Here is a 72,089-nt window from a genome sequence, read left to right as displayed (position 1 = left end):
GAATATAGTGGCACAAACTTGGCTCACTGCAAACTCCGCCCCCAGGTTCAAGCAATTCTCTGCCTCAGCCTCTCAAGTAGTTGGCATTACAGGTGCCCGCTGCCATGCCCAGGTGATTTTTGTATTTTTAGTAGAGATGGGGTTTCACCATCTTCACTAGGCTGGTCTTGAACTTCTGACCTCATGATTCACCCGCCTTGGCCTCCCAAAGTGCTGGGATTACAGGTGTGAGCCAATGCACTGGGCCAATTTGAATGTGTTTCTAAAAGAAAAATAAGGTCAGGTGCAGTGACTTATGCCTGTAATCCCAGAACTTTGGGAGGACGAGAAAGGTGGATCAGCTGAGGTTGGGAGTTCGAGACCAGCCTGACCAATGTGGAGAAACCCCATCTCTACTAAAAATACAAAATAAGTCGGGCGTGGTGGTGCATGCCTGTAATCGCTATTCAGGAGGCTGAGGCAGAAGAATCACTTGAACTTAGGAGGCGGAGGTTGTGGTGAGCCGAGATCGTACCATTGCACTCCGGCCTGGGCAGCAAGAGTGAGACTCCGTCTCAAAAAAAAAAAAAAAAGGAAGAGAAACTCAAAAAATTGGACCCAATGTATTAACATTCAAATCCAGAAATATATTGCAAACCTATAGATACACACACACACACACACACAAAATAGCTTACTGGAAAAAAATTAAACACAGTTTTGTTTAAAAAAAAATTGTCTTAATCAGTTTCTTTTTAATTAGCATTTGACATCACATTAGTCAACTGCTATTCCTCAGAAGTATGACAAGTCGGGTGAAAATCAAGTCGAAGGCAAAGATATGAAATAGTTTTGACTATTGCGCAGTTTTAAGCGTTGTCTGGCTATTGGGCAATTCAGAACTGCATCCTGAAATCATCTTCTCAGCAGGTAGATTCATAAGTGATTAGAAGGCCTTTCTCACTAAGTAATTATTAATGATCCAGTGTCAGCCCAGAGATGCATACCTCATGGAATTCCAGAGAGGTTGGTCTTGGTGCTATTTTTAGTAGTGACTTAGATGATGGGAGAGAATGTGGTTATTAAATTCAGTGATGACATCAAACCAGGTGTGGTACATTCCACTTTGGAAAACTGGATAGAAGCGCAAATGATCTTGATAAGTTGGAGAAGTGGGCGGACATAAACAGATTGAGGTTCTGTAGTGTCATTCACATGGGAAGAAAAACAAACCACACAGCTGCAGGGTTCATTCTGTGATGTCACACAGAAAACGCTCTGGAGATCATGGACAATACAAGTTTTAGGGTTCATGCTTGAGCTTTAAAAGCACGTTTGATTTAGTAGAAGAAAAACAGGTGGTCTTTCCTTAATGCTCAGTACCGGCTATATAGGCTGTCCTAGAATGCTCTGTGACATCTTTAAGTTTGCATTTTAAAGTGGAATATGGAGAATGTGAGGGTGTTTAAGAAAAAATCAGCTTTTTAAATTGGTTACATGTTGAAGAAATAGTCCTTAGAGAAACAACTAAAATCATAAAGCTATTTGGCCTAGAGAAGATTGTGAAAAGGACTTACCCATTTTCAACCTCAGGAATAAGACAGTGGAAGAATATCAGTTTCATATTAGATTTAAAATTTTTAAATCTAATTTGAAATTTTCTTCTGATTTTTCTTTTAAAAAAGGTGTAGAAGGCTGGGCATGGTGGTTCACGCCTGTAATCCCAGCACTTTGGGAGGCCGAGGTGGGTGGATCACAAAGTCAGGAGTTCAAATCCCATCTCTACTAAAAATGCAAAAATTAACCAGGCGTGGTGGTGAGAGCCTGTAGTCCCAGCTGCTTGGGAGGCTGCAGCAGGAGAATTGCTCGAACTCAGGAGGTGGATGTCGCAGTGAGCCCGAGATCGCATCACTGTACTCCAGCCTGGATGACAGAGCAAGACTCCGTCATCCCCCACCAAAAAACAAAACAAAACAAAACAAAAAAAAACACTGTAGAAAACCAGATATCCCTCACTGAAAACTTCAAAAATTGGGCTTCAGTTGGGAATAGCTTTATGTGTAGACAGAAGACTAAACTACATGGGAGAGTAAAATCAAAACCAAAATCTCTGTGTATCCTGTTTATCTGGTTTGTCTCCCTTCTACCTGACAAAGAAAGCAGGGGAGGGAAGGAAGAGGAAGAACCATCGAGGGTTTCAGGACCCTCACTTCCTTAATCAGACTCTCGACAGCTCAAGCCCCATCACTCACTCTTGCTTCCCAGGTCTAAGTGCTGCATTGCTTGGATTCTTGGCTGTTTTGTTTCAGGGATGGTCACTTTGCAGGTAATATTGAGCTCTGAAAAACACACGCACACACACACACCCCAAGCCCTTCAGCAGCTCTAAGGTGGGATGCAGCCTGATTCCCCTGAGATTTCACTTTTGCTCATTCCCATCACTGGGCTTTTGCTCAAACCTTGGGCTCTGGTCTGAAACGCACAATATATCCTTTCATCACCCTCCTAAGAACTCCCTACTTTTCCAGGCTGGATACAGTTCCACCTCTTATGGAGCTTGTCTGACCTCTCCTAGTCATGGCAATTTCTCCTTCTTAGGAACTCAGAGCATTTGTTTACTAGTCATTCACTTGATACATAGTCACACTCAGCCTTGTGACATCTCAGGTAATGTTGAATCACCACTTAACATTTACGATGTGTCTACACTATACTATCACCTAGGCCAGGAGCTCTTTAGAGTGAGGATTATGTGTTAAACTGTTTTGTTTTTACAGCACCTAACTCAGCAAGTGATGTACTCTGCTCATGGTAGGGACTAGATTATTTCTTGCTTGATGAATGAATGAATGAATGATTAAGGAGAATGTTTAGAGTAAATTCGATCTGGAAACGTCACCCTCTACCTTGGAAAACTGTTTCTAAGGAGAGACTACTTCATGAGAAAATAAAATCCGATTCAGGGAAAAACCACATTTCATAAATTTTTGGTGGGAAAAGTAGATGTCAACATTATAAAATCCAATAAAACAATCACAATGTCTGTTTATATATAGGAAATATTAAATTATACAATTCCTCACAGGAAAAGAATACCAAATACGGCAAGTTCTCACTTATAAGTGGGAACTAAACAGTGGATACTCATGGACACGGGGGACTATTAAAGGTGGGAGGGAGAATGGGGGGAGAGGGTAGAAAATCTATTGGGAACTATGGTCAGTATCTGGGTGAGAGGATCCATCATACCCAAACCTCAGCATCACACAATATACCCATGTAACAAACCAGTACATACTTCTGAATCTAAAATAAAAGTTAAAATTGAAAAAACAATGATTAATACTTGGCTTCTCATCAACAAAAATGGAAGCAAAAATTTTTGTCTATCAAGAATTCTATGTCCAGGTAACTCTCCTGCAAGCTGTAATAGTCACAGCTTTACCAATAAACCAATGGCATTTCAAAAATTTGTTATACATCATAATATATACTTTGTTTTCTTTTTTGGAAACAAAATCTTGCTCTGTTACCTAGGCTGGAGTGCAGTGGCTCCATCTCAGCTCACTGCAACCTCTGCCTCTTGGGTTCAAGCAATTCTCATGCCCCAGCCTCTGGAGTAGCTGGGATTACAGGTGTGTGCCCCCACGCCTGGCTAATTGTTGTATTTTTTGGTGGAGAAGGGGTTTCTCCATATTGGCCAGGCTGGTCTCAAACTTCTGACCTCAGGTGATCCACCTACTTCAGCCTCCCCAAATGGAGGCATTACAGGGGTGAAGCACCACACTCAGCCATATATACAGTTTTTATTTGTTAATTTAAAAAAGCAAATATAAAGAAAGAAGAAATTAAGAAACTTTCAAATTAACAAAAGCAGAAATTTTATCTCTAGTAGATCTGCCCTAACCACTAAAGGGAGTCTTTCAGGCCAAAATTACACAAGCTAGTAACATAAATCCATATGAAGAAATAAAGATCATCAATAAAGGTAACTACATAGAAAAATATAAATGACAGTATTAATGAATTTTTGCTTGTAATTCTCATTTGTTTAAAAAAACTGCATTAAGAAAAAATTATAAAGCTGTTATTGACTGGGTTTATAGCATATACAGCTGTACTTTATAATAATTGGCAATAATAGTAAAAGAAATTTAAATCAATAAAATAAATTGGTAATTTCCTAAAATGGTAGATTATAAAAAAATATACAATTGTTGATATGTTTATCTAAGTAGAACACTTATTAGCATATGCAATATAAAAGCAAAAAAAAAACCCCATCGTATGTGTTTGATTTAAGATGATTTAGTCTAATAAAATTTGAACACTTCTTTTTTATTATTTTAAGATTAATATTTTATGTTCATTCTGCCCGGCTCACTATGACTGGTCTTTCTATTAAGACCCCAACAAAGTGTCAGAGGTGATGGCCATTTTTTAAATGTATCCAGCCATATCTTAGATTTTGAGTTTAAGATACAGGTTTTACAGAGATAAATATCCCATGATAGTTGCTAATCTATTGTAGATTGGGTTGCATTTGAACCTATGACCTGGAGCCTACAAGCATCATATCCATAGCACCTTCTCAAAGACCTCAACATGAAGCATGGCTAATGTAAGCAGTGTTCAGTTGCTTGTTATATAAATCCTGCAGTTAAATGTTTGTTTGAAAAATGCTAAGGCAGCATTATGATGTAGATTGGTTGAGGAGGTTGTTTGACAGCTCAATAAGACCTGTTGCTTGCTTGAGCTGCACTTGGAGTAATTTCCCAGGAACCTCTTGCCCACAGTAGCAACACAATGTCCCCCAAATTTTCAAAATAATTCAGGGTGTCCAAAGATCTTGTAAATGCAAGTGGGGTTAGTTGGGGTGGAGAAATGAATTTTGGCATAAACTATGAATTTGAGAATCAACCAAAAAATAATTTCCTTTCATTAATCCTCCTGTCAACCTAAGGTAAAGATTATTTTTAAATGAGGAAACTAAAACAGGCAGGCACTCAACTAGTAAGCATGCTAGTTGGGTCCTGATGAGTATTAAGACTGCTGATGGCAGAGCTGGGGTCTCTGGGTCTCTGAAGCCAGTTTCTCAGTCATGACCCTATTCTACCTGCATGCCTAAAATAACATTTGTGCAGTGTCTAGCACAGCACCTAGAACATACTATCAATCTCCCAACTAGTTGTTCCTTATACTCTTTGGGATAAACTAGCTCATCGCATATCCTGGGCAGGCAGGATACCCTGCACTGGAAGCAGCTGCACAGAGGCAGGAACCCGAATGGAAGTGTCTCAAAGCAGGTATCTGGATCAGCAGAACAGAGGCTCCCATGCCAGGGGCCTATCTCCTATCTATCTGTTTGCCCAGTACCTCTGCTATTGGCCTAGACACAGTGAGTGCTCCCCAGCTGTTTGGTGAATAAATTGAACGAAAGAACAAGATGGTTAAAGAAACAGGAGCAGAAGCAACATCCTGAAAATCCAAGCAGCTGTCATTATAGCAATTACAAACCGAAGTCACAAAACTTTCTTTTCAAGCCAGTCTTCATTCTCTGAGTGCCTTATCCTGATATATTCTCTTCCCCCGCCATACCCCCACCACCCCCTCACTCTCAGCTTTGGGCCAAGGTTTGTGAACTCTAAATACCTCAACCAGATGTAATTCATTACTAAAATTGCAAAGTACTCTTTCATTCTATTTTCATTGCACATTTGTCAGCAGGTCAGAGTGCAACATGCACAGCGTTAAGTGCTCAAAGATTGTGACCGATGTTAGTCATTCTTCCCATTCATCCACCAGGAGTGTTCTTAGCGGACGAGAGAAACCACAGGCCAGGAAGAGGCAATGGGAGAAGTCCATCAAGTGCTCTCGAAAGGCCCTATTCCTGGGCCTGGTTCCACCTCGAACCTGTTTTTCCGGTGTCTCTGTGGCAAGGCTGTCATTTCCTGGCCCTGGATTGAAGTGAGAAGAGAGGAAGAAGTAGATGACGTAGGTGTCTTTTTCCAGGAAAAAAGATGTATGGATGTGATTCATAACTTTAATTTATTCTTTAACTTGCAGAAATGTAAAAAGTCTATGGAGCATTTTGTGGCCTTCTGATGAGAACAAGTTCACACTGCTTAGAGCTGGCCAGCACCCCAGAAAGAGCTCCTAATCTCATCTGGAGAGACTTAAGGGAAATTTCTTTGAAGAACTATGCATAAGAGAATCCTGAAAGGTGAAAAGAAATTTTCCAGTGGATATGTCAGAGGGATGGTGATGGCAGACACCCTCGTGGAACCCAAGACAATTTAATGAGAGTGGTATGAAGCATTTGTACTTATTAACAGTGCTCCTATGCACTCTCACAAGTGTCCCAGATTGATGGATAACCTGCATGGTCTTCCTGGTGATTAGAAGCCATTATGAATACAAATATAAATAAAACCTGACCAGGGTCCTCAAAGAGCTCCTAGAAATGGAAAAGACAAGGACTGGGTGTGGTGGCTCACATCTGTACTCCCAGCACTTTGGGAAGCTGAGACAGGAAGATTGCTTGACCCCGGAAGGTCAAGGCTGCAGCGAGTTGTGATCACACCACGGCCGCACTCAGGTCTGGGCAACTGAGAGATACCTTGTCTCAAAAAAAGAAAAGAAAAAAAAATGGAAAGGCAGACAGACACAGAAAGACCTAATTGTAATATATATCAAAAGATGATATGCTCTGTAAGAATGAGTAAACATTTCCAAACAGTATGACATTTAAGCAGGGCTTTGAAGGACAAGTGGGAGTTGAACAGGAATGCCAGACCATTTGGGGATGAATGGTCATGTCATGTTGTAGAAAGGCTCGCATCCGAGGAGGTTGAAGGAGAGAGAACCTCACGGCTCCGGTACAGTTGAAACTGAAAAGTTAGCCTTGAAGACAAATCGTCAAGGGCCTTGAATAGCCAAAATTCTTCAACTTTGGGCAATCAGCTGAATATATGGAGTTGATAATGTCAGCAATGAGGATTCCTGAAAGATTTCTAATCAGGAGATGGGATTCAATCTCCCTTTTGAACAGATAACTCCAGCTTCTCTGGAGGATGAATAGAGGGAGGAGATAATGGCTGCACTTCAGATGGAATGGAATTTGGCACTACAGATATCAGAGCCTGATTGCTGTCTTCTATGAAGCTTGATGAGTATGATGCTTCAGGGTCCAGAAATGAAGAAAAGAGTACTCTGATCTACGAATGAGGGTAAGCAAGAAATGGAAGAATATTTACAATTCTAGGAAGATGTGTGGACCAAAAAATACAAGGGAATAGGAGGAGATGTTGTAAAAGGTTTGATGAGTTTACTACCCCAAAGGTTATGGCAATGTTTACACACTATAAATTTTACAACAAATCATGAGACCAAATGAACCCACGGAAAGGTTTGTGACAGAGCCAGAACTGCTAATGAAGGACCTTTTGCCTTCACTGACAGGGATGAAATCATTTATAACCGTGCTGGTGTATTCCAGACCAAGTCAGTGAAAAAATCTGACAAATTGGATATTTGGAATTTATTTCAATAAAGTTGCCTGCTGACAGTTTTAATAATTAAAATACATAGGCCAGAAGCCACAGGGAGAAATGAGAAAAACCCGTTTGTCTCCTTGGCTCTCTTATCTTTTCTTTTTTTGGAAAGAAACTAACAATGAAATTTTTGAAAAGAACATACATCCAACTCAATAAGCCACATTAAACCTAATGATCAATGGATAGCAGATAAAGAAACCAGATCATCCTGACATACAATTGTCAATAGAGAAGTTTAAAAAAATAATGTTCAATAGAAAAGCCATATTTGCCCCATCTTGGCTATTTGAAAAGGAGATTCTGTGCAGATTAGGAGCTTGTGGGCTACATGAATCCATTAATTAAAGTGGAAACTTCCCCATATTTGTATCATGAAAGATCCACTTTTTTTTTAAACAAAGTCTTACTCTGTTGTGATTTACGTTCACTGCAGTCTCAACCTCCCCAGCTCAACTGATCTCAGCCTCCCAAATAGCTGAGACTATACACGTTAGCCACCACTGTGCCCAGCTAGTTTTTTGTAATTTTTATAGAGATGGGGTTCCACTCTGTTGCCCAGGCTGGTCTTGAACTTTCGCACTCAGGCGATTCACCTGCCTCGACCTCCCAAAGTGTTGAGATTACAGGCATGAGCCACCACTCCCAACCAGGTTTTACTTTTATTAGGAGTTTTCTCCCTGTAATTCTCATCCTTGAGGAATTTCTTCCACTAAACAAGCAGTATTTAAATAACCAATCATTTATTTTCTTATTGTGTTATTAATCACACCTAGCCCTTCCTGCCAATCAGAGTTTTTGATCATTAGGAGAGAATCTCTGTTACCACAACAAGTTGATATGATTTTAGCCAAGAGCAAAGGAACTTGACATTTTATTTAGCCTCTAGGGACTTATCACAAGTAAATGTAATGGTTTCTGTTAGCCTTTTGAAATATTGAAAATAACTCAACGAGCTATTACAATGTTCAAGGACCCTGAGGGATGTAGAATCCGCAGATGGGAAACTTTTGCACCAGAGAATAGAGAAGATTCTATTAAAAATAAGCAACTCATGTTCACATTATATTTCCCCAGCTCCTATCAATTCATTCTTACATATATACCATTCAACAAGAATTTACTGAGCATCAACTAGTCATGTATTAAATACTGAAATCAGCATTAGGGATACATAAATAAAAGTCCTTGCCCTCAAAAGGCCCACAGTCTACTCACAGAACTAGAGAAGAAAGCTGTAAGTAAACCCAAGACAAGCTATTAACAGCTTGATTGCACATGGCAATTTGGCTCTATGGCTGCAGAGCATTGTGTCCTAACTATGCTTTGGAGAGCCTGGAAAGGCTTCTGGAGAAATTAACAACTGAGTGGAGATGTCAGGATGGAGAAAGAGCCAGCAGTTGAACAAATGTGATTGATCTTCCCAGGAAACAAGAACAGTATGTACAAAGGCATAAGTCATGAGAGAGAATGACTGGGATGTTCAGAAACAGCTAGCAATTCAGCAGGAGAAATAGCATAGTGTAGTGGTTAAACACACAGGCTTTGATGCCAGATCACCAGGAAGGGTCTCTAGGCTTCACCACTTAAAAACTGGAGCCTTCCCACAAGTTACCTAAGCTCTCTAAGCCTCTGTTTCCACATCTATAAGATGGAGATTATAACAGCATCTACCTGGAGTAATCAAGAGAGTTGAATTGCACTTTTTATTTGTTTTTTAGTTTTTATATTTCTTTATTTTGAGTCGGAGTCTTGCTCTGTCACCCAGGCTGGAGTGCAGTGGTGTGCACTGCAACCTCAGCCTCCCAGATTCAGGTGATTCTCCTACCTCAGTCTCCCGAGTAGCTGGAATTACAGGCGACCACCATCATGCCTGGCTAATTTTTGGATTTTTAGTAGAGACGGGGTTTCACCATGTTGGCCAGGCTGGTCTCGAGCTCCTAACCTCAGGCCATCCACCCGCCTCAGCCTCCCAAAGTGTTCAGATTACACATGTGAGCCACCACGACCAGCCAGATTGCACTCTTTAAAGCATATAGCCCTGTGTTTGGTAGTTAGTAATTAGTGTTTATACATGCTGGCTCTCTATTGCTTTTTTTTTTTTTTGGAGACAGAGTCTTGCTCTGTTGCCAGGTGCCAGGCTGGAGTGCAGTGGCACAATCTTGGCTCACTGCAACCTCCACCTCCCGGGTTCAAGCAATTCTCCTGCCTCAGCCTCCCAAGTAGCTGGGACTACAGGCGCACACCACCACACCCAGCTAATTTTTGAATTTTTATTAGAGACAGGGTTTCACCATGTTGGCCAGAATGGTCTTGATCTCTTGACCTGGTGATTCTCCTGCCTCAGCCTCCCAAGTAGCTGGGACTACAGGCGCACACCACCACACCCAGCTAATTTTTGAATTTTTATTAGAGACAGGGTTTCACCATGTTGGCCAGAATGGTCTTGATCTCTTGACCTGGTGATCCACCTGCCTCGGCCTCCCAAAGTGCTGGGATTACAGGCTTGAGCCACTGCACCTGGCCTCTCTATTGCTCTTTAGGAAACATGCTCCTTGTGTGAGAATAAAATTGGACATATTGGCAGGGACCAGGGCATGAAGGATTTTTCTGCCACGCTAAGAAGGTGGCATCACTATCTGCGGATCCTTGAATAATTTTAAGCTCTGGAATAGGGAGCAACATGATAGCATTTGTAAGTTAGAAAGAACACTTTGGCTATAGCATGTAGAATGGTTTGGATAAATGGGAACTGGAGGTGTAGGGCTAACTAGGAAACTATCGAAATGTTGGGCCAGGCACGATGGCTCACACCTGTAATCCCAGCACTCTGGGAGGCTGAGGCAGGAGGATCTCTTGAGGCCGGGAGTTCCAGACCAACTTGGGAAATACAGTGAGATCCAGTCTCTACAAAAAATTAAAAGGAAGAAAAAAAACTTTAAAGACCAGCCTGGCCAACATGGTGAAACCCTGTCTCTACTAAAAATACAAAAATTAGCTGGGTTTGGTGGCAGGCTTCTGTAATCCCAGCTACTCGGGAGGCTGAGGCAGGAGACTCGCTTGAACCAGCAGGCAGAGGTTGAAGTGAGCCAAAATCCCACCACTGCGCTCCAGCCTGGGTGACAAGAGCAAAACTCCACCTCAAAAAAAAAAAAAAAAAAAATTAGCCAGGGATGGTGGCATGTACACCTATAGTCCTAGATACTCAAGAGGCTAAACAAGGAAGATCACTTGATCCCAGCCAGGGTTTCGAGGCTTCAGTGAGCTATGGTCATGCCACTGCACTTCAGACTGAGCAACAGAGTAAGACCTTGTCTCTAAAATAAAAAATTAAAAATGTTTTTTAAAGCTTAACATCACTAAGTGATAGTTATAACTGTGATTGCCAAAGACGAATCTGCTAAGGGGAGAACTGTTTTATGCACTCACACCAGGTCTACAATACTCTGAAAATTTCTCTTCCTGAAGTGTTTGTCTTTCTCCTAAGAGCAACAAAGCATATTTTAAATTAGCATAGCAACCAATGTGGGAACTTTATTGTCAGCTCAACACAGGGCAATGTGTAGAAAGTCCTTTCTAAAGACACCTGTAAAAAGCCTCTTTTGCCTTCAACGTGATGACTTAACTAATGGATAAATAAACCCTCTTTGAAATGCAGAAGTGGCTTAGAAGGAGCCTCCAGGAAGTCGTATTTGATATGCACACACATCTTGAAAAATAGTTTCCTTCTCCCAGTGCTGCCTTGGGGATCCGTGAAAGACAATTCTTCAAGCCAGGTGAGAACACCAGCAGAGCGATGTCTTCACAGCTCAGCCTCTAGCCCCCAGCAGCTGGGCTTTCATTACGGTACATATTGACATCAGGCTAACTGCAAGACTGCCAAGGGAGGTGGGGTACTTGAGAGCTGTAGGCCAGAAAATGGGGACTGCCAAAGCTAGGGACTCTTAAAGGGTGATGCTAATGGAATTCTGCTCTGCCAGGAATATAACTTCACCATCGGTCCTTCCCTTCCTCTAAAAAAGCGTACTATGAACACATAATTGTGCTGCATAGAAAGGGAAAACTGAATAGCTTTAAATAAAAGCTCCTAGCCAGGGGGTGGAGAAATGAGAAAATATTTAGAGAGGGAAGAAGAGGTCCCTTAGAGCCAAGAGCAGAGTGCCATATTTTAAGGTAGTGTGTTTTGCCCAAAAGGTTTCTTCACAGTTTGTTAACAGCTGAGGCTCTTTCCCATATTAAAGACCACCCAGATGTGATAACTTGGTGGTGGACTCATCTTCTTGGCATTTATAATGGCAGCTGCCTAGAGCCCAGGGAGTTAGAAGCAACCCACAGAGCAATTTCAGTCAAATGCAAGTTCGAGGTACATGACCTTGCAAGCAATGCTGCTGGAGAGAGATATATGTATCTCTCCTCCAACCCCCAACTCCCTCCGGAGTCCTTGGAAAGTTCTTCTGAAAAACACTGAAAGAAAAAATGCTTAACTGTCAAACACAGAGAATCTGGACAATTTTTGTCCCCTTTAAAGAATATATTTTCTTGTATTTTCCCTGAAAGTTATTTTCCTACAAAGGTACAAAATTTCAGTCCTCTCTAATTTGTATTTGTATCAGCCACTTTCATCACAGTTATACAGAATTTACTACAAATCAGCTGAAAACTTATTTGCACGATTACAATCTCCTCTTTGGTTTGGGGAACTTTAGTAAAGTTTACTCTACATGCCAGAAAAAAAATTATACACCTTTATAGTGCTAGAGATACACAAACGTATGGACACAGAGCTGTCCTCAAAGAAAGTGTGTGTAGAAATGCAACTGATGAGTTGTTATTAATAGAAGAAAATTGAAAAAAATAACTAAAACTACCCTATAATTTTAATAAATTATTAAATAATTAATTTAAATAAATGGATTATTCAAGTCCAAAAGTAAGTACACTGTAGGAAGTTTCTCTTTCTGACACTGCAACCAGAGACAAAATAGAGAGAGGGCTGGGTGCAGTGGCTCACATCTGTAATCCCAGCGCTTTGGGAGGTGGAGGCGGGCTGATCACCTGAGGTCAGGAATTTGAGACCAGCCTGGCCAACATGGCGAAACCCCATCTCTACTAAGAATACAAAAAATTAGCCAGGCATAGTGGAGCACATCTGCAATCCTAACTACTCGGGAGGCTGAGGCAGGAGAATCACTTGAACCTGAGAGGCAGAGGTTGTGGTGGGCCGAAATTGTGCCACTGCACTCCAGACTGGGTGACACAGCAAGACTCTATCTCAAAAAAAAAGGAAAAGTAAAGAAACACACAGAGAGGGGAACACTTGTGAATGGTTCAATCTGGAAGTATAAACAGGAGAAAAAAAATACATCCATGGATCACAGGTCAGATGTAAGAGACAAGGTTTAATAGCTAACGCTAAGATGACTTGTGCTATGGCTGTTTCCTAAGTAGGCACTGAGAATAGATTTTTTTTTTTTTTTTTGAGACGGAGTTTCGCTCTTGTTACCCAGGCTGGAGTGCAATGGCACAATCTCGGCTCACCGCACCCTCCGCCTCCTGGGAACAGGCAATTCTCCTGCCTCAGCCTCCCTAGTGGCTGGGATTACAGGCACGCGCCACCATGCCCAGCTAATTTTTTGTATTTTTAGTAGAGACGGGGTTTCACCATGTTTACCAGGATGGTCTCGATCTCTTGACCTCGTGATCCACCCGCCTCGACCTCCCAAAGTGCTGGGATTACAGGCGTGAGCCACTGCACCCGGCCGAATAGATTTTTTAAAAGTGCAAAACATTATGAAAACCTCATCTCCATGGAAAGAAATTGTATGTGCTTTGTGTGTGTGTGTGTGTGTGTGCATGCGTGCATGCGTGCGTGTTTGTATGTGTTTGGTATGCACGTGTGTGTGTGTGTATGGTGTGGGGGATGTGTGTGTATATTTTATACAAAGCATAGTAAGCCAGCATGGAATATCTTCACAGTAATTTTCTATCTAAAATGTGGAAGGACAGGACTAAAGAGACCTACACTTAAAAAAAAAACTTACTGGAGAAATAGCCTGAGTGAAATATAAGAGGAAGAAATTCAATCGAAGACCCTCAAGGGAAGATTTTCTTTGATCAGCACGTGAAAAGTTATTGTTTCAAATTGAATAAGCAACTGCAACATAAAAATGTATCCCTCTACCTGAGTTGTCCATCAAAGGGATATTGTAGCAAGTAAAAAAGATCTCAGTATTTTACTTTTTTTTGTTTTTGTTTTTGTTTTAAACATTAAAACTGTTCTCTAGTACTTTTTCACTTATGTCACTCAATGCCCTTTTAGGATAACTCATACGATGAATTTCTCTCAGCTAAGAGTAAAAAAAATAGTTTATCTTTCCTAATAAACTAGCAGTCCTTTCCTTATTAGACAATGAAAGCTACGTAATGCAATATATTTCTTCCTTTGCCTTGGCTACCAGGAAGCTCTAAGAAAATTTGCATCCCCCAGAGTTCACTGAAACCATTATCCATTGTTCCTCTTCTTTTGTAGTTTGTCTTTTGCTGTTTTGTTTTTGTGTTAAGATTCCTTAATTATATGTTTTGAAAAGCTGTTATTTTATTCAAAGTTGGAAAGGGAGAGTGGGACGAAGAGTATTTTTCACTTTTCCGTCTAACATAATGCTGATTATTATGCCCTGTCCTTAAAATGGAGAAAAGAGGCATGAAAGGCCAAAGAATTTGGGAGCAGTGTCTCTAGATTTGGAGAAATAAAACACAACCCTTGCTTTGAAAAACTTAACTTCTGTCCAAAGTCCTCTTCTACTCTCCTGTCTTTCAAAAGAAATAAACAAGAATAGAAAGCCTTTCAGTGTTGAAGTCAGGTCGATTTCACCTGACACCCCCGCTGTGCCACTTGGGAGCTGAGTGACTTCAGTCAAGTCACTTATCCTCTCTGGCCTTAGTAACGCCATTTGAGCAGAGTTGACGTTGAGATTCAATAAGACAATGTATATGCGAGCCAATGACATACTCTAAGGTTCATCCAGTCATTCAGCAAGTGTAGTCTCTCCTTTCTTCCTTCTTTTACTTCCCCCAGTGGTATACTGTTTTTCTGTTTCTGAGTCATTAGGCACAGTGCTAAGTAAAGAATGCAATGTAGTTGATACCAGCCAAAACCCATCACTAAAGACCACTTTTTTTCACCCCTTAGATTCTATGTTTTAGGGAGTGAAGGATTCTTAGCCAATTGAATTAATTAATAATGGACTTTCCTATTCTATTTTTTGAAACTGGATCTTACTCTGTTGCCCAGGCTGGAGTCTATGGAGTGCAGTGATGCAATCACGGCTGACTGCTGCCTTTCCCTCCCAGGCTCAGGCGATTTTACTGCCTCAGCCTTCCTAGTAGCTGGCTAATTTTTTGGTATTTTTTTGTAGAGATGGGGTCATATTCTTATTAAATAATATATAATTGCCAATTTGAGTTCCTGATCAACTTGAGGTTCCCATTCTTATTAACATCAGTTGAAATAATTTTAGTCAAAAGCAAAACAACATTTAATAGCATGAACAGCCTTAGGCTTCCCAAGTACCAAAAGGAACTAGAAAGCTTATCTTTTTTTTTTTTTTTTTTGTCATGGAGTCTCGTTCTGTTGCCAGACTGGAGTGCGATGGTGCCATCTCAGCTCACTGCAACCTCTGCCTCATAGATTCAACCAATTCTCCTGCCTCAGCCTCCCAAGTAGCTGGGACTACAGGCACGCACCACCACGCCCAGCTAATTTTTGTATTTTTAGTAGAGATGGGATTTCACTATGTTGGCCAGGATGGTGTCGGTCTCTTGACCTCATGATCCGCCTGCCTTGGCCTCCCAAAGTGCTGGGATCACAGGTGTGAGCCACCTCGCCCAGCCAGGAACTAGAAAGCTTATCTTATTACTTTGGCTCACTTGCAAGAGTCCGGAAGCTCTCAGTGGGTAACCTCTAGGACGGTGGCTAACATGGTAGCTCTTTTTGATGAAATCTACCTGATTTGAGGTAAACTAATATTAATGGCATCAGAAGCAAAGGGTGTAGTTTGTCAGAGAATGAGCTGTCTTTCTGTGCCTTGGAGAGAGTCCCATTCGTCATCAGGTGGCAACACTTCTGTGGCGTCATCATGTTGCACAATACAATTCTTAGCTTTCAGGTATAGAAATTTGATATATTAAAGTGCTCAGCAAACTTTGTAGTCTGATATATCTTAACCAAAATTAAGATAAAATATATATTCATCTCTAGATGTATTAATTTTTTTAATGTATTAATTTTTAACAAGAAAAGAACATGCTTTTTCTGTGACTGAAATACTCACAGCTACCAAGTAGAATGTCTTCTTGCATTTATCACCGTATTCTGATTCTTAGAAGTTGAATTATTTATCAGAAACTTCCCTGGTGGACACAGAATCAGAGCAGGGAAAAGACTGATCACGGGAGGTAACTGACAGAGGCCGTGGTGAAGTCACCAGGAAGTTGCTCTCACACAGAGAGGAGGACACGTCTCCAGGGAGCAAACCCTTGTCTCTTTTGGCTGGACGATAAACACAGCCAAAGTCTAGTCCTTTTTTTATTTTATTTTATTTTTTTGAGACAGAGTCTTGCTCTGTCACCAGGCTGGAGTGCAATATCTCCATCTCGACTCACTATAACCTCTGCCTCCTGGGTTCAAGTGATTTTCCTGCCTCAGCCTCTTGAGTAGCTGGGATTACAGGAGCCCACCACCACACCTAGCTAATTTTTTTGTATTTTTAGTAGAGATGGGGTTTCACCATGTTGGCCAGGCTGGTTTCAAACTCATGACCTCAAGTGATCTGCCTGCCGCGGCCCCCACAGTGCTAAGATTACAGGTGTGAGCCACCATGCCCAGCCCAAAGTTTTGTTCTTTTATCAGTTTTGTGTGTGTGTGTGGTTGGTTTGTTTGTTTTCAGAGACAGCATCTCAGTTTGTTGTCCAGACTGGAGTGCAGTGTCACTATCATAGCTCACTACAGTCTTGAATTCCTGGGAGCAAGCTAAGTCTTGCTCTTTCGATCCCATTTAACGTGGATTCCATGCTGACCATCTGCCTTTGGTTAATGCCTCTTCCTTCAGACACTTCACGGGACTTCAGCTTTCATAGCTAAGATTCTGATCATTGATGGCTGCTCTGCAACTTTTCGAACGTGGTTTCATTGCTCTACTGTCACCAGAGTGCCTCCTGAAGCTCGCAGCCCAGCTGTTGATTAGATATGGGTGCCTCCTGTTGTCCCAGCTATGCCTGTATTGACAGACTCTTGGGTTATTTCTCTAGATAGCTAATCTCAGGGGCATGGTTCATTCCAGTTTAACTCACTTTCAGAGGGTGGACCATAGATCTATTCACACCTCAAAATTCCAGTGAAATTCATCTCTACATTCCGGAAATTAAAAGAGCCTTGTAATAAACAGAAGACACTGGAAAGAAAGGTGATCAAACATCTCTTTAGCACTGATAAAGGGGCATGGTTGGGTTAAGAGAGGTGCCTGGTTAATTGGTCTGTAGAATCCACAGTAGGCATTTCCCTTTTTCAGACTCGATTTGCTCACCAAGCAGTTTTCACCTGAGTCAGAAACATAATGGTGCCTCCAGATGTCCCAAACTGCTAGTTATGGACCCGGTTCGCACCTTCAACAGCACCACTTTTGCTCCCCGCATTCTTCAAACCAATGCTTCTGCCTATGATCAACAGTTTTCATGAAATAATCTGAAAGCGAAACGTAAGATTTTAGCAATGAACAAGGTCTGTGCGTTTGGCTGAGCAAGGGGCGCTGACCTTTTATGCCTCAGAGAAGCCTGCTAGTTACCAGCTTGACTTGCACATATGGTGCAGTCCAAGTTCTGATATGAAATTGGCTTTCCAAAGATTCCAGAGAGCTAAGAACAACTCTGCTCATTTTCCTAACCACCAGCCCATCTCTTGTGACTGCTGTTTTTGGTCTGTACTTTGAGCAAAGTCCTTGGCTACACATAGGTTTTCTGTGGTGGCAGCTGGTGCACAGTTGATCCCTTCAGGATTGTCAGCAGGACATAAACAACAGGGTGTGAACTTCACATGACAGTTTCATAATCTTCTGCAACTCTTTCAAGTTTTGCTCTTTATTGTCTATGTCCTTGGGCAAGTCACTTTACCTCCTTCAGCCTGAATTTCTCTCTCTCTAAATAAAGTGGATTGGATAAGATGCTTTACATGGGCCTTGCCATCTGCAACTGACTACAATTCTGTGATTCTTTTAAATCTAATAAGAAACTCCATCATCCACTTTCAAGGTATAGGTAGACTCAGGCACATTTTTACATGTGCTTGTGAAATCTTCTCCACAACTCTGTAGTCACACTTTGTGCACCAACTACTAGATAAACTCCTCTTAGAGTTCTGATGGCCTTTGTAACTTGATGTTTACAGACAACTTTCTAGCTGTGGTTGCCTAGGCCTTTTCACTTGTAAGAGGATAGACACATCAAATAGGTTGAATGACTACCATTATGTTTCGGTTGTACATTCTTGATGATAAAGAAGGAATCCAGGCTGAGCTCAGTGGCTCACACCTATAATCCCAACACTTTGTGAGGCTGAGGCGGGAGGATCGCTTGAGCCCAGAAGTTTGACACCAGCTTGGGCAACACAGTGAGACCTCATTTCTGTGAAAAAATTTAAAAATTAGCTGGGTGTGGTGGCATGTACCTGTAGTCTCAGCTACTCGGGGAGCTGAGGTGGAAGGATTGCCTGAGCCTTGGAGGTTGAGACTGCGGTGAGAGATGATCACGCCACTACACTTCAGCCTGAGAGACAGAGTGAGACCCTGTTTCAAAAAAAAAAAAAAAAAAAAAAGAAGGGATTCAACAGAGAATAACCAATAGTGATAACCAGAGAATTACAGATCATGGCACAGACTTGAACCTCAGTGAACTTCTGTACTATCTGAGTAATACATTCAGTGATTGCAAGAGTCCCTGTCCGCAAAAACAAAACCAAAACACACACACTCTAAAAGTTTTGTAAAGCTACTGAATCCAGTTTGTTGTTTACCAAATGAATATATACCATAACATAGCTTCTGCCTTCCATTTAATTTAAGCCTCTATTTAAAGAGATAAAATGGTTGCCAGTCTATTATTGGACCTATATTTATCTCCTGAGAATAATTTTATTTATGAAAAGGTGTTATCCCTGAATTAATGTCCCTCTATCATCCAGTGACAAGAGAATGGGTTTGGGGGTCACACAGATGTTAGGTGTTAGGAGACAAGGAAAAATAAGTTACACTCCAGCCTGGAGGAGCTTGTGGGGGTGGCAGCTGCGGTGGGGTAGGGGAAAGGTGACATGTAAGAAAACTATTCTTTGTTAGTGCAAGTTGGAAGAGTTATTATGCTCCCTGGGTTCTGATCTTGCACCTTTTATCTAATCTCCTGAGATCTCTGATAGCAGAGTTCATCTAGCCTCATGAACTCTGAACCTTTCTCTCTGTCTGCATTAGTTTATCCTGCCTTCTTTTCATGGAATTCTCCCTGGTAAGCAACAAAGACCATGAAAAGGATGGCGGCCTGGCGCAGTGGCTCACGCTTGCAATCCCAGCACTTTGGGAGGCCAAGGCAGGCGGATCAGGAGGTCAAGAGATCGAGACCATCCTGGCCAACATGGTGAAACCCCACCTCTACTAAAAAAAGACAAAAATTAGCTGGGCATGTGGTGTGTGCCTGTAGTCCCAGCTACTCGGGAGGCTGAGGCAGGAGAATCACTTGAACACGGGAGGTGAAGGTTGCAGTGAGCTGAGATCATGCCACTGCATTCCAGCCTGGCAACACAGCAAGACTCCTTCTCAAAAAAAAAAAAAAGGAAAAGAAAAGGATGGCTTGTTGCCATCATGTTGCTCTGGAACTTATATCTAAATTAATATTTCAAAAGAAGCATCCTTAAACTCCTCTATGGCAGCAGGTCATTTGAAAATGCGTGACCATGTTGGGATCAGAGGGAACTACATGTGGGTTCATCCTGAGGCATCTGTTTCTATCATATCCCCTTAAATGTGTGAGTGGTCCCTACCTCCAGGTAGAGAACTGATTCTTTCTCCAAATACTCTTCCTCTTGATGATGTGTTATGAAGGAGCCACAAAGCCAGTTAAAAATACAGGAAATGTTGGCCTCAAGAAGAGCTTAAATTACTGGAAAGAAGTTAAAACATTGAAAAGGTGGCGAAGAAAAGAAAGATTGAAAAAAAAATTTTAAATCTAAACAATAACTAGTTTTATAAATAATCTTTCTAAATTATTTAGCATCATTTAGCATGTAAGGAGAACAACTCAAGGGTCAACAGAGGAGCAAACTAGAAGACTGGAAAATGTTTTCATTTCTTTTTTTTTTTTTTTTTTAAAGGAGATTGCTTAACTGTAAGTGTTAAAGGAATTTGCATTTTTTAGCTTCATGATCACCTACTCTGAGTCAGGTACTATTTCTGCACTGGAGAAGCGATGAGGTGACACTGGGCACAAGATTGAAGGCTAGACCCTCTCTTCATGGGGACAGTATTCAGGGAACCACAACAATTTATTCACTGTACATTTTGAGAGGGACTGTGAAAGAAACTCTGAAGGCAACTGTATTTAATAGAGGCAATAATGGGAGACCTGACCGGTCTGGAGCAAAATCACAGGTTCCTTCATGGAAGAATGCCAGAGCATTATGAGATATCAGTAGGTAGGAGTGTACCACTTTAGAATTTCAAATTATTTCAACAGACCCACTGCAGTTACGGGAAGGGAGGGAGGCCGAAGGATCCCCACACTGTCGCTGTACGCTTCCCTTGGTGACACCACCACAGATCAAGTCTCTTCAGCTCAGCTGCTCTGTTCATCCCGAGTTCAACTGACTCCCATACTCGTCAGATTCACGAGAGATTGATGAAGAACAGTTGATTCATTTACAATTCCAGTACCTGGAATTGTTGTGCCTACTAACTCGCAAGGTACCCAAGAACCCAGGAAGCTGAGATGTTCCTGCTACAGATGCTGATCTTATCTTGAGCATGTTTATGCTCCTTTAATGCACTCAGGGAAGATAATCTTATCTCAGACTTCTGAGGATGTTTCTCTGGTGCCCCCACACACTGATTCCAGAAGCAAGGCTGCCCTTGAAATTAGCCTAGAAATCCCTTGCTCACTACAAATTAATGGTGTAAACAAGATTGTCTAAAATACTTAAAAGGCATGAAGCACCTACAAGCACTCCAGAAAAAACCATTTCAAATATAAAAAATTGACATGAATATAAATCATTCTTTTCTAGTTATTACCCAGCTCGCCTAAGCATTTCCGTAAAGCTGGTGTTTGAAAGAATAGAAGCGGGAACTAATGAACCAACGACTAAAAAAGATTGAACTCACAGACAACTTTGGGGTCATACATTTATTTGATATAGGAAAGAAACCTGCATTTTCTTTTTTAACGAATTGGCTTATAACACTGAGACTTTTCAATAATTTAACCTTTCTATTTTCTTCTCTGCCTCAACCATAGATCCAAATCACTTATTATAATACATAGTTATGTGACCCAAAGTATTGGTAATAATGAAGACTGTATACCACCAAAGCCAGGGATTCTTTAATTGGAGTTCATAAATACCTCACACATCTTAAAATAGTCTTGGGTGTTCTCTTTTTCTTTTCAAGAATTCTTTAATTTTATGTTTTCATTTTGTTGATCAATTTCTAACAAATTATTAAAAGCATATTATGATCATCCAATGATCATCTTTCATTATTTAGATCTGTGATTGTAACTGTGATGATGCCAAATAGCATGACTTTAAAGTGTTGAACATGAATCAGGAAAGAACAGAGTTGGCTTTAGCAAACATGAAATGGTCACACCATGTGCAGATCAGACAAAGTCGTGGTGCAAAGTATAGACGTTTTCACGGTGGTTCCAATAAAACTTCCATTGCATAGCATGCTATAGCATCAGCAGGCCAAACTCAGTAGCAAAAAACAGATACAGCAGTTCTTGTTACTAGATCCATACTGCAAGGGGTGGCTTTGTTTTAACAAAATCTGCCAGGGAAATGTTAATTTCTATTTTTATTGGTTCTGAATTTTTATTTAACATGGACATGTGTTCTAGTATTATGGTTGTAGAGGAGCTAAAAACATGAGAATATCACGTGTTGTTCCCTATCTTTACATGCTTAGGAAATATAATAAAATAATATAAGTAAACATTTGAAACCTTAGATAATTTTTTGTTTTGAAGGAGAGCTTTATTATTCTTTATTCAGAAAGAGAGCTTTATTATTCTTGAGAAACACTGACTTAAACAAGTATTTTTCAACATTTTTGTCCTGTGAGTCTCCTTCATTATTACCTCACGAACCACTTAGGCATTTTCAGGTCATTTAAAAAATTTTTGTATGGCACATAAGAAGGGAGTTCGCAGAAAATATTACGTTTTAGATAAATGCAATGTATAATGGAAGTTTGTTTTGTGAAATTTATTGTAAATAATATTTATTACAAAGACTATGAAAACAAATTATTTTTTGTTATAGAGTACACTTATTAAGATTTATTTTCAAGGCCGGGTGCAGTGGCTTATGCCTGTAATCCTAGCACTTTGGGAGGTCAAAGTGAGTGGATCACCTGAGGTCAGGAGTTCAAAACCAGCCTGGCCATCATGATGAAACCCCATCTAAAAAAAAAAAATAAGATTTATTTTCAATTAATTGTATAAAGTAAAGCATAGCTTGTTAACAAATTCAAAATTGACAATATTCTCTGTGGATCTAGAACTAAATACATATTTAAACATATTGAAATACAACTACATATTATGACATTACAAATTGGCACAAAATACTTCCATTTCCTGATGTTTTTAGTTTTTGAATTTTGTACATAAAAATCAACTGGGATTTAAAAAAATAATGTTTGTGCTTTGTTTGTAAGTAATGAGATCAGAGGAATAGTTTCAGGCTATTATTTGCAAACATACTTCCATAATTATTAAATACAGCAGCTGAATCTTTCTAATAAACTGACAGACAATTTGAGTGTAGTCATCACTATGTCTTCTCTTTTTTGGATTGATTTTTTTGGTCCTAGAGCTACGTATTTGTGCTATATTAAAGTTTTCATGATATGTATGCAACTTCTGGGTGAGATGACCATCATCACAAGTTGTGAAATAATTATCACAATTTGGCTGGGCACCATGGGTCATGCCTGTAATCCCAGTGCTTTGGGAGGTCAAGGCAAGAGGACCACTTGAGTCCAGGAGTTCAAGGTTACATGAGCTGTGGTCACACCACTGAGCTCCAGCATGGATGTCACAGTGAGACCCCGTCTCAAATATATATATATATATATATATATATATATATATATATATATATATATATATAAAACAATTACATTTCTCACTGGTTTTATTCAGAGCCATTAGTCTTTTATCTTAAAAAAAAATCCATATGTGAAAAAGAATTAAAAGCAACTTAAAGTTGTTAAATAGTGCAACCACCACTCTGACAGGAGTATTTAGCTGAGAGAGTAACTAAGTTACTTTTTTTTTTTTTTGAGACGGAGTTTCACCCTTGTTACCCAGGCGGGAGTGCAATGGCGCGATCTCGGCTCCTCGCAACCTCCAACTCCTGGGTTCAAGCAATTCTCCTGCCTCAGTCTCCTGAGTAGCTGGGACTACAGGCGCGTGCCACCATACCCAGCTAATTTTTGTATTTTTAGTAGAGACGAGGTTTCACCATGTTGACCAGGATGGATCTCTTGACCTTGTTATCCACCCACCTCGGCCTCCCAAAGTGCTGGGATTATAGGAGTGAGCCACCGCGTCCGGCCTTGTAACTAAGTTACTTAATGCTTGCAGTTGATGTCTGCAACCTCCGCTGTGGGCTCACTCAGCACAACTCAGACTCTCAAACTTCCATCTTGTTAGTTTTGTTTTGTTTTGTTATTGTGTTTTGAGACAGGGTCTCGTTCTGTCATCCAGGCTGGAGTGCAGTGGCACAATCACAGTTCATTGCAGCCTCAATCTCCTGGGCTCAAGTGATCCTTACACCCCAGCCTCTCAGTGTGCCACATGCCAGGCTAATTTTAATTTTTTTTTTTTTGAGACGAGTTTTGCTCTGTCCCCCCGTTGGAGTGCAGTGGCACAATCTCGACTCACTACAACCTCTGCCTCTTGGGTTCAAGTAATTCTCCTGCCTCAGCCTCTCAAGTTGCTGGGATTACAGTCGTGTGCCACCATGCCTGGCTAATTTTTTGTATATTTAGTAGAGATGGGGTTTCACCGTGTTAGCCAGGATAGTCTCAATCTCCTGACCTCATGATTTGCCCACCTCGGTCTCCCAAAATGCTGGGATTACAGGCTTGAGCCACCGTTTCCGGTCTTAAAATTTTTTTTGTAGAAACAAGGTCTCTCCATGTTGCCCAGGCTGGTCTTGAACTCTTGGGATTAAGCCATCCTCTTGCCTTGGCCTCCCAAAGTGCTGGGATTACAGACATGAGCCACTGTGCCCAGCCCCAAACTTCCATTTTGAACTGGAAAACTACTTTTAAATGATTTTAATTCCCACTGCTTTAAAAGTAGAAATTTATATAGATTCTATGACTGTCTTCTGCAATCCTACCCACCTATAATACAAAAAATCAGCTGGGAAATGCTGATCTAAAAAACCACTCAACACATCTCTATTCCACTTCAATGAAGTCTTCATAAAGACTTGTTCTGCTCTGATAATCCACACTCGTGTTTTTAAATCCTGATGGTTAGGAAGTCCTTTATGAGCAAGTCACTTAACCTCTCAGGACCTCAGATTTCTCATCTAGAAAAGGAAGGAGTTTGGGTAGGATTATTTTTTTAAGTCCTACCCACACTAGAATTCTATGATTTTTATGTATTATCCAAGGCATTCGTTTTCATAACTGCTTAACATCTGAACAATATGTTTTTAAAACAAAATCAAACAGAAACCCTTAATATATAAAGCACTTAAAAGAGAAGCTGAGAATACACAATGTCTACAGAACACAGATTTGGAAACCACTGATATAAAGCTCTCTTTTTAAAAATGTCTTCCTTTTTTCTTTGTCTCAGTGGAAAAAGAAAACATCTGGAAAGGATCCACCATATTAGTTTTCCTATATGTAGACCAGAACATATGGATTAAGTCACCTGTCAGCTTTTTCTGCTCCAGATTAAACAGACATTATAAGTCTCATTTCCCATCCCTTTAAAAATATATTTCCTTTTTTCTTTTTATAAATCATCTTTGGTTTTGGTAACTCTTTATTAAAAGGTAAAGTTGCAAACCAACCATGATCTCGCAGAAGAGCCCAGTGTAACAAAAGGATTACTTCCAGCTCTGTCACGTGGTTCTCGTTCCTGATACACTCCCAAGTTGTTTCCTTTTCAATAACAGCATTCCATGGCTGCCTCTGATTCAACCAATAGCTTAAGAGGACCCGCAGTTCTGTTTTGGTTTGATTTTTGGCTGAACTTGTTATATCTAGTCAATAATTTCCCATCCAATACCCATGTAATTTGTTATTGTCCTTGTGAAGCCTCTGCAGTTTTTCTTATTGAACATAATCTTGTTTTTGATAGAGTGTTTTTCTAATTATTTAAGGTCACTGAATTTTTCTTCTGCTCTCCAACATACCTCATCCAACTTCAAAACCAATGTGAATGTTCTCTTGCTTATTGTTAAAAGTGCAGACTAAGAAAATGCCAATCACCTAAAAAAGAATCTATATGTGACGTGTGTTATATAGGCTGAATTGTACCCCCACGAAAATTCCTCTGTTGACGGCTAACTCCCAGTACCTAAGAATATAATCATAACTAGAGATAAGGTCTTTAAAGAGGTGATTCCATTAAAACAAGGACAATAGGGGGGGTCCCAAACCAATCTGACTGATGTCCTCATAAGAAGAGGAAATTTGGACACATGAAAGAAACAACAGGGTTTCCTGTACACTGAGGAGAGACCATGTGAAGACACAGGAGAAGCAGTCATCTGCAAGCCAAGGAGAGGGGCCTCCGAAGACATCAGACTTCCTGACACTTGGATGGTGGACTTTCAGCCTCCAGAACAGTGAGAAAATACATTTCTGTTATGGAAGCCTCGCAGTCTGATACTTCGTTATGGCAGCCCTAGCAAACTTACACACATGCTCCTGGCTTATGATGGTTTGACTGACGATGTTTTCAACCTATAGAAATGGGGTTAATCAGAGCATGACCCCACGGTAAGCCGAGAGGTGTCTGTTGAAGGTTGACTTTATTCTGTGCATGCCATTTTTCGGCCCCTTGGAGCTCACGGGAACCTCTGCGAACACAGAGAAGGCTACAGGAGAATTCAGATACCCATAACTCAAGTCAAAATAGGTCATAAAGGAAGATCTGAGTAAACTGCCCTGGAAGCACGGAGGAGCCAGAATTCTTTCCATCTAGGGGATCAGGGGAGACTTGAAAGAGGAGATGTCATCTAAACTGGGCCTTCAAAAATGGGCAAAATTCCAGTTATGGGCGGGAGGTGGGGAGGAAATGGGTGGCAATCCAGGGAAACTGGACATTATGAGTGTGAACCAGGTTCATAATATACCCATGAATCCTGTGAGAATGACCCCCGTTGTCATCAACCTATAAACAAGGTTAGCTGTTTGCAAACCTAGCTAAACATCAGAACCAACTGGGAGCTTTTAAAGAACGTATAGCTCCTCAGGCCCTCCTCCCAGCCTGCTGAATCAAACGCTCCAGGAATGACATCCTAAAATGTTTATTTTAATCAAATTCTCAAGTGGGATAGTACCAACTTCATCCATTTAAAGACCCCTTAATACAAACATTTCATTGACCTCTACATGGTAAGGGCTATATTTATCTCAAATGAGAAAGTAACTAGAGACAGAAAAACTATTGTGAGTTTGGTAATAATTTCAAGTGAATTTGGGTTTTATGAATTAGAACCAAGTCTACATGTTTAAAACTAATATTCACATCTCAGTTTGACATATACACCACATGTAAGACATTACTTATTCAATTTGCAGATAACACCAGGTTGCACATACGCTCTCTGTCACTATTAATCCTGTGTTTCAGACTCTCTCTCTTTCTCTCCTCTTTTCCCTATTCCTCTCTCTCTGAGGAGCTGGCCATGTGTTTCATCGTTTTTTTTTTTTTTTTTTTTTTAAAACATTCTCTGAGACTCAAAGTCCTCCTTGCTAAAGTGATGAAAGTAATCCCTACTCCTTAGATTGAGGATTAAGTGAGCTTTGGAGTTTTGTTTCATTTCGTTGTTTTGTTTTTCGGGTTTTATTTTTTTTTTGAGACAAGGTCTTGCTCTGTCACCCAGGCTGGAGTGCAGTGACATGACCTAGACCTGTGACCTTGACCTCCTGGGCTCAAGTAATACTCCCACCTCAGCTTCCCAGCTTCCCAAGTTGCTGGGCCACAGTCACGTGACACCATATTCACTAATTTTTATGTTTTTTGTAGACACAGTGGTTTTGCCATGTTGCCCAGGCTGGTCTCAAACTCCTGGGCTCAAGCAATTCTCCTTTGGCCTCCTAAAGTGCTGGTGATTGCAAGCTTGAGTCACCGTAGCCAGCTGAGAGAATTTAAATAAAGTAGGAAATACAGTGCTAAATCTCACCCTACCCCCTTCCCCAGCCCAGCCCCACCACACAAGTATGAGCTCTTTCAATATATTTTTTGAAGCTAGGCCCTTCAGTCAGCCTTTTCTCAATTCAGATTTTAGGTAAAGCCAGAGACTAATCTCTAAAAGCTTGTTTCAATCAAAAGTTCACACCAACAGGGACCTTTGTCCATTACTCGGCAGCCAGTGATGCCCAGGTGAGTCATCTTCCCAAGCAGATAACAGTTTTGCCCAAGTGGCTGCCACGATGCAGACAAAGGTAAGCTGTAGTTCTCCTTTTCCACTGGATTTTTCTACCTCCAGCCTTTCTTTGAGGGGGGACAGGGCTAGAAGGGATGGAGATCTCACTCTATTGCTGAGGCTGGAGTGCAGTGGCATGATCGTAGCTCACTGCAACCTTGAACTCCTGGGCTTAAGCGATCCTCACCTCAGCCTCCTTAGTATCTAGGACTACAGGCATGCACTACCACACCCGGCTCATTTTCTAACTTTATTTTGCAGAGACAGGGTCTCAAGATAGTTCAGTTTGGTCTTGAACTCCAGGGCTCAAGTGATCCTCCCACTTCAACTTCCCAAAGTTCTGGGATTACAGCTATGAGGCACTATACCTGGCCTACCCCCAGCCTTGAGAGTAACCTTCTGCAGAAAGTCTTCTCTGACCCCTCACTGGTGTTCCTGTAGTGCCAATGCCATATTTTATTCATAGCATTCACCCATCAATCAGTAAAAGTCTAACACCTGCCAGGACTTGTTTCAAACACTGAATGAACACCAGGCTAGGTCTCTGCTCTCATGGAGCTGCCATCCTAGTGGAGAAGACAGTAAACAGTCAATTTACCATGCAGCATGTCAGGTAGGAAGATGTGCTAAGACGAAACCTAAAGCCGGGCAAGGAAACAAGAGGGATACTGTTATTTGGGCAGGATAGTCAGGAAGAGCTCATTGAGGTGATATTTGAGCAGAGACATGAAGAAATTAGAATATGGGCCAGTAGGACATCTGCGAAGAGAGTTCCAGGTGGCAACTGTCTTTGTCGGTAGCAGGGGTCTTGTATTACCCAGTTATTTATTTATTTATTTATTTAGACATGGAGTCTGGCTCTGTCGCCCAGGCTGGAGTGCAGTGGCGTCATCTCAGCTCACTGCAACCTCTGCCTCCCAGGTTCAAGCAACTGTCCTGCCTCAGCCTCAGGAGTAGCTGGGACTACAGGCACCCGCCACCACACCCAGTTAATTTTTTGTATTTTTAGTACAGGTGGGGTTTCACTGTGTTAGCCAGATGGTCTTGATCTCCTGATCTTGTGATCTGCCCGCCTTGGCCTCCCAAAGTGCTGGGATTAGAGGTATGAGCCACCGCGCCCGGCCTGTATTACTCAGTTTATTTACCACTGTTATGGGTGGAATTGTGTCCCCACAAAAATATGTTGCAGATATGTTGGAGTTCCACCCGCCAGTACTCCAGAGTATGACCTTCTTTGGAGTCAGGAGCTTGTAGAGGCAATCAAGTTAAAATGAAGCCAGTAGAAGGCCTAATCCAAAAGGACTAAAGTCCTTGCAAAAAGGGAACTTTGGACACAAAGATACACATACAGGAGGGAGGGGGGTGGAAACCGTCACATGAAGATGAAGGCGGGGATCAAAGCGATGCATCTACCATTCAAGGGAACCAAAGATTGCCAGAAAACCATCAAAAGCCAGGTAAGTGACACAAATAGATTCTCCCTCATGGCCTTCGGAACCAACCCTGCCAATGATCTTGCACTTCTAGCCTCCAGAACTGTGAGACAATAATGTTTTGTTGTTTGAAGGGCAATCAGCCTTAAGTTTGTATTAGATTGGTGCAAAAGTAATTATGATTTTCGCCATTACTTTCAATGGCAAAAATCGCAATGACTTTTTCACCAACCGAAATAGTACTGTGTTATTGCAGCTCTGGGAAACAAATACAACCATCCAGCACTGTGAGGGCCACAAAGAGAACACCCACTGGCTCACCCAGGTTCACAGAGTAAACCCTGGTTACCCGAGACTTCTGGGAGCCCTGGGTTACCGCAAGTGCCCCCAACTGGACTCTGTTTCCTGTCTTACTTTCTCTAACCATTCTCCACAGTACCGCTTTGATCTTTCTAAAGCCCAATACTGTTCCTATCTTGTGGCTTTGCAAGCTTTTGCCTGCCTCTCACTGTCTTTGGAATACAGTAAAATTTCTCAGTTTGAGGACACAGTGCCCTTGGCATCTGGCCCCTGTATATCTCTCCAACCTTGTTTCTCTCATTCTTTGCATTAACTCCTTAGCCTTAAGTTTTCTACCACACTTCTAGCAGGATCAAACTTCATTCATCCTGAGGCCTCCACTTAGTCACCCTCGCCACTGGAAAGCCTTCCCAATGCCCCCAGGACAGGAGTAGGTGTCCCTCCTGTGTGCTCTCCAAAGACCTTCCCTTCAATGCTGCTGTGGCATTTATCATAGAGTGTTCAAGGCCTGTTTGTCAGTCTTCTCCCTGTGACCATGAGTTCCTATCTTGTTTTTATCTCCAGCACCAAGAAAGCATTTGGCACTTGAAGCACAGTCAATGGATGGAAGAGAATAAATGAACAAAGCATACCATGTTCCTAGCAGCTGGTCCCAGAGCTATTTTGTTCTCCTTTAAGGCACGGGGGATGGGCAGGTGACCTTTCCAGGATTTCCCAATAGTATGTAGAACCACTGGAGCTGGTTGGAGCTGCACCTTTCCTTCGTGGTTGCAAGAGGAATTTAGATTAGACATTCAAAAGCTGTCCTTGTGTCGAAAGACACTTGCAGCATAAACAAGGGAAGTAAACAGTCCCGCAATTTTTGAGGCTGGGGTTGACCAATATTTTAGAATCTACTTTTTGATAGGAAGTGGCCGCTTCAGGTACCCAAGCCTCTGATTCAGTCAACTGCATGTCCTGACCTACAGGTAAAGGTGGTGGGAGGTCAGGAGAATAACGAATTGTTGCAACTAACAATGCAATATGTCCTGTGCCAGTATCTCCAAAAAGTAAATATTTTTGAGGCTTAAAAATTATTTGCATACGTGGTTTGCTGGAGAGCCTGCAAGAGGAAAGAAGAAGAGACAAAAAGTAACAACATGTAAAAAAATGCCTCACTAGGAAAAGACAGAAGGGTCATAGACGAAAATAATCAGGATTGGGTCTCTTTTGCAAATTCCTGAATGGAGAAATGTATCAGAATTTCCAGTCCTCAAGGAATAGGGCCTTAAAAAGTCTTGTGTGCAAGAAGGGGGAAAAGGACAAGGGGGGGCGGGGAGGCGGACTCGCTTTTCGCAGCAGGAAGTCCTCAATGGCTATCGAGTCAGGAAGAAACAACTGCCCAGAAGTCCTTATTCGGAACGCTGAACTCGATTTTACCACGTAAAGAGCAATATAAAAGCTCAGAGCAGCCCTATCATGGTGTTGGGGAAACTACTCGGCTTCCCCAAATGAGAAAGCCAGAGAGCTCCGACGGGGTAAGAGCCCAGATCTGCGTTAAGGGTTTTATTTGCAAATCAATGAACCAAACGGGAGACCAGTCTCCGTGTGCCGCGTTCTGGAAGCAAGGTTATTATTATCGCCTATTGCCCCACTGAACAGTTTCACTGAAAAGGAAGAGTCCCAGCCGTGTGTGTGCGCGCGGTGCCATACGGGACTTGCAGCTACGTGCCCACCTCCAGAACGACTTTATTTACAAAGTGATTACCATGTTATCTATTTGTTTTCCTTTTCCAGCAACAGCAGCCTTACTCAGCCCTCGAATTTCTTAATTACAAACCCGTTTGCTTCTAAATCAACCCCAAACCGTCAAGCAGAGCCCAGAGGGAAGCTGTGCAAGTTTGCACACACCCCCACCTCCCGGATCCAGGGCAACAGCAGAAGCAAGTAACTGTGTATGTGCAAAAAGGTGGATCTGGGGACGAGGATCGCTGAGTTTGTTTACAGAGCAGAGACGCCTCAGCTCGGATGCCAAAGCTACCAAAGCAGCAAACGCAAACTTAGCAGAAGCACACGTACCCCGGGAGCGGCGGGCGGGCCCAAAAGCGCGGGCTGGAGTTCCAGGGTGCGGGATCTGGGGTGGCCGGGCCCGCGAGCGCGCTCGGTCCACCTGCAGCCGCAGCCGCTGCCGCTCCCCGCCCCCAGCTCCTGTCCTTGAAAGGAGTGGAGGAAAAAAAGGCATCTACATGCAGTGATCTAGAGTAGGTCTACCCACTGCCCTTATGAAAACACAAAGGCACAGTCCAGGAAAGCGCGCTCAAGAAAGGGCGCATTATTTGTCCGGGTCTTTAAAACCCAACTACGAGGACGCACAGCCATTCTTCGCAGCCTGGGAAAGCTTTGGCAAAGCCGGCGAGGCAGAAGGGCACTCCGGAGGGCGGGGGCGCTGGGCGAGTCCCCTTTTCCCGTAGAGGGCCAGACAGATCGCTAGGTGAGCGGAGTGGGAGAGCTGGGGGTGGGGAGATCCGGCCAGAGGCGGGCGGTGAGCTCTCCTCGTTCCACTCCGGGCAGGCGCTACCTTCGGGCGGGGCGGCCGGGGAGGATTTCCCCGCTGCCCCGGGGGTGGCTGAGCCGACCTCGCGTTTCTGGGCCGGGAAGAAACCAGAGCCAGGGGGCGACGGGCCCGCAGGCTCTGCGCACGTGCCGCGGGCAGCGGGGCCGCGGCCACCGGACCCGGTCCAGGTGTCCGTGTTGTTCCGGAATCCGCGTCTTCGCGCCGCCCGCCCTGGAGGTTCTCGCTCCGCCCTTCAAGAAATGCTATATTAACTGTGGCCAAAGCCCTAAGAAACACAGCTCATTGTTGGCAGCTGCCGGGCGCTCCTACCGAGCTGTGAGAGCAGCGGAGGGGAAATAAAAGGGAACGGCTCCGAATCTGCCCCAGCAGCCGCTGCGAGACCTCGGCGCCGACATCGCGACAGCGAAGCGCCCTGCACGCCAGGAAGGCCCCCTCTATGTGCTGCTGAGCCGGTCCTGGACCCGACGATCCCGCCCTCTGTCTTCGGAGCAGAAATCGCAAAAACGGAAGGTAAGCGCGACGGGCGAAGCTGGCTGGGGCTCCTGCCAGCCCAGTCCTCCGAGGGCAGGGTTTGCCCGGAGGAAGAGCGTGAGGCGAAGCTGGGGAATAACAACAGGATGTGCAACAACAGGATGAGGAGGGCTGATTCAATGCCTGAAGTTCGCGGCAGGGCTACGGGGCACTTCCTTTATTAGGCCACTTCGGGGAGCAGAGGGGGGTGTGGGCTAGGGTCCTCCCGCCCGATCTCAGGGGAAGGGGCTGTTTGTGTAGTGCCCGGCTGTGTTTCGAGTGGCAGGTCCTCCTTGGTGGCGAGCCCGGGTGCACAGGCTGCTAGTGGGATTTGGGGGTGTTGGTTCGCAGCCGACGTGCGCCCGGGAATCAGAGGCGGGCAACAGTGGGGTGCGCTGTGGTGGGCGACACGTGTGGCGCGGGTCTCATCGTCTGCCCTTTTCACTTCCAGGACTGGAAATGGCAGACCATATGATGGCCATGAACCACGGGCGCTTCCCCGACGGCACCAATGGGCTGCACCACCACCCTGCCCACCGCATGGGCATGGGGCAGTTCCCAAGCCCCCATCACCACCAGCAGCAGCAGCCCCAGCACGCCTTCAACGCCCTGATGGGCGAACACATACACTACGGCGCGGGCAACATGAATGCCACGAGCGGCATCAGGCACGCCATGGGACCGGGGACTGTGAACGGAGGGCACCCCCCGAGCGCACTGGCCCCCGCGGCCAGGTTTAACAACTCCCAGTTCATGGCCCCCCCGGTGGCCAGCCAGGGAGGCTCCCTGCCGGCCAGCATGCAGCTGCAGAAGCTCAACAACCAGTATTTCAACCATCACCCCTACCCCCACAACCACTACATGCCGGATTTGCACCCTGCTGCAGGCCACCAGATGAACGGGACAAACCAGCACTTCCGAGATTGCAACCCCAAGCACAGCGGCGGCAGCAGCACCCCCGGCGGCTCCGGCGGCAGCAGCACCCCCGGCGGCTCGGGCGGCAGCGCGGGCGGCGGCGCGGGCAGCAGCAACAGCGGCGGCGGCAGCGGCGGCAGCGGCAGCAGCAACATGCCCGCCTCCGTGGCCCACGTCCCTGCTGCAATGCTGCCGCCCAATGTCATAGACACTGATTTCATCGACGAGGAAGTTCTTATGTCCTTGGTGATAGAAATGGGTTTGGACCGCATCAAGGAGCTGCCCGAACTCTGGCTGGGGCAAAACGAGTTTGATTTTATGACGGACTTCGTGTGCAAACAGCAGCCCAGCAGAGTGAGCTGTTGACTCGATCGAAACCCCGGCGAAAGAAATCAAACCCCCAACTTCTTCGGTGTGAATTAAAAGAAACATTCCCTTAGACACAGTATCTCACTTTTCAGATCTTGAAAGGTTTGAGAACTTGGAAACAAAGTAAACTATAAACTTGTACAAATTGGTTTAAAAAAAAATTGCTGCCACTTTTTTTCCCTGTTTTTGTTTCGTTTTTGCAGCCTTGACATTCACCTCCCTTATGTAGTTGAAATATCTAGCTAACTTGGTCTTTTTCGTTGTTTGTTTTTACTCCTTTCCCTCACTTTCTTCAGTGCTCAACTGTTAGATATTAATCTTGGCAAACTTCTTAATCTTGTGGATTTTGTAGATGGTTTCAAATGACTGAACTGCATTCAGATTTACGAGTGAAAGGAAAAATTGCATTAGTTGGTTGCATGAACTTTGAAGGGCAGATATTACTGCACAAACTCTGCCATCTCGCTTCATTTTTTTAACTATGCATTTGAGTACAGACTAATTTTTAAAATATGCTAAACTGGAAGATTAAACAGATGTGGGCCAAACTGTTCTGGATCAGGAAAAGTCATACTGTTCACTTTCAAGTTGGCTGTCTCTCCCTCCCCCCCCATATGTACAGATGATAATAGGGTGTGGAATGTCGTCAGTGGCAAACATTTCACAGATTTTTATTTTGTTTCTGTCTTCAACATTTTTGACACTGTGCTAATAGTTATATTCAGTACATGAAAAGATACTACTGTGTTGAAAGCTTTTTAGGAAATTTTGACAGTATTTTTGTACAAAACATTTTTTTGAAAAAATACTTGTTAATTTATTCTATTTTAATTTGCCAATGTCAATAAAAAGTTAAGAAATAACTCGTTTTCTAGAAGTCATTTGGGGGGTGGTGGTTCTCTTTGGTGGCTTTTTCCCCCCCCCCAAGTTGAACACTTTATTGATGAGAGTAAGCATTCCAAAGGATAAATTACAGGACACTAAAACAGGTCATGATGAGCTTAAGCGGAGAGCAGGATTTAACATAATTGGCATAATGCTTCATTGTTATCATTGTAACATGCCTCTTGGTGTGCTTTAATCAAAAGCTGCAAAGTTGTCATAGTGCTTTTTTTTTTCTTAATTGCCATCATATTCAAGTGTACTCCAGAGTTAGAAAGGTTTGCAATACTCAACATTATCTTTTTCAATGGGCAGGAGGGAAAAATGAAGTGTTTCTGTTTATACCTGATTGAACTACTTAAATGGAGGTAGATTAGAATAATATACTGATGGATGGGGGTGGCATTAAATATAAATCTACCTTTATCTCCAGTGATGAGAGTTTACGCAGCAAAAGTGCCAAGGATAGGTACACATTTTCTAGTGTAATCTCTGAAATAGTATCTGACTGGTTCATAGTTTTAAGAGGAAGAAGGAGCAGAATTCCGCCTTGAGGCTTTCTATTTTGTCCTGCAATATTTAAAATTTACTCAGGTTGACTCAAAGGTCAAATTACAATCTTTACAAGATGTTCCCTCTTAAGCATGCCCCGTTTTCCTGAATTCTGAGCCTTTCCTGTTAGATGAACGGGATGCAAACACCTAAAATATTTTAATTTTACTTAGAGAGATGATTTACCAAGACCATAGCTACAATTAAGTAAGTGGGTGTCAAGTTTTGCCTTATATAATCCAGCGAAGGAAAAAGAAATATTTTAAAAATCAGATTATCCCAGGTGGAAGGAGAAGGAATTTTATTTTGTTTTCTCTTTCATGTTTTCATGGCTTACCTCATGTTTATAAGAGCAACACACCCACCTTAAAGAAAAAAAAATGCAGACTTTTGGACGTAACTTACTAAGGGAAGTCAAAAATGTAGATTGAGAAAAATTTTATAAATAATGCTTTAAAAGAACATTTAAACTTAGATTCTCATCTTAAATTGCATATTTTATAAGAAGTCAGGAGGACTGGGTATTTAGAAGTATTCTGAGAGAGTAAGTTGGGCATAAAGGCTGCTTTAAGTGGAATTCAGATCACCTACATTCTGTAATTCTATTTCCAAGGCAGGCCATGTAAAATTAAAATGTACACACTCCACTGGGTTTTTTATACCTCTGTAACTGACACTTTCTTATTTAAAATTATGTTCAAATAAATAATTTCTGAAAATACACTGAATCATCCAAAACTCTTTTTTAACCCGCTTTAAAAGCTGATCCAGATTTCCACATTAATAGTTAAAGCTGAAGTTTTCTTCAGCTAAGACATGTCAATACTAAATCTGCAATCAGCAATAAATCTTTCTGGCTAAGCATTTTCACAGTAAGTTTTTCTTTTTTCCAGAGGTTCAAGTGAAAAAATATGTTTGCATACGTATTAATCCAGCAATTCCAGTCCTTTTTCACTAGTGCCAGGAAAAAAGGAAAGCGATTAAAGGCATTGTTTTTTGCATAAAGAAGCAAAAGAATTGTCTTGCCACCACCCTTCACCATTTATTCTGCCAGGGAATAAGCCACAACACCTGCTCTGTCACTAAATTCCTCCTGCTGCTCAAACGCCGGAACACGTATGTAGAGCTGCAGAGCCCAGGGAACTATTATTAGAGCTTGAGCCCATCCCTACCAGAACAGAGGACTCAAACAGAGGAGCTGGGCTAAAAAGCACAATTTGTCTTCAGTGCAAATACAAATGCTCCCCCACCCCCATTCACTTGAATGATCTCTGTTTCATTAAAAACTCTTTCTTGATCAACAATTGAGCAGATTCTATGTGATATCTGCAGGTCTCTTAAGCAGAGAAAAATAACTCCTTGTTTGAACAACCTGATTAATGAAACCTGTACAGTGACCTAGATCACCCGGCTACTGGCAGACATTTGCAAAACCTTTTGTGGTCTTGCTTCCTACTAAGTTGCTTATAGCATATGGGGAAATTTGACCTCTGTACCTTGGCTGTTTGTCAAAAAGTTCTAATATGATACAAGAGAGCTTCTGTTCTTTAAGCTTTGCCCAAAAATAGACACTCCATGCTTGATTTTTCAAGAAGAGATCAATGATAAGCCACAGCACAACCTCATAGCTACATGTCAGAAAAACAAGTCCACATTAATAAAAACGTGTACCTCTGTCTTGTGCCTGATAAAATCCTCGTGACAGTATCTTTGCAGGAGCTGATAAAGACGTTAGAGCTATGGATGGGTCTTTGAAGAACGGTTACCTAATCACCACTGTTTATGGGGGTGCTGGGCTAGAGCACTAGTAGCAGAAGGCTGACATCCATTGTGAAGTTTATGGTCTCCATGACTTTTACTACTGTAAACGCCTGGGATGGCTATAAATTGATGTCAACATTAAAGGCCAGATCCTTTAGAGAAAAATATTAATCCACTAATCTATTATGGGTGGCCAGCTCTGAAATAGAAACTTTACAGTCCCAGACCATTAGGTGTTTTCGCCCCCTTGTGGAATTTATTTGGAAGGTCAATGAAAACCTGTTTCCTCAAGAGGTTTTTCTCTTTATTGTTGTTTTGTTGCCATTTCTGAAGACTTTGTTTTCTCCTTGGAGCAAACAGCACATATTCGAGCAACACATTTTTTTTTAACCCAAGAAGATTCCAAAATAAACATCCTTTATAAAATAAGAATATTTTATTTACCAAAAAGCTTATCCTATGATTAAGTGTGCATCAATGAGATTTGCCTCTTAGCTGAAAATATGCATTACCTAAGGGATTTTCTTTTAAAAGTGTAATGAGCAGTGGTTTGGGCCAATGCTTTAGCCTGTAAACTATGAGGGGACGGCAAATCCTCGGCACCCCACAACAGGACTGTTGCTTCGCTGGAAGGGTAGATAACAATGCATTTGACGGTATGAGGTTGGAAAGGTGGAGGGAAGTATCCAAGAATGCAGAATGTAATTATCCACACTGGAATGTGACCAAGCCACCGGGCCCTAATCTCGTGAAAGGACTGCAGGATCTTTAATGAGGATGAGTCTTGCTGTCTAATTGAGTCAGGAAAATTTACTTTAAAATAAACTGGGCAGATAACATTGTCTCCAAAAAATAAATAAATATAGAATTCAAGGAATTTAGGACCCATGCCAGTGGCGATTTTTTTCTCTGCAATGGTACTGTTTTGCTAGCATGAAAGCCGTATTACACTTCTTCAGAAATGCATGCTTGAGAGCTGGTATTTATCATTTTGGTACTGTACCGCTATCATCAAAATCAGCGCTCCCAGGCAGGTTGAGGCTGAGCCTCCACAGGAGAACAATAGGTAGCACATCAAATGACTTAGCCAATGAACCCCTATTATCATGGGTTCTGGTTGTCTTTTCCCTCTAGAATAGAAGGAACAATGGCAATGTCAGAATTTTAATTGCAATGGACTGGCTTAAATTACTTGACCTATTTTTATGCAGCAAGGAGAAAAGTGATTCTTTTTTTTTTTTTTTCCTGGTAGTCATACTTTTAATTTAAACTGGAAAAGGAAACATAAGAATATTTTCTATCAAATACTGCTAACAATTTTAGTTCGCCTTGTAGTAAGACCCACCTATATTTTTGAAAAATAGTAAGACATCTGAAATAAAGAACTTTCCTTCTCAGGAAGAAATTAAACTCATAAATAATGCTAAATTGTGAAAAAAAATCTCTAAGAGTGGCTAGCGTGAATTTCTGTCATATTTTGACATTTGTAAACACAATGAAAGAAAAGGGAAGAAAATAAGTCTGTTGCGTTGAGGAATTGAATCCATGATCCTTGGGAAAGAGAAACTATCAGACCAACCTTTTCCATACCATCTATGAACAAATTCCTTTTAGCGGCTGGATTCTTATCAGTTACTTCCTTTCCCTAGGTGAGCACTAAATGAATCTGCCCCAGGAGGCAGTTGGTGGGGCTTTTTGAGAATTCAGCTTGGCTAAATCAGGACTTGCAGAGTGAGCAAAAAGCACATGAAAGAAAGATGGACGATGAGTATTATTACTTGCTTTATATGTTACTAGTTTTCATTAGGCTGAACTAATCTGAAAGATTAGTGAGGCAGGGGTGCAACCAGGGGTGAGGACCATGGATCACGGAATTCTTGGAATTTTCCCATGGCATCACCATTGTGCTCAGCCCTGAAATCCTTCCCTTTCTTCCCTCTACAGTAGAGTGGTTACTTGATTACATTTTGGGTTGCTGAACAAAGCTGACAGGGGAATCTGTCTCCTGAGGAGCCTGCAGCAAGGCAAGGTTAGTGTGGTGCACTTTGCAGCAGATATGCACATAGCCGAGTGGCTTTTGAAAACTTAGTAATGCTCAAAGAATTCTGCCTGTCCAGTCTTGAAAGCTGAGTGGGGAGCAAAATGTAGGCTTGAGTGCAAGTCAAACTAGCATAAAATCAGGAAAAGTCAGCCAACTCCAGGTTGTCAAAACTGTTTCTACGAACATATGCTACAGTGAAGAAAATGGGATTGGAGGCTGTTGGAGTCTTTTCTCTTTGGGTTTCTCTATGGATTGGTATAAAATTTGGCCTTGTGATTTCCTTAGTCACTAGGCCATAGAATTTTATTGCTGTTAGTGGTGGTGATTTACTCTCATAAGCCACTGGTTTGGGGCTTTGGTTTGGGTTCGGGTGGGTTTTTTCCTTCACGACAGTTGCCATCTCATTAATGACAAATGTACAGTACATTTAAACCATGCATTCAAATTCTTAGATGACCTTGTTAATATGGCCCTGTTACATGTATTTTTGATAACTCTTGAAAGGAGGATAAGCAAGGCGATGACCAGTTTCCTGTATCTCTCTTTACCCGATGTGTTTAGCAAACATAAGGACAATGAGGCCAGTAGGTGAAAAATGATTGAACTGACCGTTACGTTCCTAATATGAACTTAAATATCTAAATGTTTCTAAGATCCCCTTCTGACACCATTGTGTGGATCAGTGATCCTCAGCTAGGTACAGGTACCTCTCAGAATGGGGAGAAGGGAGAGGAAAACTAACTTACGCAGACATATTCCATACCGTATTTGGACAGATGTTTTAATACACATTCTTTTAGTAAAACAAAATGTAGAAAGGCATTTCAAAATCTTCTTGACTGATAGGGCAGAGATTATTAAATGGTAAGAAACACTGTTTAGACTGCATGGGATCACATTGGAGAAATTTACCCTTCAGTCAACATCTCTTAACAAATCCCTTTGTTGACCCTACGTTTCTGTGTCTGCCTTGGTTGAGCACTTACTATGTGACAGATATTGCGGTAGGCACTTTATATACATAATCTCATTTAATGCTTGTAGTACGCTTGCAAGATTCATGACACTTTCCCAAATTTATATAAGGAAACTGACATTTAGAGAGGAAGTCAACTGCTCAAGGACAACACAGTGGCAGACCGAGGAACAGAGTGGTTTCCAGACAAACCTAGCTTCTGAGTCAGTGCTCCTTTTTTTTTTTTTTTTGAGACGGACTCTTGCTCTGTCACTCAGGCAGTGGCACAATGTCAACTCTGCAACCTCTGCCTCCTGGATTCAAGCGATTCTTCTGCCTCAACCTCCTGAGTAGCTGGGATTACAGGCGTGTACCACCATAGCTGGCTAATTTTTGTATTTGTAGTAGAAATGGGGTTTCACCGTGTTGGCCAGGACAGTCTAGAACTCCAGACCTTGTGATCCACCCACCTCGGCCTCCCAAAGTGCTGGGATTACAGGCGTGAACCACCGCGCCCGGCTGAGTCAGTGCTTTTTCTGAGGTGCAATGCTGCTGTAATACACCAAATAACATCTATTCTTAGATGCCACTGATTGTCAAATCATCAATTTAATAAGTAATTTAGAAAAAAACCCATTACATTACATATACACAAGTTCTAAAATATATGAACACAACTATAACGTGTATTTATCTGTACAATCACACATCGTCTTTTTTTGGGATTCACAAGATTTGGGTCTATGCTTTTTCAAATTCACTATAAATATTCTTCCAAATTAAGTTTGACCCCTGAAAGTTCGTGGGTAGCATCTTGGTTAGCTGCTTTCTCCTTCTTAACATTTTGAACTCGTTAGCACTTCAAGTCAAATGAAAGAGTACCAGTGATTTAACTTACAATTTTAGTTTTTTTCCTTAATTGAATTCCATATTGCTGAAAATAAAGTTTCTTTCAGAAACTAAGCCAATGCCTTACCCTTGCCAATTCCATACTCTATTAAATGGGAATATTAGTTACTAAATTCTGGCACATAATTCTGACCACTTTACAACTTGCCCCACTGCCTGCCAGCAATTATGTTTTAATATTGATTATAAGATTCAGGCTGATTTCATAATGTTAATATGTTTTTTTAAAAGTACATGTTAGGATAAAGGAAATACAGTATTTAGTCACTTTACACTTAACTAATCTTCCTCAATCTGTCCAAACTTTCTTGATGCAGATGTAAGCTCACTTTCTCTTACTTTGGTCTTCTATGGAAATGGAGAGCTCTTCTATTAATAGTTGTGCTGAAAAGAATAGTAGATCAGGAATAAAAAACATAGATCTAGTCTTAACTCTGCAACCAAATAGCTGTGTAATTTAATCGTTGTTGACTCAAGTTTCTCCATCAGTAAAATGAAGATGTTTAATTAATACATCTTGTATTCAAATTCTCATGAAGAAAACATAAGCCCGTTCCTATCACTTCTCCTCTGAAAAGAGGGAGTATGATATTATAAGACCACTCAAAACCTGTTCCGTCATTCTTACCATTATTTTTCCAAGCTCACCGTGAGCCTGTGGATGTGCCATAGACCTGACCCAGTTGTGTCAACTTTCTGACGGTTGGAATTGTCTCTGTAAATATTCCCTTTCATTGCCATAATAAGCCCAAATTTTGGCTACTGAGATTTATCAGTCTGCAAGCAAATACCAGAAAAACTTGTCACTTTAGGAAATATTTCTAGGACATAACATTTCAAATTTGCTGATGCAGTTATTTAAATTACATGTGTGTTTGTGTTTATGATGTGTAAGTGTGTAACTTTATTTCAGGTTCTGTTCTATTTTCTTTTCTTCTTTTCTACTTTTCCTTTGTTTCTTTCTCTCTCTCTCTTTCTTTCTTTCTTCTTTCCTTCTTTTTCTTTCTCTTGATGGAGTTTTACTCGTTTTCCCTGCAATGGCACAATCTCGACTTACTGCAACTTTCCCCTCCAGAGTTGAAGCAATTCCCTGCCTCAGCCTCCAGAGTAGCTGCGATTACAGGCACCAACACCTCGCCAGGCTAATTTTATATTTTTAGTAGAGATGGAGTTTCTTCATGTTGGTCAAGCTGGTCTCGAACTCCTGACCTCAAGTGATGCACCTGCCTCGGCCTCCCAAAGTGCTGGGATTACAGCTGTGAGCCACTGTACCCGGCCCTGTTCTATTTTCTTAGAGATTAATTTCACTTTTCCAACCTCATAAATAACAAACTATAACTATTTGAACTCTCTTCCCTTCAAACATCTCTTCCTGGGCGGCAATCATTACCATCATTATTGGCATGACTGTTAGTATTATTTACTTTCTCAGAGGCAATCTTATATACAATGTTAAATCAGAAGAAGCTAGCATGTGTTGAACACTATAATAAGCAGATACGCAAGAGTTTTCAAGCAGTTAAGACGCAATTGTCCACATCCATTTATCTATTTCTCCTTCCCCAACTTTTCAACACCACATTCCACCTGTTTGGGAAACCAATTATTTAGCTAGATGACAAACTAATAGATGAGCTGAAAATTGTTAAACAAAAGGAACTGTGTATCATAATACATAACAATCCAGGAAATATAGACTGACACGTACAAGTAAGGCAGCTAAAGAACCATGATAAAATGTTACAAAAATTTGTTCATCACCTAGCCACTAGGTGGAGCTAAAGGTCTGTAAATTCATATTTACACTTTCCTCCTGAGCTGCTAGACGGTTATTTCCTTAAAGAACTTGACCCTATCCCCACTTACCATTTCCTGTTTGTATTGAGGACATACATTTTTGTCTACTTTGTTCACTGTACCTATGAGACCTATTTTAAACCATTAAAATTAAAGATATGTCAAGGTCACTCAAATACTCTCTGCCCAGGCACCATTGCTCACTACAGTCTAATAAAAATAGGAAATTGGGGCCGGGCACGGTGGCTCACGCCTGTAATCCCAGCACTTTGGGAGGCCAAGGCGGGCGGATCACGAGGTCAGGAGATCAAAACCATCCTGGCCAGCAGGGCAAAACCCCATATCTACTAAAAATACAGAAAATTAGCCGGCTGTGGTGGTGGGGGCCTGTAGACCCAACTACTCGGGAGGCTGAGGCCGGAGAATCACTTGAACCCGGGAGGCAGAGGTTGCAGTGAGCCGAGATTGCGCCACTGCACTCCAGACTGGTGACAGAGCGAGGTCCCATTTCAAAAAAAAAAGGAAGGAAGAAATTGACAAAAGATGCCTTTGAGCAACCCTCCACTTTTCTCCCCTTTTTATCCCTTTCCCTTTCTGAAGTGCTTTCCTGCCTTCCATTTGCTCAGGTATTAGTGGCTCAGTTCTCTGCCCTGCTGGGACGTTTATACCTAATAGAGAAATTCTAGAGAGAGAACGTTTAAAACTAAAGGAAGAAGTTTTGATTGGTAAGATTTTGCGCACCACTCAGAAAGATATTTGAAGGTCCCTAAGCCTTTCTCTACCTTTTTCTGACCCTGAAATCATTCCTTTTCCCTGTTTTTCCTACCTTTCAAGCCAGTGTTGATTGAAGTCTTATAGGAGGCCCTTTGCTCCTACCTTAAATATTGTTGTTTGCCACATTTCTTAACTCACCTTACTAGTCGATTTCATCTGTTTCTAAAGGGCTCTGATACTACCTAGATTTTGAGCACTTCAAAACCTAGATCTCCAGGCCAGATCTCTCCAAGCTCTGCTTACTATTGAACACGTGCACCTGCGTGCATGCACACACACACACACACACACACCTGATACACATTGAAGTAGAGTATGTCCAAGACTGCATTCAATCTTCTCTCATTCACTTCCTGTGTTCTGATTCCCGGTTAGTGGAAGTGCTGTTCATCCAGACATCCAAACCAGGAATCTAGAACTCTCTTCCATTTCTTCCAAGTCCAGCTATCCGACACAGCCATGCTGTGAGGAAGCCGGACCACAGGGAAAGGCCATGTGTAGGTGCATCCACCACCAGCAGCAGCCAAGGTTCCCGGGTGACAGCCACTATCAACTGCCTCCATTGCTTTGAGTGCCAGCAGCTGTAGCATCCTCCCTGTGGAGTCCCTACGTATCAGACACTATTGCACAGAGAAAAACCAAGCTCTCGCACCAGCTCTGAATTCCTGATCCATGGAATCCATGAGCATAATAAAATGGTAAATTTGGGGGACATTTGGATAAATAGCAAGAGCACTTGAATAGCACTTATCACCATTTCACATAATACGTATTTTAGTTACTCAAATTATTTCTTGATTACTGTCCCTTCTTTAAAATACAAGCTCCACAAGGACATGAATTTTTGTCTACTTTGTTCACTGTATTGTATATTCTCAATAAATATTGTTGAATGAATGAGTACATGAATTTCGCCTTTTTTTGTATCATTCTTCTTTTCATCCCTCTCCTGTTTCTTTATTTCTTGTCTAGACTGCAATAACTTCCTATCTGGTCTTACTTCCTCCCAGCTTACCCCCTGCCATCCATGCTTCAAACTTTCGAAAGAGTTGTTCTGAAATATAGATTCGATACTATTGCTGAAGCCAACTGAAATGGTGAATCTGGGCAGCCATGTTTACGGCTGTCTCCCAGTGATACAGCAGATCGGACTATGGGCAAGTCGCTGTCAGGAAAGGCTAGCACCTTGGCTGGCCTGGAAAGTGCCAACAGAGAGACAGAGAAACTATAGTCATATCATGGAGGTGTTTTTAGTGAAATTATCTAAAATTGAACCTGTGATGACCTTTGGGAGCCATGCACTCATACTGAAGAGCAGAGAGACTGGCTTGCAGAAGTCAGCAGGAGAGTGGAACACACGTTCTGAACAAAGCAATACTAAGAGACCATCTGATGCTGAATCAAGATAGAGAGGGAAGACACATCTGTCCCAGGCAGTGTCCTGGTTTCCTGATTAGTACCCAACATACCCACAGTTCTTGTAAGATGTCTCTATGCCTTTTGTAATTTGTCTAACTTGAGACCATCTATTACTCTTGCTCTTGCTCATGCTGTTCCCTCTGCCTGAAAGACACTTCTTCATCTTCATTCTTTTGCTGAAATGTCCTGCAATATTCATCTCAAGCATCTTCTCTGAGAAGCTTCCTCACGTGCCTCCCTACTTTGCAGCACCCCATACCTTATATATACCTCTGTTTGTATGGATTATGTATGATTATGTACACAGTATTACAATTATTTGGTAATAAGCTTCTCTTTTCTACTTTGTAATCATATCTATTAAGAAATTTTCAGGCCGGGCATGGTGGCTCACATCTGCAATCCCAGCACTTTGGGAGGCTGAAGCAGGCAGATCATGAGGTCAGGAGTTCGAGACCAGTCTGACCAACATGGTGAAACCCCATCTCTACTAAAAATATAAAAATTAGCTGGGCATGGTGGCGTACACCTGTAATCCCAGCTACTCAGGAGGCTGAGGCAAGAGGATCATTTGAACCTGGGAAGTCGAGGGTTTCCACTCGTGTGTTCCACTCTCCTGCTGAACCCAGCCTGGGTGACAGAGCAAGACTGTCTCAAAAAGAAAAAAGAAAGAAAGAAAGAAAATTTCAGCTGCAAATAACAGAAATCCTGATTTTTGGCTTAAACCATGAGAAATACATTTATTATCTGTCAAAAGACAAGAAGGTAAGGGCAGGGTTCAGGGTTGAGTAATTCACTGGTCAGTGATGTTCACAGAGACTCAGGCTTCTCTCGTCTCTCTCCTGGGCTGTTGTCAGCGTTGGCCTCACCTTGGACCAGTGACAGGTGGCATGAACAGAGCTCACATGACATGCAGCAAAGAGAAAACTTTCTTCAGAACTGTTCCTTTCTTCATGTATCATGTCATGGACCAGTTCCCGAAGCAAACAGCCACTGGGATTGGTTTTACCATGGGGTGGAATGATCACAATTGACGTAAGTTAATCACCCAGGGGTGAAGTGGATATTAAACTGGCAACTCCATCACCAGAAGAGTTAACAGCTAAGCGGACCTTTTCTAAAATTTTTGTTTCAAGGCATAGATTTTAAGCTGAATTGACAGGAATTATTTTTAAAGTTTTTTTTCAAATCTTCTTCATATAATAAAGACATATAGCTATTAAAATTATGTAATAAATCACTCAAAGAGGGTTTATTTGATAAAGGTTGAAATGTCTTCTATAAAGTGACATTTGTTAATATAAATAAATATCCTATTAAAAAGAAATATACGGTCATTATGTCTTCATTTCTGGCCCTTCAAAAATATGTTTGATATTCCCTTATTAATATTACTAATAAATGATTTCTCTGCACCAAAAAAATCATGTACATTTTGGCAGGTGATTAATCTCTGTGCAAAATGAACAGAATCTAAAATTTATGAACAAGTTACTGACAGTTATATAATCTATTTCCACAATAAATGCACTGGTCCATATGGCAAAGCCAAAAAAGAATATAAAATTAGCTTGGCAAGATTCTAACATGGAAGATAAGAAAACTCTAATACATGGCAGTGAACATCTTTTGTTCTGTCTACTCATTGCTTGCCCTACCCTTCCACAAAATGCCACTTTTTCCACTTTAGTTACGTATGTTTACGTGAGAATTCCCATAATCCTATGTGCCCTCTGCATAGTGATTGGCTAGGGGTACCCAAATGGGCCCAGTTGAGGCATTCATCATACCTTACCCTCCTGGCTGCAGCTAACTGGTCTGTGGATAACACTGACCCAACAGAAACCTTCCCACAGGAGTTAGCTTTTTTTTTTTTTTTTTTCATTTATAGATTTTGGGGCTCATGTAGTTTTTTGTTACATGGATGAATTATATAGCAGAGAATTGCGATTTTAGTGCTCTTATCACCCAAGTCATCTATGTTGTACCTAATGTGTAGTTTCTTTGTTTTTCTTTGTTTTTTGTTGTTGTTGAGATGGAGTTTCTCTCTTGTCGCCCAGGCTGGAGTGCAGTGAGTGGCACAATCTCACCTCACTGCAACCTACACCTCCTGGGTTCAAGTGATTCTCTTGTCTCAGCTTCCAGAGTAGCTGGGATTACAGGCACGCACCACCACGCCTGGATAATTTCTTGTATCTTTAGTAGAGACGGTGTTTCACCATGTTGGGTAGGCTGGTCTCGAACTCCTGACTTCAGGTGATCCACCCACCTCGGCCTCCCAAAGTGCTGGGATTACAGGCGTGAGCCACTGTGCCTGGCCAATGTGTAGTTTATTTTATCCCTAATTCCTCTTCCACCCTTCCTGTTCTGAGTATGTAAAGGCCAATATATCACCCTGCATGCCTCTCCACACTCACATAAGTGAGAACATATAATTTTTGGTTTTCCACTCCTGTGTCACTTCACTTAGAATAATGACTCCAGCTTCATCCAAGTTGGTGCAAAGACATTATTTCATTTTTTTCAGTTCTGAGTAGTATTCCATGGTGTATATATACCACGTTTTCTTTATCCACTCATTGGTCAGTGGGCACTTAGTTTGGTTCCACATCTTTGCAATTGCGAATTGGGCTGCACGTGCAAAGAGTCTTTTCCTTTAATGACTCATTTTCCTCTGGTTAGATACTCAGTAGAGGGGTTGCTGGATCAAATGGTAGATCTACATTTCGTTCTTTAAGTACTCTCCATACTGTTTTTCATAGAGGTTCCACTAATTTATAACCTTGCTTTTTGACTTTTTACTGATGGCCATTCTTGAAGGAGTAAAATGGTATTGCACTGTAGTTTTAATATGCATTTCTCCCCCTCCCCCAGGAGTTTTTAAATTGACGACAGAGATATCGAGTTTTAGGTCCTCTCTAGTGATGAAACTATGAGCCTGGAAACTGCTGCTAGCAATATTTCCAGCAGTGTGGAAGAAGTGAATGTGGGAGAATACAGACTCTGTTCATCCATTTTCACACTGCTATGAAGACATACCCAAGCCTGGGTAATTTATAAAGGAAAGAGGTTTAATTGACTCATTGTTCAGCATGGCTGGAGAGGCCTCGGGAAACCTACAATCATGGCAGAAGGAGAAGCAAACACATCCTGCTTCACATGGTTGCAGAGAGAAGTGTAGACTGAAGTAGGGGAAACCCCCTTATAAAAACATCAGATCTTGTGAGAACTCATATCACAAGAATAGCATGGAAGTAACTGCCCCCATGATTCAATTACCTCCCACCAGCTCCCTCCTACAACCCCTGGGGATTATGGGAACTACGATTCTAGATGAGTTTTGGGTGGGGATGCAGCCAAACCATATCACCAGACAATGTGAAGACAGAAGCAGAGACTAAAAGGTGATCTGTTACCATCTGAGTCACTGAGGTCTAGGGGCAACCTTGCCCTTCCTGAAGTATGGCTACAAGAGACAATACAATTTCCTCTTCCAGAACTGATTTGAACTGTGGTCAAACACATGAAACAAATCATCTTGACTAATACATACTAATACTAACAAAAATTTCATTTCCACTGTAATTTGTGTGCTTGCTTTTAAATATTTCCCTAAAGTATATGTTTGGGAGGAACTTCTATTTTAGGTATATTTTGGGGGGTGACTTAAAAATGATCTTTTCGGCTGCGCACGGTGGCTCACGCCTGTAATCCCAGCACTTTGGGAGGCCAAGGCGGGTGGATCACCTGAGGTCAGGAGTTTGAAACCAGCTTGCCCAACATGGTGAAACCCTGTCTCTACTAAAAATTCAAAAAGTTAGCCAGACATGGTGGCAGGCACCTGTAATCCCAGCTACTTGGGGGGGCTGAGGCAGGAGAATCACTTGAACCTGGGAGGTGGATGTTGCAGTGAGCAGAGATTGTGCCACTGCACTCCAGCCTGGGAGACAGAGTGAGACTCTGTCTCACAAAATATGTATATAATCTTTTCAGGAAACAAGAGAGATATAACATGTCAGCATTAAAATGCACTGTTTTTCCTCCTTGGATAAGGCTTCTAGCATCGTCTTGCACCTATATTACAATGAGTAATGAACATTTGAAGTGCTGCCCAAATCCCCCTTCAGGACTGAAGAAGTTTTTCCCTCCGTTACTGGGAATAGTGCCAGCAAACATCTTCTTCTTCTTTTTTTTTTTTTTTTTGAGAGTCCCAGCAGGTTATACTGTGTTTTTTACTCTTGTTATTCTTACACTGGGAATGGCAAGGAACTTGACTTCTCTTTTGCCCTGGCAGACAATCTTGAAAGAATGATGTCAAATAAAAGATGTTATTTTTATTTACTTATTTGTTTATTTTTTCCTCTCTGAGGTTTATTTGTACAAATAGCATAGGAGGACCCCAGCCTCATGCAGATGGCAATCCGGGGGGTCCCACCAGTCCTTCTGTCCTCATGGTGGCAGACAGAGCTCTCTACTATGAAGCCTTTATAGGGTCCTGGGCACCTTTGGGAGCCTGAGCTGGAACTGAAGCTGGAGCTGCAGACTGGGCCTTGGTTTGATTCTTGGCCTTTGGCCGGCACAGCCTGAGCCCCTTGGTAATGCGGACATGAGCACGCTTCCCCAGCTTGGGGCGGGCAACGTAGGCAAGTCAATCGAGCTTGTGGCTGACACCCTTTGGGATCCTGGGCTTAACCTCCTTGGGCTTTACGAGGGCCATGATGGCCTCAGCACGTGCACTCATGGTCTTGGCCTTGCTGGCCTGCGTCTTCTTTAGGCCCTTCTTTTTGGGTTTTTTGGAAAAGTGCATGTTCCTCAGGAACTTGGGGTCCATCTCTTTAAGAGATTCATATCTTTGTGATCGGGGTTTCTTGATACCGTTTCTGTACCATTTTCGAGACTGGTTGTGTCTGGTGTGGTTCTTGGACTTGGCCATGTCTGCACCTGAGCCGTAGCTTCCAAAGTGCCTAGAACTGGAAGAGCTATTATTTTTTAAATTCTACTTTAAATTCTGGGGTACATGTGCAGAACGTGCAGGTTTGTTACATAGGTATACATTTGCCATGATGGTTTGGCACCCCATCATCTACATTAGGTATTTCTCCTAATAATGCTTCCCTCCCCTATCCCCCTACCCCTGACAGGCCCTGGTGTGTGATGTTCCCCTCCTTGTGTCCATGTGTTCTCACTGTTCAACACCCACTTATGAGTGAGAACATGTAGTGTTTGGTTATCTGTTCTTGAGCTGACAACTTATTTCGGAATTTCCTCACCACCTTGCTCAAAGTCACACCTCTTCTGGAGGCAACCTGCCTCCAGTGTCTGGAGTAGAGGCCTGACTCTCTCATCAACTCGGGACAACTCTGGGAGGCCATCCTAGCTTCAGAGCTTCCCATGGATGAACTGAGGAGTTTCTTGAGGCTCCACTGAAGTTCATCTTCTCCTGCCCAATCTATCTTTCTCCTTCATTCCACAGGCATTGCTCCCAAGACCACTCCCAATCCACTCCCAGCATTCTAATCTCCATCTCAGGGACACCCCCTTCTAAAGAACTCACCTGGTAGCACAGTACTTTAAAAATCGTCAAACTGTAGGCCAGGCACAGTGGCTCATGCCTGTAATCCCAGCACTTTGGAAGGCCAAGGCGGGTGGATTATGAGGTCAGGAGTTTGAGATCAGCCTTAACGACATGGTAAACCCCCTTCTCTACTAAAAATACAAAAATTAGCTGGGCATAGTGGCATGTGCCTATACTCTCAGCTACTCCCAGCTACTCAGGAGGCTGAGGCAGTAGAATCACTTGAACCCAGGAGGCGGAAGTTGCAGGGAGGCGGAAATTGCAGTGAGCCGAGATCACACCATTGCACTCCTGCCTGGCCACAGAGCAAGATTCTGTCTCAAAAAAAAAAAAAAAAAAATCAAACTATGAAAATATTATGAGGTCTTCTAAGAATGGCTCCTTAAATTTTCTTAGCACTCTGCTAAGCATTCCAGAGGACAGAATAGAGGTATGAGGTATGTCCCTTGCCTGCCCTTAAGGAGCTCAAGTCTCACTGGAGACATATAGCTTAAGCAGCCATCTTCATACAGCTCAGCAGTGTGCTCAGATAAAGAAGGCTAAGAGGAAGCCAAAATTAGTACAGAGTAGGTCATACATAAATATTGAATGAATGAATGTGTTAATTACTTAATAGGAAGAGATCTATGTGAGCTCAGATAGACCTTAACATTTATTTGAGACCAAGCTGCATTTACCACTGCCATTTTTCTTTTATTCATTAACCCAGTGTAGTACAGTTCTCCCACCCCACTTTCTCACTTGTAGTTCTTAAGAACAACAGTAGAAGCCAGGTGCAGTGGCTCACACCTGGAATCCCAGCTACTAGGGAGGCCGAGGTGGGAGGATTGCTTGAGCCTAGGAATTCCAGGCTGCAGTGAGCCTGGGTAGCAGAATGAGACCACATTATTTAAAATAATAATAGCAATAACTGTAGAATGCACTGGGAGTGCACATCCTGAGGCAAGGAAGAACTGGCCAGAACAGCTCAGTCTCTGTTCCTTCCCCCTCCCTCTTTGACATAGGATGTTTTAAAATGCTTTAGCCCAACAAGTCATAATACCCTGAAGTATAAAACCCAAGGCGGTTGCTGTCCAGACTTCCTCAGCTGTGATGCAGGTTGGATGCATGCAGATGAGAGTCCATCTGCCCTAGGTAACTTTCCTAAGTCTCAAGAGACCAGCTTGTCCTGAATCCTAGGCATCTGTTTTCCCTTGCTGCCTATCTGTGAGTAATAAGATAGGCAGTTCTCTTCATAGAACTTGTGCATCCAAGTGTTCTGTCTTGCTGGACCCAGGTAAGCAGTAAAAGCACGGTCCAAGATGTAGTGGGCTGAAGCAGAAGCCAGCACATGGTGAGCCTGCTTTGTGCCCACTTTATCATTGCTTTCTTTTCACAACAAAATATAAAAATAACCAACCCAAGCAAACACAAGATCCTACTAGAAGCTCTGCTTTGATTTGGGACAGGTCTCCAAAATAAGGGTCTGCCCTTTCCCCATGTTCCACAATCTCACCTCTTATTCACTGTCTGAATGGCCAAGGTGGACCAAAGCTAAGAGAGCCATTCTACAGCCAGTAATGATTGTAATATTGGTAATAATATCTTACATCAATAGAGTATTTTATTGTCTCTGAGCTTGCCTTGCTTGATCCTCACATCATCCTGAGAGGCAGAAAGAATAGATATTGTTGTATCCCCCTTTCACAGAGAAAGAAACTGAGGTTCAGAGATCTTACATGTTAGAGCTGGGCTCTATTGAGGTCTTCTAACTCCTACTGCAAACTTACTCCTATTGCAACCCTACCACTCCTAGTTTCTACATATACTGTATTCTTGGAGTTCTGTTTCTTATGGCTCTCCCTCAACTGAGAGTTACGGTTTATGTCAGTAATAAGGGAATTTATGTCTTTAGTTCTAGTAGCACAATTAGTTTTGGACTCAATAAACATTAATCAAGCTTAACAAAACTGAATTTGTATTATCTTATACATTACTAAGAGATGATGCATTTGAAACACTATTGACAATAGCAAAGACAAGGAATCAACCTAAAAGTCCATCCGTGGTAGACTTGATTTAAAAAATGTGGTACACATATACCATGGAATACTATACAGTCATAAAAAAGAATGAGATCATGTTCTTTGCAGGAACATGGATGGAGCTAGAGGCCATTATCCTTAGCAAACTAACACAGGAACAAAAAACTGAATACCTCATGTTTTCACTTATGAGTGGGAGCTAAATGATGAGAACACATGGACACATAGAGGGGAACAACACACACTGGGGCATATCAGAGGGTAGAGGGTGAGAGGAGGTAGAGGATCAGGAAAAATGACTCATGGGTACTAGGCTTAATACCTGGGTGATGAAATAATCTGTGAAAGAAACTCCCATCATGCAAATTCACCTATTTAACAAACTGCACGTGTACGCCTGAACTTTTAAAAAAAGTTAAATTAAAAGAGAAATAATGTATTTGAATAGAAATCTTGAATTAAAAAGCAGAGAGAAGTTTGTCCAGTTGATTACATCCATATTTGAACAAATATGTACATTACATTCTAAAATAAATAGCTTTAACTTTTGTGCAGGGTACTATTTTCAATCATACAATTTCCAAGAGACAAAAACCAGATTGTATGGGAAACTTCTTTTTTATTTCTATGCTGCTGCACAACATAACATTCTACTCTTAACTGGAGATACACTTTTTTTTGGATGTCTACATTGGCAGGTCCCTTGTGAGGTGGAGGTGGGGCGGGGGTGAAAATTGATGGGAAAAGAAATTGTGCTGTCAGCTCCTGCGATGCGCCTTCAACTCAAATTGGCTTGCAATTTCCTCCACATGTCTTCAGCCAGCATATGGCAAAAATATCAGTTCATTTTCCCTTCCCTTCATGAGTGAATTGAGGTCATCTCTTGTGCAGTTATTATTCTGTAAGGATTGCTCTGTAGGATGATTTGATTTCCTATTCTCTTGTCTACTCTTATTTCCACCTATATTTACATCTCATTGATTCTCAGGAATAATGTCTTACTCAGCTTCATTCCATCTGCTCATGTATATAATGAAGATTCTGTTTCTAATGCATTCTATTCCTGAGTCTGAGACTCATCACAGCAGTCCCACTTATGGACAATATGACCTCGCCCAAGACAATTATCTACTTACTGGTCTTATCTTCCTTCTCTGCACAAAGGGGACAATTATAACTGTCCCGCTTCTTAATATGCTTTGAAAAAAAATCACAATAGATCCTTGAGAGGTGTGGATTTATTGTTCATGGTTGTGCATTCACACATAATTCCTGGAAGCCCCTGACATAGAGGATAGATTGTCATTTTGGATTAGTGGATGTTTAAAGATGGTACCTGAGAGACTCATTCAGCTGATGCTGGAGCTATGGGACTGTCCAATAATTGTTTCTTGTGGTTCCCTTCTCATCAGTGAAAACTCACAATGAAAAATAAAAACATGTTTATTTAACATAGACTCCAAAAGCAAGCTAGTGTTGAAAAAGTAAAGAGCAAATAAAGTAACCATTACTAGCCAGAAAAATTTGGTTTTGGATAAATGAAAGAATAAAAGAATATTGAATTGGGCAGTGACTCTGCTATGTGAATAATTCTGCCATATTTATTCAATTTGAAAGGAACAAAGGATGACTGAAAAAAATTGTTTCTGCAGTGCTTTAGGCAATGCAAATATGGAAATTTATGGGGGAAAACTGTATGTTGAAGTCCTTCTGTAACTTGGAGGATTCTAGATGGGTTAGATGTTTCTCTCCTGAATGTTAAGAACCTGCTACAGAAGGCAGTGTGGAAACGCTGGCTGTGTTACTATTGTTTCATTGGATGAGGTTCTGCTGATTGCATAGGAGTTATTAATACTTTATAATATTGTTTTGATTCCTACATAAAACAACTGTGTATTTTAGGCCAGCGTCGTGGCTCATCCTGTAGTCCCAGCACTTTGGGAGCCTGAGGCAATGGGATTGCTTGAGCCCAGGAGTTTGAGACCAGTGTGGGCAACATGGAAAAACCCTGTGTCTACAAAAAATACAAAAATTAGCCGGGCATGTTGGCAGGCACCTGTAGTCCCAGCTACTCAGGAGGCTGAGATAAAAGGATCGCCTGAGTCCGGGAAGGTCAAGGCTGCAGTGAGCTGAAACCAGGCCTGTACTCCAACCTGGGCAACAGAGTAAAACTCTGTCTTTAAAAGAAAAAAGAAAAAAAAAAAAAAAAAAGAGTAAGTATTTTAAACTCCCTGGAGCTCATACTCCATACTTATGCTTGAGAAAGAGGTAAGCAGGTTGGATAATTTGTTTAAAAATATTGACTCACGTAGGGGCCAGGCATGGTGGCTCACAACTGTAATTCCAGCACTTTGGGAGGCCAAGGTGGGTGGTTCATTTGAGGTCAGGAGTTTGAGACCAGCCTGGCCAACATGGTGAAATGCCACCTCTATTAAAAACATACATACACACACACACACACACACACACACACACACACTAGCCATACATGGGGGAGTGTGCCTATAATCCCAGCTACTGGGGAGGCAGAGACATGAAAATCTCTTGAACCTGGAAGATAAAAGCCACAGTGAGCCAAAATCACTCCACTGCACTCCAGTTTAGGCAACAGAGAGAGACTCAATTTCAAAAAAACCCCAAAACTCTCAACTCACTTAAAGGTGCCTGGGTAAATGCTCATAACCTTTAATCGATGTTTTCCTTCTATGAAATAATAATAGTCCAAAATATAGAAAAATGTTTGAAAATGTTTGTGCATTACAATATTTATTGCAGCTTTATATGTAGTCAAAAGCTTTTGCAAACAATCTAAGTGTCCACTATTAAAAAGATGGTTTAGTAAATTATTATTTAAACATAGAGAGATAAGTTATGTTGCTGTTTAAAAAAATGTTTTAAAAAACTTTAGTTAAAAATGAAAATGCCATGACAAAATGTTAAAAAACATTCTAGATAAAAATCGATTTTACTTTCGGAACTCGACTATGCGATGTTACGCATGTTGATAAAGGTCTGAAAATAGGTATGCCACAATGATAATACAATACAATAGTTTTTGAACAATGAAATTAAGACCTGTTTATAAATTTACTTCAGAATTGTTCTAGAATCCATACATATTATATTTCGAGTCAGAAAAAAATTGAAGAAAATTTTAAAGACATGGAGTATTACTGTTATTTTTTATTTTTATTTTTTGGGACAGAGTCTCACTCTGTCACCCAGGCTGGAGCACAGTGGTGGGATCTTAGCTCATTGCAACCCCTGCCTCCCTGGTTAGAGTGATTCTCCTGCCTCACCCTCCTGAGTAACTGGAACTACAGGCACGTGCCACCACACCCAGGTAATTTTTTGTATTTTTAGTAAAGATGGGGTTTCACCATGTTAGCCAGGATGGTCTCGATCTCCCGACTTCCTGAACTGCCCACCTCGGCCCCTCAAAGTGCTTGGATTATAGGCATGAGCCACTGTGCCCAGCCTATTTTCAATAATCTATCTTTCTAATAATTAATATTATCTGGCGGAATTTTGTGCCATGAACAAGCCAATAACCCAATATCAGAAACTAGAGTAGGTATTGATAATCTGTAGCACCTATACCATATCATGTAAATGTCTTGCAACTTCTTGTCTACCACCTGTGAAATCAGGCTGTCTATAACTTTTTTGTTTTTTGAGATGGAGTTTCTCTCTTGTCGCCTAGGCTAGATTGCAGTGGTGTGACCTCAGCTCACTGCAACTTCCACCTTTGGGGTTCAAGCAATTCTCCTGTCTCAGCCTCTCTAGTAGGGAGGGTTACAGGCACCCGCCACCATGCCCAGCTAATTTTTGTATTCTTAGTAGAGATGGTGTTTCACCATGTTGGCCAGGCTGGTCTTGAACTCCTGACCTCAAGTGATCCACCCACCTCAGCCTCTCAAAGTGCTAGGATTACAAGGGTGAGTCACCACACCTGGTCTATAACTTTTAAACATTTCTTTAGTGAGCAAAACATGTTATTGACAAGATCTAGAAAAAAAAATTCCCAAAAGCCTTCTGTCATTACCTAAAGTAGTGGTTAATTTACAAATTCCCGTCTAACTAAACACTTGGTACTGTATGTGTTACGGGTTGGGAAGCAAGACAGAGTAAGTAGCACAAGGTTACAGTCTAATGAGAGAGGTAAATATGAAGTGATTTATCATTTGACCCAAAGCCAAAATGATGAGTGAGTGTTCGCTAAGCCACGTTTGGTAGATAAAGCATGAGGCCATATACGCCCCAACTCTGGAGGCAAGAAGGTGAGTACCTAGTGTTCTCCAACAGCCAGGTCTTTTTCCTTTGCTTGCTTACAGAGGGCTCTACTTCTCAGTCCCTTTGTACTTGGGCGGGTTATGTGACTGTTTATGTCCACTAAAATGTGAAATACACTGAAATATACAGCAATTCCAAGGTTAAGGCAGTCTCTTTCCTTTCCTGACCTTTAACTGAGGGGTCCATGCTTTCTAGAGGGTGCAGGCTATATCATGGAGTCACCATATAGATAGCATCACCTTGGAAAGCTGCCTAGACCTGCAGTAGACTGTATTGACAAGAGATACATTTCTGTGTGTGCCTTGTTTCATAGAAGAAGTGTGCATCTAGAAATGACAATTTTAATTGCATCGGCTATGGCTGATATCATTATGACAGGGTCCCTATGGAGATGCATTTCACAGCATTTTAAGTTGACACTCACTTACCTGATCTCAAATCTCCCCATTGCACACCTCTGGAAACATGTTTTTCTCAGCCCCATTTATTCCATTTCTGGTCAGTTTTCCCTCCCGGGCTGAATAAATAGACTATACTTCTCAGTAGACTGCCACCAATCCCTAACTCCCTATTTCCACAACTCTTTCTTTGAAGGCTCCTGTTAATGTAAAAATTGCATGTTAATATCCAGCATGAGGTTTCTCTGCTACACTTTCCTTAAACCCTGTCATCAACTATGCTTGCCAAACACAAAATAAACAACATAAAAAGAAACCACAGGGGGGAAAAATACCACGCTTGTGACACACAGTCAATCAAACTCGGACGAGTACAGCAGTGAGCATTTGGGGTATGCTACCCACATATGCTTTGCTGTGAGCACAGATTACAGTCGGTTATGCTAGTTCTACCTGTCTGCATCTGTAATAACAGCTAATATTATATAGGGCATACTGGGTGTTAGCAGGTTAGAACCAGACCAACCACCTCCATGCCTCATGCCAAACTCAGAACTGGAAGAACTACTTCCGATTCCAACTGCAAATGTTTTAGGATTCACATAAGCCCTCCCCTCCCCTCTCTCTCCCTCTAAAAAACAAACAAACAAAATACTACTAATAAAAAAATTTTAAAGCAGAAAAATAAACAATAAAATAAAAAAAGATGAAAAAGAAAAGCACTCACAAAAACACTTCCATCTTCATTCAGAACCAGAGTCAATCCCCACATTAAGAAACCAATCAATCCAAAGACTTTCCCCACTTTTGATAGTTCAAGATCAACCACTGAACAATAAAAGTTACGCAGTCATTTTCTTTAATGTTTCAGAACTGAAATGTATTCTCTTGGGTCTGTAAGTTATGAAGTTCATTTGTTTATATCATAATCCTTTTTTTTTTTTTAATGTGAGAAGCTGGCTTGTCCACAGTTTAGAGAACCCAACAAGGTTCAGCTGCTACCAACCAGGACCCTTGAGCCAAACGACTTTGGCGTGCATATCTGAGGGCCCTGTACGCCTCTTCTGTCTGTGATTCCTGCCTTATAATGGAGAGATGAATTGTATTCTGGGTCTGAGATATGATTTCATGGAAGCTTCTAAGCACTGAATTTGATTTTTTTCTGGAGAAAATGATATTGTACTGATTGATATCTTTGAACTTTCTGATTAGACTTCTGTCACTAAAAGATCTTGGTGGTATAGTAGTCTTCATCCAAACTCAACTTGATCTTGTTCTGTCATCTCATAAATATTATTTGTCAATAATAGGAAAAACAATAGAGAATGATCTACAGATGGAGTCCTAATGAATCTAAGTCCATGACAAAAAGTAGCCCCCCAAAATTTGTGCTTATGGCCAAGATGGAGTCATAAGAACAGATTGACCCTCTTGCCTGAAACAACCAACACAAAGGGACGAAATAGATGAAACAACATATTTTGGGTTACTAGGTATCAGGCAGCAATAAACACTGGTTGCTGGCAGATGGGAAACAAATAAGGTGTGCAATGGTTGCCTCAGCTTCAGGCCACAGCGCAGAAAACAGAACCGAAGAAGAGCTTCAAAGCATCCCTGAGTTGAGGAGATGGAGCTGAGAATCTGGAGAAAACAAGGTAGCTAGAGTTTACAGGACAGAGTACCGAAGACGGATGCAAGGAAGGACCCATCCAAAATAATTAGAGCTAATATTAATCGTTGGTACTTACACAGGATGGGGAATAGCGCCCACTCCCACTAGTTAACCTGAAAACCCTTATAATTGACAAAGCATTTGGTAAAGTGTCTGGCCTTAGTTGTGATGAATAAATTAACCCTGCCCTAATACCAATTAACAAATCTTAAAAGTAAGCTGTGAAAGGATCAGACTGTGTTCAACTAATTTAACTACATCCCGGAAAAATGCTCAAGAAGCTATTATTATTTAATATTTTTATTTTAATAGCTTTGGGGGTACAAGTGTTTTTTTGTGATATGATGAATTGCATAGTGGTAGAGTCTGAGATTTTTGTGTACCCATCACCCAAGTATTATTCACTGTACCCAATATGTAATTTTTTATTCCTCATCCCACTCCTGCCTTCCTTCTTCTGACTCTCCAAAGTCCTATTATGCCACTCTGTCTGCCTTTGTGTACCCATAACTTAGCTCTCACTTATAAGACAGAACATATGGTATTATCTGGTTTTCTATTCCTGAGTTACTTCACTTAGAATAGTGGACTCCAGCTCTATCCAGTTGCAACAAAGACATGATTTCATTCCATTTTATCACTAGGTAGTATTCCATGGTATATAGCCCACATTTTTTTTATTTACTCACAGTCAGTGGGTGCTTTAGTTGGTTCCATGTCTTTGCAACTGCAAACTGTGCTGCAATAAACATACCTTGTTGTATTACCATACAAGGTATCTTTTTGATATAATGCCTTCTTTTCCTTTGGGTAAATACACAGTAATAGGATTGCTGGAATGGTAGATCAACTTTGATTTATTTAAGAAATCTGGCCAGGCACGGTGGCTCACATCTGTAATCCCAGCACTTTGGGAGGCCAAGGCACGTGGATCACGAGGTCAGGAGTTCGAGACCAGACTGGCCAACATGGTGAAACCCCACCTCTACTAAAAATACAAAAAAAAAAAAAATTAGTCGCATGGGGTGGAAGGTGCCTGTAATCACAGCTACTTGAGAGGCCGAGGCAGGAGAATCTCTTGAACCTGGGAGGTGGAAGTTGCAGTGAGTTGAGATCATGCAACTGCACTCCAGCCTGGGCAACAGAGCAAGACTTTTTCTCAAAAAGGAAGGAAGACAGGAAGAAAGAGAGGGATGGAGGGAGGGAGGGAAGGGAAGGAAGGGAAGGGAAGGGAAGGGAAGGGAAGGGAAGGGAAGGGAAGGGAAGGGAAGGGAAGGGAAGGGAAGGGAAGGGAAGGGAAGGGAAGGGAAGGGAAGGGAAGGGAAGGGAAGGGAAGGGAAGGGAAGGGAAGGGAAGGGAAGGGAAGGGAAGGGAAGGGAAGGGAAGGGAAGGGAAGGGAAGGGAAGGGAAGGGAAGGGAAGGGAAGGGAAGGGAAGGGAAGGGAAGAAGGGAAGGGAAGGGAAGGGAAGGGAAGGGAAGGGAAGAAGGGAAGGGAAGGGAAGGGAAGGGAAGGGAAGAAGGGAAGGGAAGGGAAGGGAAGGGAAGGGAAGAAGGGAAGGGAAGGGAAGGGAAGGGAAGGGAAGGGAAGAAGGGAAGGGAAGGGAAGGGAAGAAGGGAAGGGAAGGGAAGGGAAGGGAAGGGAAGGGAAGGGAAGGGAAGGGAAGGGAAGAAGGGAAGGGAAGGGAAGGGAAGGGAAGGGAAGAAGGGAAGGGAAGGGAAGGGAAGGGAAGGGAAGAAGGGAAGGGAAGGGAAGGGAAGGGAAGGGAAGGGAAGGGAAGGGAAGGGAAGGGAAGGGAAGGGAAGGGAAGGGAAGGGAAGGGAAGGGAAGGGAAGGGAAGGGAAGGGAAGGGAAGGGAAGGGAAGGGAAGGGAAGGGAAGGGAAGGGAAGGGAAGGGAAGGGAAGGGAAGGGAAGGGAAGGGAAGGGAGAAAGAAAGTGGGGAAGGAAGGAAGGAAGGGAGGGAGGGAAGAAGGAAGGAATCTCCATAGAGGTTGTACTAATTTATATTCTGACCAGCAGTTTATAATTGTTCCCTTTTGCCCACATCCATGCCAGCATCTATTGTTTCTGACTTTTTAATAAGGGCCATTGTTGCAGGGATGATGTCCTATCTCATTGTGGTTTTAATCTGAATTTCTCTACTGATTTGTGATGTTGAGCATTTTTTCATGCTTCTTGACCATTTTATATCTTCTTCTAAGAAATGTCTATTCATAAAAAAATGTCTATTCACATCATTTGCCTACTTTTTGATGGCATTTTAAAAAAATTGTTGGTTTGAGTTCCTCATAGGTTTTAGATATTAGTCGTTTGCTTAATACATAGTTTGCAAATATTTTCTCCTATTCTGTGTTGTCTGGTAACTCTCATGAGTATTTATTTTGCTGTACAGAAGCTTTTTCATTTAATTAGGTCCCATATATTTATTTTTGTTTTTGCTGCATTTGCTTTTGGGGTCTTAGAAATTCTGGCTGGGCATGGTGGCTCATGCCTGTAATCCCAGCATTTTGGGAGGCCAAGGTGGGAGGATCACCTGAGGTCGAGAGTTCAACACTAGCCTGACCAACATGGAGAAACCCCGTGTCTACTAAAAATACAAAATTAGGGGGAGAGATCCAAGATGGCTGATCATTAGCAGCTCGGGATTGTGGCTCCCAGTGAAAGTGCAGAAAATGAGAGGAAGCCACACTTTTAGATGAATTTTTGTTGCTCACGGACCAGGAGATTCCCAGCAGAGGAGCCCCACAGGTTGCCACTGCAACTTTTGTGGCCAGCGCGGCTGTTTTACTGGCCCTTGGCATGGTGGTTTTTGGTGCAGAAAAGCACCATCAATCTTAACACCACTGTTTTAGCTGGTGCAGTGGGTTGCTCAGATTTTGGCACTGGGAATCAATAAATTGGACATCCACTCAGAAACCTAATTAGAAAGGCGGTAATTACAAACACGACAGATGGATAAATTTATAATGAAGGGAAGAAATCAGCCTAAAAAGGCTGAGAACACCCAAAATCAGAATGCCTCTCCCTCTACAGGGGATTACAGTTCCTCATCAGCAATGGAATAAGGCCTGATGGAGAAAGACTGTGTTCCATTAACAGAAGTAGGCTTCAGAAGGTGGATGATAAGAAACTTCTGGGAGTTGAAGGAACTTGCTCTAACACAATGCAAAGAAACTAAGAACTTTGAAAAAAGGTTTGATGAAATTCTAACAAGAATAGATAATATAGAGAGGAATATAAGTGAATTAACGGAGTTGAAAAATACAACACGAGAACTTTGTGAAGTATGCACAAGTTTTAACAGCCGACTTGATCTAGCAGAAGAAAGGATATCAGAGGTTGAAGACCAACTTAATGAAATAAAATGAGAAGACAAGAATAGAGTAAAAAGGATAAAAATGAATGAGCAAAGTCTCCAAGAAATATGGGACTATGTGAAAAGACCTAATCTACATTTGATAGGTGTACCTGAATGTGACAAAGAGAATGAATCCAAGCTGGAAAATACTCTTCATAATATTATTCAGGAGAACTTTCCCAACCTTGCAAGGCAGGACAACATTCAACTCCAGGTAATACAGAGAACATCACAAAGATATTCCTCAAGAAGAGCAACCCCAAGGCACATAATCGTTAGATTCACCAGGGTTGAAATGAAGGAGAAAATACTAAGGGCAGCTAGAGAGAAAGGTCAGGTTATCCACAAAGGGAAGCCTATCAGACTTACAGCAGATCTCTCAGCAGAAACTCTACAAGCCAGAAGAGAGTGGGGGCCAATATTTAACATTCTTAAAGAAAAGAACTTTCAACCCAGAATTTCACATCCAGCCAAACTACGCTTTACAATTGAAGGAAAAATAAAATCTTTTATGAATAAGCAAGTACTCAGAGATTTCATTACCACCAGGCCTGCTTTACAAGTGCTTCTGAAAGAAGCATTACACTCAGAGATTTCATTACCACCAGGCCTGCTTTACAAGTGCTTCTGAAAGAAGCATTACACATAGAAAGGAACAACCAGTATTAACCTTTCTAAAAATATACCAAAAAGTAAAGAGTATCAACATAATAAAGAATTTATATCAACAAATGGGCAAAATAGCCAGCTAACATCAAATGGCAATAATTTTAAATTTGAATTGACTAAATCCCCCAATCAAAAGATACAGCCAAAACCCATCAGTATGCTGCATCCAGACCCATCTTACATGCAAGGATACATAAAGAGTCAAAACAAAAGGATGGAGAAAGATTTGTCAACCAAATGGAGAGCAAAAATAAATAAATAAATAAAAAGAAGAGGTTGCAATTCTCACCTCTGATGGAATGGATTTTAAAGCAACCAAGATCAAAAGAGGACATAATGGTAAAAGGATCAATACAACAAGAAGAGCTGACGATCCTGGACGTGTACCCACCCAATACAGGATACATAAGTCTTGTAAAGAGACTTGGACTCCCACCCAGTAGTAGTGGGAGATTTCAACAACAATATTAGATAGATCAATTAGACAGAAAATTAAGAAGGATATCCTGGACTTGAACTCAGATCCGGAACAAGTAAACTTAATAAACATTTATAGAACTCTCCACTTTAAACACACAAGATGTGCACTCTTATCAGTACCACATCACACCTACTCACAGGTTTAAATGAAATATTGGTTGGCCATTATTAAGCACAATTGATGGTATAAGGGAGGTTTTCAATACATAATCCCATATTTCTTAGAGACTTTGTTAATTTCTTTTGATTATTTTTTTAAAAAATTTTTTTGTCTGATTGGGTTAATTTGAAAACCTTATCTTGAAGCTCTGAAATTCTTTTTTCTACTTGGTCTAGTCTATTGTTAAAGCTTTCCACTACATTCTGTAATTCCCCAAATGTGTCATTCATTTCCACATTTGGTTTTTCTTTAAAGTATGTATTTAGAAATTTTTTAATTCGGCTGGGTGCAGTGGCTTAAGTCTGTAATCCCAGGGCTTTGGGAGGCTGAGGTAGGTGGATCACGAGGTCAGGAGTTTGAGACCAGCCCAACCACATGGTGAAACGCCATCTCTAGTACAAATACAACAATTATCTGGGCTTGATGGCACATGCCTGTAATCCCAGCTACTCAGGAGGCTGAGGCAGGAGAATCACTTGAATCTGGGAGGCAGAGGTGGCAGTGAGCCGAGATTGTGCCACTGCACTCTAGCCTGAGCAACAGTGTGAGACTTGTCAAAAAAAAAAAAGGAAAATTTTAAATTCATATCCTGAATTTAAAAAAATCATTTATGTTGATTTTCACCTTTCTCTTACATCTCCTTGAGTAGCTTAATAGTCAACTTTTTGAAAAAGTATTTCAAAGAGTTTACCTTGGTTTAGATCCATTGCTGGAGAGCTCGTGTGATCTTTTGGTAGAGGGCAGTGTTATAGAACTTCATTTTGTCGTATTGCCAGAATTATTTTTCTGGTTTCTTCTCATTTGGGTAGACTATTTCTTGTAATTATTATTGAATTTATTTTTGACATTACTCTTTTTAAAAATTTCTTTCTCCCCCCATTAGCAATGTGACTTTAATGTTTATAGCTTACTGTAGCCTAATATGGCTCTTGGTGCTTTAGGGATAAAGACTCTTGTTTCTTGGTTATAGAGAGTCTTTGTATGACGGCTTTCTCAGACGCTGGTCGTGGCAGCAGTGTGCTTATGTGAGCAAGTTTACTGTCTCCCATGAGGTTGGAATGGCGCAGAGGTCTCTTGAGGCTTTCTCATTCCCCCATGGTGTGCACTTTTAAAATTCATTGTTTACTCCAGTATTTTATTTACTGGGTTGAATAGTTCAGGCTTCAGGCCAGTAGAGGAGGTGTTTCTGGGTAGAAACTGGTTATGGCTAAAGCAAGTAGGTAAATGCAATACCCAGTGGTGAGTAGAGGTTTCAGCTTTGGCAGAGGTGGCTGGGGTAGCTCTCAGTGAAATGCACTGAGGTCTTATCGGGGGAAGAGCAGGAGCCACCTCAGCTCGACTGCAGGGCCAGCAGGAAAGCCCTTCGCCTCCCAGTCACTCTCCTGATCCAGTGTTTCAGACATTCAAATCAGGCAGACATCTATTTTCATCTGCAGGAATGTTGATGTTCCAAGTAGAGGAAGGTTGTAACTCTACCTCTCACGCAAGCCTGAACCTCGAGGGTACTCTTCCTGTAGTGATGCAGTCACCCTGAAGTTTTCTAGAAAGGCTGTCTATAGGTGCACCCATGCTAAGCTCCCATGGGAGAAAACCCAGATGTGTCTGCAGTGATGGACTAGGGGGAAAAGAAGTACCCTTCTCCAAGACCTTTCACAAGTGCCAGGGCTGCCTGACTACTAGGGGAAAGCTGTAGACTTCCCCGCTAAGCCCAGTGCTGCACCTGTGCCTTTCTGAAAGAAACTTCTTGCCAGCAGAGAATTCTGGGACTCAAGGCCTGCTGTCTGAATTATTTTGTCCCACAGGGTATTTCCTTTTTGTGATGCACTCCCTTTTCCCCCAGAGGTAGAGGTCCCTGAGAGTCAGACTACTGTGAATGCTGTTGCTCCTCTGGGTCTAGCCACCCAGTGGGGCTGCCACACTCCAGGCTGGTGTGGGGGCATGTCTCCAAGGGATCCAATGATATAATCTGTCCTCATGTCTCCCAGCAGGCACCAGCACCAGCTCTGATGGGGATGGGCAGGGGAGTGACATAGATTGTGAGATTCCTTGGTTATAAATAGCCTTAGTGTGTTGATTTTTTCTCAAATGCTAATGTAGTAGTAATCATAATGAATTGGTAATGTGGACAAACTCAGAGCCTTCTGGTTAGCCAGGGTGCTGCAGGCAGTGGTGATAGCTGAGGTAACACACAAATTTTCTCCTTCCTGGGCTCTGTCTTATTCTACCTGAGAATGCCGTAATTGTCTGTATCAGTTGGCCTCCAGCCAGGTGATGCTTGCAAAAGAGTGTCAGCTGTGGTAGTAGTGGGTGGGATTTGTACTTGCCTTATGTCACTCAGGAAAGGTATTCTAGAATCTTAGGCAATAGGTGGGTCCATAGAGCTCCCAAAAGTTTGTATCCCTCGTGTTAAGCTGCCAGAGCGGGTGGTGGAGCAAAGCCAGGTGGGGGCTGGGTCAGGCAGGTCCATGCTCTGGCTCTCCACATGCAGGGCAAGTAACCCCAGTAGTGGCTGGGGGCCAGTTCTCTCGCTGCTCAGGTAATGTTCCAGGAAGAAGTGCAGCTGCCTATGTTGCACAGAAGAGTTTGACAGTCAGTGGGGAATAGCAGGCAACCGTAAGCTGACCCATCTCCCACACACTTAGAAAGGCAGGTCGCAGGCCAGGTACAGTGGCTCACACCTGTAATCCCAATACTTTGGGAGGCTGAGGTGGGCAAATCACTTGAGGTCATTAGTTTGAGAACAGCCTGGTCAACATGATGAAACCCCCATCTCTACTAAAAATACAAAAATTAGCTGGGCATGGTGGCACATGCCTGTAGTCCCAGCTGAAGCAGGAGAATTGCTTGAACCCAGGAGGCAGAGGTTGCAGTGAGCCAAGGTTACTCCACTGCACTCCAGCCTGGAAGACAGGGTCTCCATCATAAAAAAAAAAAAAAAAAAAAAAAAGGAAAGAAAGAAAGTCCAGTCTCTCATACCGGCAGTGTTACACTAGTAGCAGCCAGCTAAGTTCCAGGCAATCTGCACTTAAAACTCAAAACTGCCCCAGGCCATAAACCTTCCCTGTGGAGACAGCCACAGCGGCTTTCAGGCCATGCTCCTAGTCCCAGTTCCTGTACGTGTGGCTGTAGCATACTTCCCACTTGCCCCCAATTCTGGCCAAGGGAATCTGTCCCCACTTGAAATTATATCACGAATTTCAGCTGGGAGCTTCTCTCAACCTGTAACCACCACTTGAGTTAGTTGGCAGACTTCTGGGAGGTCCCTTGTGAGGTAGGCCCAACCTACCTGGTGAGTGTAGGCTGCAACCCACCGCTTCTTTCATGACTTCCCTTAGTCTGTGCTGAAGACTGGGAGTGCACACAAGGGTCCTCTCACTGCTGGTCCTACTTTTATACTCCCCATCACTCCCTAAATCAATTCCAGCACTCAGTGGGGTTATGGCCTTCCCCCATGGCCTGGACTAACTGGCTCCCCAGTGGAAGTGTATAACCTGGAGGCAGTTTATTCCCCTCAGATTCTGCAGACTTAGTTTTCCATCTGACTCATGGTGTAGGCTGCAACCCACCACTTCTTTCAGAGGGCCTGCGGTTTCTTTCAGTTTTTCTGTTTAGTTCCTGTTCTGCTTCTTGGAGAAAAGTTCACAGTGTGAAACATTACATGCTATTGTGTCTTTCCATTGGGAAGGAGCATGCTAACAATGTCTCCAATCTACCATCCAAGAAGAGACCCAGAGTCTTTTTAGGAATATAAAACTATCCAGCACCAAACAAGGAAAAAATCTAAAGTGTCCAGCATTCAATCAAGGATTACCATACATTAGGATCTCAAATCTAATAAAACACAACTTAAAGTAAGAAAAGATTACCAGTCATGAAGGAAGCAAAATACCACCCTTAATGAAGAGAAAAGCCAGTCAATTGAAAACAACCTAGATATTAGAATTAGCAGATAGGGACATTAAGACACTTAACTGTGTTTCATATGATCAAAAGTTAAGTAAAGACATGGAAGATATAGAAGAGACCTAAATCAAACTCAAGTGATGAAAACTTTAGAAATGAGATGAAAAATTCATTGGATAAAATTAGGAGTAAATTAAATGTTTCACAACAATGTGATTATACTTAACTCTGCTGAACTGTACACTTAAAAATGGATAAAATGGAAAATTTTATATAGTGTCTTTTACCACAATAATTTTTTTTGAGATAAGATCTCACTCTGTCACCCAGGCTGGAGTATAGTGGCACGGCCATGGCTCACTGCAACCTCCACCTCCCAAGCTCAAACAATATCCCACCTCAACCTCCCATGTAGCTGGTACCACAGACACATGCCACTATGTCAAGCTAATTTAAAAAAAACTGTAGGCTGGGCATGGTGGCTCACACCTGTAATCCCAACACTATGGGAGGCCAAAGTGGACAGATCACCTGAGGTCAGGAGTTCGAGACCAGCCTGGCCAACCCTGTCTCTACTAAAATACAAAAATTAGCCAGGCATGGTGGCATGTGCCTGTAATTCCAACTACTCAGGAGACCAAGGCAGAATAATTGCTTGAACCTGGGAGGTGGAGGTTGCAGTGAGCCAAGTTTGTGCCACTATATTCCAGCCTGGGTGACACAGCAAGACTGTCTCCACAAAAATAAATAGCTAACTAAGTAAATAAATGTTCTCTCTCTATATCTATCTATCTATCTATCTATCTATCTATCTATCTATCTATCATCTATCTATCTATCTTTATATATTTCTTAATCAGTTTAGCTAAAGATTGACCAATTTTACTGATCTTCTCAAAAAGACCATCTTGCTAACCTTAATAAAAGAAAGTTGTAGTGACTATGACCATCAGACATGATAGATTTCACAGCAAAGAATATTATATGAAATTTTTCAAGTTTATTTCATAGTGATAAAATGGTTAATTCATAAGGTGGTCATAAACAAATCTAAATATTTATATGCCTAACAGTAAAATACATTAAGCAAAAACTGACAGAACTACAAGAGAGGCAGACAGATTATGGTTGGAGATTTAAATATTCCTCTCTTAGTGGAAATGATCTACAAACATATGGAAAACTGATTTTCAACATAGATGCAAAAGAGAAAGGATAATCTTTTAACAAATTAGGCTGAAATAATTGGATATCCATATGCAAAATATGAACTTTTGTATATGTCTCACTGTATACAAAAATTAACTCAGGCTGGGCATGGTGGCTCATGCCTGTAATCCCAGCACTTTGGGAGGCCAAGGCAGGTGGATCACCTGAGGTCAGGAGTTCAACACCAGCCTGGCAAGGTGGTGAAACCCCGTCTCTATTAAAAATGCAAAAATTAGTTGGGCGTGGTGGCCACCTATAATCCCAGCTACTTGGGAGGCTGAGGTAGGAGAACTGCTTGAACCCAGGAGACAAAGGTTGCAGTGAGCCAAGACTGTGCCACTGTACTCCAACCTGGGCAAAAGAGTGAGACTCTGTCTCAAAAAAAAAAAAAAATTAACTCAAATGCAAATGGATAAGATCTAAATATAAATGTTACAATTATGTAGCTTGTACAGGAAAATATAGAGAAAAATCTTCCTGAATTTAGGCAGAGATTTCTTTGGTATAACCCCAAAAGTATAAAGCATTAAATAGATATTTGAGACATTCTGCTATTTGAAAGACAGTTAAGAGAATGAAAAGAGAAGCCACAGACTGGAAGAAACTAACTGTAAAGCACATTTCTGATAAAGGACTTGTGTTCAGATTATACAAAGTACTCCCCTAACAACCCACTTTAAAAGTGGACATAAGACTCCATGGAACAGACATGCCACCAAAGAAGATATATAGATGGCAAATGAGCTCCAAAGGATGTTCAATATCATTAGTCATTAGAGAAATGCAAATTAAACCACAATGTGATACCACACACCTGTTAAGGTAACTAAAGTTAACAGCTAGGCCATGCAAGTATTGACAAGAATGTGGAGGAATTAGAGCTCTTATACACTCTCACACACTGTTGCTGAAAACATAAAATGGTATAACCACTTTGAAAAACAGCTTGACAATTTATTTTCTTCTTCTTCTTCTTCTTTTCTTTTAAAACAAAGTTAAACAGTAAAACAAAACTTGACAAGCTGGCTCCCTGTCCACCCTGGCCTCCCTCCCCTGCCCGCAATCCTTGGCACTGGCTTCTTTCCTTCACCCCGCTCACACAGAAACAGGGTATCCAACTGAGAAAGAAAAACTGTTCTGAGGACATGGAAACATGAGGAAGGGAGGAGGTGAATTGTGTCCACATGCAGGATTAAACTGAGTGACTCTGCATTTTCTGGATTCTGGGTGGTTGCCCTTCATTAGCCAAATTGAAGAAAGAAACTCCTTGGACCAGATGCTTCAAAGCTGAAGCCCCCAGGACCGTGAAAGAATACCTTGAAGATACTGTTTGCATCAAAATCACCCAATTTCATGTCCTCCTTATCCAGGTCCTATCCACTGTGATAATGAGCCATTTTCTTGGGATCAAAGAGGATGGTAAAGACCTTGCCGCTTCCTTGATCTTCTCCTCCTTCTGGACCCCAGCACTGGCCCCACCAGTGCTTGATGTGGATGGTGCATCAAGGCCTGTTTCCAATATGCTTTCTTGATCTTGTCCTCAGAGGCATTCTTGTCCACTCCCAGAACCTTGCAGTAATTTTCCCTCTTACTCTTTCCTCAGTTCCACCTGTGCATTTTTTAGGAGCTATTTGCATTCTTTTGTTTTCCTCATCTGACATACGTTTCCATAGTCTCGCACTGTTTCTTCATACTGTTCTGTGTCCATGGAACACTGAGCTCTTCTCAAACAGGCGTTTAAATAAGTGTTGTGAGCTTCGCTGCATTTGTGCAGCCGTCTATTGCGTCATCTAGTTTCCTAAGCTTGGAATTAACCGTATCCTGGTTACAGTAGAGTTAGGCAATTGTTTTTATGTTGTCGGGGGTCTATCCTGGGGTTTCTGGGTACAGTTCATCAGCTAGTTTGTAATGTCTTTCCCTAAATGCTTTATTCCAGTCTTCTTTCTTTGTGTTAAGTGGTCTGGCATTTCTGCAAGCAAGGCAAGGCTTCTTATGGTCAGGAGTCATTCTGAGAGCCTGAACACAAAACTGAACGGCCTGATCAACACAGTCTTCATAAGGAAGGCAAAGACCTTGTGGCGTGTACATACCGAGCATCCGCACTGGTAGAATCCATTCATAAAGTGTCACTGACCACAGACTGTGCTTCTGAGTAATGACCCAGCATTGCTAAACATTCTGCTTTGAGGATATTGAAATGATAGCAGACAGGGGCAAATTCTAGGGCACAGTCCATGCAGAAAACTACCTTCTGAAAAGCTCACTTCTCAAAACCCGTTTCTGTGATTTTCTGCTATTCCATGACTGCATTAGCATTTGCGAACTCCTGCTGTGAATGAGCATTGTTGTGATCTGGTTTTAAGGCTCTCTGAAAACTACAATGGGGTGCCATGGCATTCCCTGGAGAGAGGTGGCCCCTGTCCTCTCGTAGATGTCCCCAAAAGAAACAGTCATCCAATTTCACTGACTGTTGTGCATCTCCAAGTGCTTCCCAGAACCTTCCAAGCATGATCAATGTGACTGCTCTCCTACTATAGCATTTAGGGCACATATCTGTGCCTTTTGTGTAATAGTTATAAGCTTCGTTGTAATCTTTCTTGGCATAGCATGCATTTCCTTGTTGCTTCAAAGACTCTGCTTCAGCATTTTAAATTACAAACTGGCAAAGATACCCTCCTTTTATTAAGATGATCCTGCCTTCTTGTTCTTCTCCGTCACTGCCCTGGCAAGCCCTCTTCACTTCCTCTTCATGGAGCAGCTCTGGCTTGGTTGCCACCATTACCGCATTGCACTTTAGGGTGACTGACAGTTTCTTAAAAGACTAATGATATCCCTGCCATATGATGCAGCAATTCCACTCCTAGGTATTTACTCAAAGGAAAACAAACATATATCTGTACACACAAACTTATAGATGAATATTTATGGCAGCTTTCTTTATAACAGCAGAAACATGGGGAAAAAAGCTTCAATGTTTATGTTCAGGTGAGTGGATAAATGATTTTTGGTATGCCCTTATAACAGAATACAAATCAATGTGAAAAGTGAACTATTGACTCTATGCCACATGGAAGAATCTCAAAATAATTATGCTGAGTGAAAAATGATATATTTTTTTTCTCAAAATGCATACTATAGTTCATGTATATAAAATTCTAGAACACCAACTAATGTACAGTGTTAGAGAGCAGATCAGTGATTGCCTGGGGACTCAGAGGTATGGGGAGCAGGGAGATGGAGGTATCACCAAGAGGCAGGAGGAAACTTATGATGTGCATTTTCTTTTTTCTTTTTTTTTTTTTTGTAGGAAGGGAGGAAGGCAGGAAGGGAGGAAAGGAGGAAGGGAGGGAGGGAGGGAGGGAGAGAAGGGAAGGAAGGAAATCAGGCAATGAGAGAGACATTGCCAACCTGGATCTAGAGGTCTACAAGTTGATTTCTTTTTTCTTTTTTTGAGAGAAGGAAAGAAAAAAAAGGAGTGAAGGAGAGGAAGAAAGAGGAAGAAAAAGAGGGAGAGAGAATGGAAATGTTGCTTTATTCTAAAAAAAATGAGTATTAATAATGGCCAATCAATATTTCATTTAAACCTATGATTAGGTGTGATGTGGTATTGACAAGAATGTATATTTTGTGTATTTGAAGTGGAGAGCTCTATAAATATTTATTAAATTTACTTGTTCCGGATCTGAGTTCGAGTCCTTATATCCTTG

The 72,089-nt window shown here is 41.9% G+C and overlaps 1 protein-coding gene and 2 pseudogenes across 1 annotated transcript; 1 reads left to right on the top strand and 2 right to left on the bottom strand.

Annotated features, from left to right (window-relative positions):
- Window positions 1-32,032: 32,032 nt before the first annotated feature.
- CITED2 (Cbp/p300 interacting transactivator with Glu/Asp rich carboxy-terminal domain 2) lies at window positions 32,033-34,412 on the top strand. The gene is made up of 2 exons (XM_035296871.3): window positions 32,033-32,268; window positions 32,720-34,412. The coding sequence occupies exon 2, from the start codon at window positions 32,728-32,730 to the stop codon at window positions 33,547-33,549; it is 822 nt and encodes a 273-aa protein (XP_035152762.1). The 5' UTR covers window positions 32,033-32,268; window positions 32,720-32,727; the 3' UTR covers window positions 33,550-34,412.
- Window positions 34,413-49,116: 14,704 nt separating this feature from the next.
- Window positions 49,117-49,609, bottom strand: LOC128931832 (large ribosomal subunit protein eL29-like; annotated as a pseudogene).
- A 19,848-nt stretch (window positions 49,610-69,457) lies between these two features.
- LOC100389766 (dnaJ homolog subfamily C member 7-like) lies at window positions 69,458-71,185 on the bottom strand (annotated as a pseudogene).
- Between the last annotated feature and the right edge of the window lie 904 nt (window positions 71,186-72,089).

Source organism: Callithrix jacchus, chromosome 4 (genome assembly GCF_049354715.1).
Source record: "Callithrix jacchus isolate 240 chromosome 4, calJac240_pri, whole genome shotgun sequence".
In the NCBI taxonomy this organism is placed as follows: Eukaryota; Metazoa; Chordata; class Mammalia; order Primates; family Cebidae; genus Callithrix; species Callithrix jacchus.
Note: the sequence above shows the minus strand (reverse complement) of the source record. Positions and strands in the feature narration are given on the sequence as shown.

Excerpts from the sequence above, each read along its gene's own strand:
- CITED2 (XM_035296871.3), top strand. The coding sequence starts at position 32,728 with ATGGCAGACCATATGATGGCCATGAACCACGGGCGCTTCCCCGACGGC.